Here is a 72,089-nt window from a genome sequence, read left to right as displayed (position 1 = left end):
CTGGACTTTCAGTAGTATATGCGTTAATCTCCTCGGAAAACAAGAGATGTCCAGAATTCTCTATCTCTGCTTCCGCCTTCTATGGCAATGCCACTGATGACTATCTCACACAATCAACGAAATCACCACACGCACGGAGAGGAGAAAGCTTTATCTTGTGTTATAATTGCTAGAAATGTTCGTGGTCTATCCTGTTTCAAAGAAGGATTCTTTATGAAGGGAATTGATAGGCTAGGCCTCTTTTAAAACACGGTATTTCCTGAGTTTCACAGTGAATTACAAAGAAACAAAATAGGGAACAAATGTGAACGGTGAAATCTCATGTATTTCCTTTGGTGTGTCACGTGTAACACACTACCCAGAAGACTCTAGGTTTCCTGAAAGCAGTGTTTACCCTTTGTTGTATTGTATAAACTTGAAAGTCCACTGAAGCAAACAATGGAACAGAACAACGGCACAGCAAGGGCAGAATTCCATCTGTTGAAATACTTTGATAATACGTATATATTGGTTAGAAAATTCAATGTTCATTTCTTCTATTTGGTTGAAAACTGTTGCTCGCCTCTTTCAGAACACAGTTTTTCTGAGTTAACAAGAAAGGGAAACAGGAACATTTAGAAAGACATACATGAGAACAAGATAGCATCTAATACCTTCAGTTCAAAGGGCTACATCTGGACTTTCAGTAGAATATACGTTAATCTCCTCAGAAAACAAGAGAGGTCCAGAATCCTCCATCTCTGCTTCCGCCTTCTATGGCAATGCCACCGATGACTATCTCAAACAATCAACGAAATCACCACACGCACGGAGAGGAGAAAGCTTTATCTTGTGTTATAATTGCTAGAAATGTTCATGTTCTCTCCTGTTTCAAAGAAGGTTTCTTTATGAAAGAGAATTGATAGGCTAGGCCTCTTTTAAAACACGGTATTTCCTGAGTTTCACAGTGAATTACAAAGTAACAAAATAGGGAACAAATGTGAACGGTGAAATCTCATATATTTCTTTTGGTGTGTCACGTGTAACACACTACCCAGAAGACTCTAGGTTTCCTGAAAGCAGTGTTTACCCTTTGTTGTATTGTATAAACTTGAAAGTCCACTGAAGCAAACAATGGAACAGAACAACGGCACAGCAAGGGCAGAATTCCATCTGTTGAAATACTTTGATAATACGTATATGTTGGTTAGAAAATTCAATGTACATTTCTTCTATTTGGTTGAAAACTGTTGCTCGCCTCTTTCAGAACACAGTTTTTATGAGTTAACAAATAAGGGAAACAGCAACATTTATAAAGACATACATGAGAACAAGATATCATCTAATACCTTCAGTTCAAAGGGCTACATCTGGACTTTTAGTAGTATGTACGTTAATCTGCTCAGAAAACAAGGGAGGTCCAGAATCCTCTATCTCTGCTTCCGCCTTCTATGGCAATGCCACCGATGACTATCTCACACAATCAACGCCATCACCACACTCACAGAGTGGAGAAAGCTCTATCTTGTGTTATAATTGCTAGAAATGTTCATGTTCTCTCCTGTTTCAAAGAAGGAGTCTTTACGAAAGAGTATTTTTAGGCTAGGCCTCATTTAAAACACGGTATTTCCTCAGTTTCACAGTGAATTACAAAGAAACAAAATAGGGAACAAATGTGAACGGTGAAATCTCATATATTTCTTTTGGTGTGTCACGTGTAACACACTACCCAGAAGACTCTAGGTTTCCTGAAAGCAGTGTTTACCCTTTGTTGTATTGTATAAACTTGAAAGTCCACTGAAGCAAACAATGGAACAGAACAACGGCACAGCAAGGGCAGAATTCCATCTGTTGAAATACTTTGATAATACGTATATGTTGGTTAGAAAATTCAATGTACATTTCTTCTATTTGGTTGAAAACTGTTGCTCGCCTCTTTCAGAACACAGTTTTTCTGAGTTAACAAATAAGGGAAACAGCAACATTTATAAAGACATACATGAGAACAAGATAGCATCTAATACCTTCAGTTCAAAGGGCTACATCTGGACTTTCAGTAGTATATGCGTTAATCTCCTCGGAAAACAAGAGATGTCCAGAATTCTCTATCTCTGCTTCCGCCTTCTATGGCAATGCCACTGATGACTATCTCACACAATCAACGAAATCACCACACGCACGGAGAGGAGAAAGCTTTATCTTGTGTTATAATTGCTAGAAATGTTCGTGGTCTATCCTGTTTCAAAGAAGGATTCTTTATGAAGGGAATTGATAGGCTAGGCCTCTTTTAAAACACGGTATTTCCTGAGTTTCACAGTGAATTACAAAGAAACAAAATAGGGAACAAATGTGAACGGTGAAATCTCATGTATTTCCTTTGGTGTGTCACGTGTAACACACTACCCAGAAGACTCTAGGTTTCCTGAAAGCAGTGTTTACCCTTTGTTGTATTGTATAAACTTGAAAGTCCACTGAAGCAAACAATGGAACAGAACAACGGCACAGCAAGGGCAGAATTCCATCTGTTGAAATACTTTGATAATACGTATATATTGGTTAGAAAATTCAATGTTCATTTCTTCTATTTGGTTGAAAACTGTTGCTCGCCTCTTTCAGAACACAGTTTTTCTGAGTTAACAAGAAAGGGAAACAGGAACATTTAGAAAGACATACATGAGAACAAGATAGCATCTAATACCTTCAGTTCAAAGGGCTACATCTGGACTTTCAGTAGTATATGCGTTAATCTCTTCCGAAAACAAGAGGTGTCCAGAATTCTCTATCTCTGCTTCCGCCTTCTATGGCAATGCCACTGATGACTATCTCACACAATCAACGACATCACCACACGCACAAAGAGGAGAAAGCTCTATCTTGTGTTATAATTGCTAGAAATGTTCATGTTCTCTACTATTTCAAAGTAGGATTCTTTATGAAAGAGAATTGATAGGCTGGCCTCTTTTAAAACACGGTATTTCCTGAGTTTCACAGTGAATTACAAAGAAACAAAATAGGGAACAAATGTGAACGGTGAAATCTCATATATTTCTTTTGGTGTGTCACGTGTAACACACTACCCAGAAGACTCTAGGTTTCCTGAAAGCAGTGTTTACCCTTTGTTGTATTGTATAAACTTGAAAGTCCACTGAAGCAAACAATGGAACAGAACAACGGCACAGCAAGGGCAGAATTCCATCTGTTGAAATACTTTGATAATACGTATATGTTGGTTAGAAGGTTCAATGTTCATTTCTTCTATTTGGTTGAAAACTGTTGCTCGCCTCTTTCAGAACACAGTTTTTCTGAGTTAACAAGTAAGGGAAACAGGAACATTTAGAAAGACATACATGAGAACAAGATAGCATCTAATACCTTCAGTTCAAAGGGCTACATCTAGATTTTCAGTAGTATATGCGTTAATCTCCTCGGAAAACAAGAGATGTCCAGAATCCTCTATCTCTGCTTCCGCCTTCTATGGCAATGCCACCGATGACTATCTCACACAATCAACGACATCACCACACTCACGGAGAGGAGAAAGCTCTATCTTGTGTTATAATTGCTAGAAATGTTCATGTTCTCTCCTGTTTCAAAGAAGGAGTCTTTACGAAAGAGTATTTTTAGGCTAGGCCTCATTTAAAACACGGTATTTCCTGAGTTTCACAGTGAATTTCAAAGAAACAAAATAGGGAACAAATGTGAACGGTGAAATCTCATATATTTCTTTTGGTGTGTCACGTGTAACACACTACCCAGAAGACTCTAGGTTTCCTGAAAGCAGTGTTTACCCTTTGTTGTATTGTATAAACTTGAAAGTCCACTGAAGCAAACAATGGAACAGAACAACGGCACAGCAAGGGCAGAATTCCATCTGTTGAAATACTTTGATAATACGTATATGTTGGTTAGAAAATTCAATGTACATTTCTTCTATTTGGTTGAAAACTGTTGCTCGCCTCTTTCAGAACACAGTTTTTCTGAGTTAACAAATAAGGGAAACAGCAACATTTATAAAGACATACATGAGAACAAGATAGCATCTAATACCTTCAGTTCAAAGGGCTACATCTGGACTTTCAGTAGTATATGCGTTAATCTCCTCGGAAAACAAGAGATGTCCAGAATTCTCTATCTCTGCTTCCGCCTTCTATGGCAATGCCACTGATGACTATCTCACACAATCAACGAAATCACCACACGCACGGAGAGGAGAAAGCTTTATCTTGTGTTATAATTGCTAGAAATGTTCGTGGTCTATCCTGTTTCAAAGAAGGATTCTTTATGAAGGGAATTGATAGGCTAGGCCTCTTTTAAAACACGGTATTTCCTGAGTTTCACAGTGAATTACAAAGAAACAAAATAGGGAACAAATGTGAACGGTGAAATCTCATGTATTTCCTTTGGTGTGTCACGTGTAACACACTACCCAGAAGACTCTAGGTTTCCTGAAAGCAGTGTTTACCCTTTGTTGTATTGTATAAACTTGAAAGTCCACTGAAGCAAACAATGGAACAGAACAACGGCACAGCAAGGGCAGAATTCCATCTGTTGAAATACTTTGATAATACGTATATATTGGTTAGAAAATTCAATGTTCATTTCTTCTATTTGGTTGAAAACTGTTGCTCGCCTCTTTCAGAACACAGTTTTTCTGAGTTAACAAGAAAGGGAAACAGGAACATTTAGAAAGACATACATGAGAACAAGATAGCATCTAATACCTTCAGTTCAAAGGGCTACATCTGGACTTTCAGTAGAATATACGTTAATCTCCTCAGAAAACAAGAGAGGTCCAGAATCCTCCATCTCTGCTTCCGCCTTCTATGGCAATGCCACCGATGACTATCTCAAACAATCAACGAAATCACCACACGCACGGAGAGGAGAAAGCTTTATCTTGTGTTATAATTGCTAGAAATGTTCATGTTCTCTCCTGTTTCAAAGAAGGTTTCTTTATGAAAGAGAATTGATAGGCTAGGCCTCTTTTAAAACACGGTATTTCCTGAGTTTCACAGTGAATTACAAAGTAACAAAATAGGGAACAAATGTGAACGGTGAAATCTCATATATTTCTTTTGGTGTGTCACGTGTAACACACTACCCAGAAGACTCTAGGTTTCCTGAAAGCAGTGTTTACCCTTTGTTGTATTGTATAAACTTGAAAGTCCACTGAAGCAAACAATGGAACAGAACAACGGCACAGCAAGGGCAGAATTCCATCTGTTGAAATACTTTGATAATACGTATATGTTGGTTAGAAAATTCAATGTACATTTCTTCTATTTGGTTGAAAACTGTTGCTCGCCTCTTTCAGAACACAGTTTTTATGAGTTAACAAATAAGGGAAACAGCAACATTTATAAAGACATACATGAGAACAAGATATCATCTAATACCTTCAGTTCAAAAGGCTACATCTGGACTTTTAGTAGTATGTACGTTAATCTGCTCAGAAAACAAGGGAGGTCCAGAATCCTCTATCTCTGCTTCCGCCTTCTATGGCAATGCCACCGATGACTATCTCACACAATCAACGCCATCACCACACTCACAGAGTGGAGAAAGCTCTATCTTGTGTTATAATTGCTAGAAATGTTCATGTTCTCTCCTGTTTCAAAGAAGGAGTCTTTACGAAAGAGTATTTTTAGGCTAGGCCTCATTTAAAACACGGTATTTCCTCAGTTTCACAGTGAATTACAAAGAAACAAAATAGGGAACAAATGTGAACGGTGAAATCTCATATATTTCTTTTGGTGTGTCACGTGTAACACACTACCCAGAAGACTCTAGGTTTCCTGAAAGCAGTGTTTACCCTTTGTTGTATTGTATAAACTTGAAAGTCCACTGAAGCAAACAATGGAACAGAACAACGGCACAGCAAGGGCAGAATTCCATCTGTTGAAATACTTTGATAATACGTATATGTTGGTTAGAAAATTCAATGTACATTTCTTCTATTTGGTTGAAAACTGTTGCTCGCCTCTTTCAGAACACAGTTTTTCTGAGTTAACAAATAAGGGAAACAGCAACATTTATAAAGACATACATGAGAACAAGATAGCATCTAATACCTTCAGTTCAAAGGGCTACATCTGGACTTTCAGTAGTATATGCGTTAATCTCCTCGGAAAACAAGAGATGTCCAGAATTCTCTATCTCTGCTTCCGCCTTCTATGGCAATGCCACTGATGACTATCTCACACAATCAACGAAATCACCACACGCACGGAGAGGAGAAAGCTTTATCTTGTGTTATAATTGCTAGAAATGTTCGTGGTCTATCCTGTTTCAAAGAAGGATTCTTTATGAAGGGAATTGATAGGCTAGGCCTCTTTTAAAACACGGTATTTCCTGAGTTTCACAGTGAATTACAAAGAAACAAAATAGGGAACAAATGTGAACGGTGAAATCTCATGTATTTCCTTTGGTGTGTCACGTGTAACACACTACCCAGAAGACTCTAGGTTTCCTGAAAGCAGTGTTTACCCTTTGTTGTATTGTATAAACTTGAAAGTCCACTGAAGCAAACAATGGAACAGAACAACGGCACAGCAAGGGCAGAATTCCATCTGTTGAAATACTTTGATAATACGTATATGTTGGTTAGAAAATTCAATGTACATTTCTTCTATTTGGTTGAAAACTGTTGCTCGCCTCTTTCAGAACACAGTTTTTATGAGTTAACAAATAAGGGAAACAGCAACATTTATAAAGACATACATGAGAACAAGATATCATCTAATACCTTCAGTTCAAAGGGCTACATCTGGACTTTTAGTAGTATGTACGTTAATCTGCTCAGAAAACAAGGGAGGTCCAGAATCCTCTATCTCTGCTTCCGCCTTCTATGGCAATGCCACCGATGACTATCTCACACAATCAACGCCATCACCACACTCACAGAGTGGAGAAAGCTCTATCTTGTGCTATAATTGCTAGAAATGTTCATGTTCTCTCCTGTTTCAAAGAAGGAGTCTTTACGAAAGAGTATTTTTAGGCTAGGCCTCATTTAAAACACGGTATTTCCTCAGTTTCACAGTGAATTACAAAGAAACAAAATAGGGAACAAATGTGAACGGTGAAATCTCATATATTTCTTTTGGTGTGTCACGTGTAACACACTACCCAGAAGACTCTAGGTTTCCTGAAAGCAGTGTTTACCCTTTGTTGTATTGTATAAACTTGAAAGTCCACTGAAGCAAACAATGGAACAGAACAACGGCACAGCAAGGGCAGAATTCCATCTGTTGAAATACTTTGATAATACGTATATGTTGGTTAGAAAATTCAATGTACATTTCTTCTATTTGGTTGAAAACTGTTGCTCGCCTCTTTCAGAACACAGTTTTTCTGAGTTAACAAATAAGGGAAACAGCAACATTTATAAAGACATACATGAGAACAAGATAGCATCTAATACCTTCAGTTCAAAGGGCTACATCTGGACTTTCAGTAGTATATGCGTTAATCTCCTCGGAAAACAAGAGATGTCCAGAATTCTCTATCTCTGCTTCCGCCTTCTATGGCAATGCCACTGATGACTATCTCACACAATCAACGAAATCACCACACGCACGGAGAGGAGAAAGCTTTATCTTGTGTTATAATTGCTAGAAATGTTCGTGGTCTATCCTGTTTCAAAGAAGGATTCTTTATGAAGGGAATTGATAGGCTAGGCCTCTTTTAAAACACGGTATTTCCTGAGTTTCACAGTGAATTACAAAGAAACAAAATAGGGAACAAATGTGAACGGTGAAATCTCATGTATTTCCTTTGGTGTGTCACGTGTAACACACTACCCAGAAGACTCTAGGTTTCCTGAAAGCAGTGTTTACCCTTTGTTGTATTGTATAAACTTGAAAGTCCACTGAAGCAAACAATGGAACAGAACAACGGCACAGCAAGGTCAGAATTCCATGCTTTGAATTCCTTTGATAATAAGTATATGTTTTTTAGAATGTTCATTGTTCATTTCTTCTATTTGGTTGAAAACTGTTGCTCGCCTCTTTCTGAACACAGTTTTTCTGAGTTAACAAGAAAGGGAAACAGGAACATTTAGAAAGACATACATGAGAACAAGATAGCATCTAACACCTTCAGTTCAATGGGCTACATCTGGACTTTCAGTAGTATATGCGTTAATCTCCTCGGAAAACAAGAGATGTCCAGAATCCTCTATCTCTGCTTCCGCCTTCTATGGCAATGCCTCCGATGACTATCTCACACAATGAACGCCATCACCACACGCACAGAGAGGAGAAAGCTCTATCTTGTGTTACAATCGCTAGAAATGTTCATGTTCTCTCCTGTTTCAGATAATGATTCTTTATGAAAGAGAATTGATAGGCTAGGCCTCTTTTACAACACGGTATTTCCTGAGTTTCACAGTGAATTACAAAAAAACAAAACAGGGAACAAATGTGAACGGTGAAATCTCATATATTTCCTTTGGTGTGTCACGTGTAACACACTACCCAGAAGACTCTAGGGTTCCTGAAAGCAGTGTTTACCCTTTATTGTATTGTATAAACTTGAAAGTCCACTGAAGCAAACAATGGACAGAACAACCGCACAGCAAGGGCAGAATTCCATCTGTTGAAATACTTTGATAATACGTATATGTTGGTTAGATTGTTCAATGTACATTTCTTCTATTTGGTTGAAAACTGCTGCTTGCCTCTTTCAGAACACAGTTTTTCTTAGTTAAGAAGTAAAGGAAACAGGAACATTTAGAAAGACATACATGAGAACAAGATAGCATCTAATACCTTCAGTTCAAAGGGCTACATCTGGACTTTCAGTAGTATATGCGTTAATCTCCTCGGAAAACAAGAGATGTCCAGAATCCTCTATCGCTGCTTCTGCCTCCTATGGCAATGTCACCGATGATTATCTCACACAATCAACGACATCACCACACGCACGGAGAGGAGAAAGCTTTATCTTGTGTTATAATTGCTAGAAATGTTCACGTTCTCTCCTGTTTCAAAGAAGGATTCTTTATGAAAGAGAATTGATAGGCTAGGCCTCTTTTGAAACACGGTATTTCCTGAGTTTCACAATGAATTACAAAGAAACAAAATAGGGAACAAATGTGAACGGTGAAATCTCCTATATTTCTTTTGGTGTGTCACGTGTAACACACTACCCGAAGACTCTAGGTTTCCTGAAATCAGTGTTTACCCTTTGTTGTATTGTATAAACTTGAAAGTCCACTGAAGCAAACAATGGAACAGAACAACGGCACAGCAAGGGCAGAATTCCATCTGTTGAAATACTTTGATAATACGTATATATTGGTTAGAAAATTCAATGTTCATTTCTTCTATTTGGTTGAAAACTGTTGCTCGCCTCTTTCAGAACACAGTTTTTCTGAGTTAACAAGAAAGGGAAACAGGAACATTTAGAAAGACATACATGAGAACAAGATAGCATCTAATACCTTCAGTTCAAAGGGCTACATCTGGACTTTCAGTAGAATATACGTTAATCTCCTCAGAAAACAAGAGAGGTCCAGAATCCTCCATCTCTGCTTCCGCCTTCTATGGCAATGCCACCGATGACTATCTCAAACAATCAACGAAATCACCACACGCACGGAGAGGAGAAAGCTTTATCTTGTGTTATAATTGCTAGAAATGTTCATGTTCTCTCCTGTTTCAAAGAAGGTTTCTTTATGAAAGAGAATTGATAGGCTAGGCCTCTTTTAAAACACGGTATTTCCTGAGTTTCACAGTGAATTACAAAGTAACAAAATAGGGAACAAATGTGAACGGTGAAATCTCATATATTTCTTTTGGTGTGTCACGTGTAACACACTACCCAGAAGACTCTAGGTTTCCTGAAAGCAGTGTTTACCCTTTGTTGTATTGTATAAACTTGAAAGTCCACTGAAGCAAACAATGGAACAGAACAACGGCACAGCAAGGGCAGAATTCCATCTGTTGAAATACTTTGATAATACGTATATGTTGGTTAGAAAATTCAATGTACATTTCTTCTATTTGGTTGAAAACTGTTGCTCGCCTCTTTCAGAACACAGTTTTTATGAGTTAACAAATAAGGGAAACAGCAACATTTATAAAGACATACATGAGAACAAGATATCATCTAATACCTTCAGTTCAAAGGGCTACAACTGGACTTTTAGTAGTATGTACGTTAATCTGCTCAGAAAACAAGGGAGGTCCAGAATCCTCTATCTCTGCTTCCGTCTTCTATGGCAATGCCACCGATGACTATCTCACACAATCAACGCCATCACCACACTCACAGAGTGGAGAAAGCTCTATCTTGTGCTATAATTGCTAGAAATGTTCATGTTCTCTCCTGTTTCAAAGAAGGAGTCTTTACGAAAGAGTATTTTTAGGCTAGGCCTCATTTAAAACACGGTATTTCCTCAGTTTCACAGTGAATTACAAAGAAACAAAATAGGGAACAAATGTGAACGGTGAAATCTCATATATTTCTTTTGGTGTGTCACGTGTAACACACTACCCAGAAGACTCTAGGTTTCCTGAAAGCAGTGTTTACCCTTTGTTGTATTGTATAAACTTGAAAGTCCACTGAAGCAAACAATGGAACAGAACAACGGCACAGCAAGGGCAGAATTCCATCTGTTGAAATACTTTGATAATACGTATATGTTGGTTAGAAAATTCAATGTACATTTCTTCTATTTGGTTGAAAACTGTTGCTCGCCTCTTTCAGAACACAGTTTTTCTGAGTTAATAAATAAGGGACACAGCAACATTTATAAAGACATACATGAGAACAAGATAGCATCTAATACCTTCAGTTCAAAGGGCTACATCTGGACTTTCAGTAGTATATGCGTTAATCTCCTCGGAAAACAAGAGATGTCCAGAATCCTCTATCGCTGCTTCTGCCTCCTATGGCAATGTCACCGATGATTATCTCACACAATCAACGACATCACCACACGCACGGAGAGGAGAAAGCTTTATCTTGTGTTATAATTGCTAGAAATGTTCACGTTCTCTCCTGTTTCAAAGAAGGATTCTTTATGAAAGAGAATTGATAGGCTAGGCCTCTTTTGAAACACGGTATTTCCTGAGTTTCACAATGAATTACAAAGAAACAAAATAGGGAACAAATGTGAACGGTGAAATCTCCTATATTTCTTTTGGTGTGTCACGTGTAACACACTACCCGAAGACTCTAGGTTTCCTGAAATCAGTGTTTACCCTTTGTTGTATTGTATAAACTTGAAAGTCCACTGAAGCAAACAATGGAACAGAACAACGGCACAGCAAGGGCAGAATTCCATCTGTTGAAATACTTTGATAATACGTATATATTGGTTAGAAAATTCAATGTTCATTTCTTCTATTTGGTTGAAAACTGTTGCTCGCCTCTTTCAGAACACAGTTTTTCTGAGTTAACAAGAAAGGGAAACAGGAACATTTAGAAAGACATACATGAGAACAAGATAGCATCTAATACCTTCAGTTCAAAGGGCTACATCTGGACTTTCAGTAGAATATACGTTAATCTCCTCAGAAAACAAGAGAGGTCCAGAATCCTCCATCTCTGCTTCCGCCTTCTATGGCAATGCCACCGATGACTATCTCAAACAATCAACGAAATCACCACACGCACGGAGAGGAGAAAGCTTTATCTTGTGTTATAATTGCTAGAAATGTTCATGTTCTCTCCTGTTTCAAAGAAGGTTTCTTTATGAAAGAGAATTGATAGGCTAGGCCTCTTTTAAAACACGGTATTTCCTGAGTTTCACAGTGAATTACAAAGTAACAAAATAGGGAACAAATGTGAACGGTGAAATCTCATATATTTCTTTTGGTGTGTCACGTGTAACACACTACCCAGAAGACTCTAGGTTTCCTGAAAGCAGTGTTTACCCTTTGTTGTATTGTATAAACTTGAAAGTCCACTGAAGCAAACAATGGAACAGAACAACGGCACAGCAAGGGCAGAATTCCATCTGTTGAAATACTTTGATAATACGTATATGTTGGTTAGAAAATTCAATGTACATTTCTTCTATTTGGTTGAAAACTGTTGCTCGCCTCTTTCAGAACACAGTTTTTATGAGTTAACAAATAAGGGAAACAGCAACATTTATAAAGACATACATGAGAACAAGATATCATCTAATACCTTCAATTCAAAGGGCTACATCTGGACTTTTAGTAGTATGTACGTTAATCTGCTCAGAAAACAAGGGAGGTCCAGAATCCTCTATCTCTGCTTCCGCCTTCTATGGCAATGCCACCGATGACTATCTCACACAATCAACGCCATCACCACACTCACAGAGAGGAGAAAGCTCTATCTTGTGTTATAATTGCTAGAAATGTTCATGTTCTCTCCTGTTTCAAAGAAGGAGTCTTTACGAAAGAGTATTTTTAGGCTAGGCCTCATTTAAAACACGGTATTTCCTCAGTTTCACAGTGAATTACAAAGAAACAAAATAGGGAACAAATGTGAACGGTGAAATCTCATATATTTCTTTTGGTGTGTCACGTGTAACACACTACCCAGAAGACTCTAGGTTTCCTGAAAGCAGTGTTTACCCTTTGTTGTATTGTATAAACTTGAAAGTCCACTGAAGCAAACAATGGAACAGAACAACGGCACAGCAAGGGCAGTATTCAATCTGTTGAAATACTTTGATAATACGTATATGTTGGTTAGAAAATTCAATGTACATTTCTTCTATTTGGTTGAAAACTGTTGCTCGCCTCTTTCAGAACACAGTTTTTCTGAGTTAACAAATAAGGGAAACAGCAACATTTATAAAGACATACATGAGAACAAGATAGCATCTAATACCTTCAGTTCAAAGGGCTACATCTGGACTTTCAGTAGTATATGCGTTAATCTCCTCGGAAAACAAGAGATGTCCAGAATTCTCTATCTCTGCTTCCGCCTTCTATGGCAATGCCACTGATGACTATCTCACACAATCAACGAAATCACCACACGCACGGAGAGGAGAAAGCTTTATCTTGTGTTATAATTGCTAGAAATGTTCGTGGTCTATCCTGTTTCAAAGAAGGATTCTTTATGAAAGAGAATTGATAGGCTAGGCCTCTTTTAAAACACGGTATTTCCTGAGTTTCACAGTGAATTACAAAGAAACAAAACAGGGAACAAATGTGAACGGTGAAATCTCATGTATTTCCTTTGGTGTGTCACGTGTAACACACTACCCAGAAGACTCTAGGTTTCCTGAAAGCAGTGTTTACCCTTTGTTGTATTGTATAAACTTGAAAGTCCACTGAAGCAAACAATGGAACAGAACAACGGCACAGCAAGGGCAGAATTCCATGCTTTGAATTCCTTTGATAATACGTATATGTTTTTTAGAATGTTCATTGTTCATTTCTTCTATTTGGTTGAAAACTGTTGCTCGCCTCTTTCTGAACACAGTTTTTCTGAGTTAACAAGAAAGGGAAACAGGAACATTTAGAAAGACATACATGAGAACAAGATAGCATCTAATACCTTCAGTTCAATGGGCTACATCTGGACTTTCAGTAGTATATGCGTTAATCTCCTCGGAAAACAAGAGATGTCCAGAATCCTCTATCTCTGCTTCCGCCTTCTATGGCAATGCCTCCGATGACTATCTCACACAATGAACGCCATCACCACACGCACAGAGAGGAGAAAGCTCTATCTTGTGTTACAATCGCTAGAAATGTTCATGTTCTCTCCTGTTTCAGATAATGATTCTTTATGAAAGAGAATTGATAGGCTAGGCCTCTTTTGAAACACGGTATTTCCTGAGTTTCACAATGAATTACAAAGAAACAAAATAGGGAACAAATGTGAACGGTGAAATCTCCTATATTTCTTTTGGTGTGTCACGTGTAACACACTACCCGAAGACTCTAGGTTTCCTGAAATCAGTGTTTACCCTTTGTTGTATTGTATAAACTTGAAAGTCCACTGAAGCAAACAATGGAACAGAACAACGGCACAGCAAGGGCAGAATTCCATCTGTTGAAATACTTTGATAATACGTATATATTGGTTAGAAAATTCAATGTTCATTTCTTCTATTTGGTTGAAAACTGTTGCTCGCCTCTTTCAGAACACAGTTTTTCTGAGTTAACAAGAAAGGGAAACAGGAACATTTAGAAAGACATACATGAGAACAAGATAGCATCTAATACCTTCAGTTCAAAGGGCTACATCTGGACTTTCAGTAGTATATGCGTTAATCTCCTCAGAAAACAAGAGAGGTCCAGAATCCTCCATCTCTGCTTCCGCCTTCTATGGCAATGCCACCGATGACTATCTCAAACAATCAACGAAATCACCACACGCACGGAGAGGAGAAAGCTTTATCTTGTGTTATAATTGCTAGAAATGTTCATGTTCTCTCCTGTTTCAAAGAAGGTTTCTTTATGAAAGAGAATTGATAGGCTAGGCCTCTTTTAAAACACGGTATTTCCTGAGTTTCACAGTGAATTACAAAGTAACAAAATAGGGAACAAATGTGAACGGTGAAATCTCATATATTTCTTTTGGTGTGTCACGTGTAACACACTACCCAGAAGACTCTAGGTTTCCTGAAAGCAGTGTTTACCCTTTGTTGTGTTGTATAAACTTGAAAGTCCACTGAAGCAAACAATGGAACAGAACAACGGCACAGCAAGGGCAGAATTCCATCTGTTGAAATACTTTGATAATACGTATATGTTGGTTAGAAAATTCAATGTACATTTCTTCTATTTGGTTGAAAACTGTTGCTCGCCTCTTTCAGAACACAGTTTTTATGAGTTAACAAATAAGGGAAACAGCAACATTTATAAAGACATACATGAGAACAAGATATCATCTAATACCTTCAGTTCAAAGGGCTACATCTGGACTTTTAGTAGTATGTACGTTAATCTGCTCAGAAAACAAGGGAGGTCCAGAATCCTCTATCTCTGCTTCCGCCTTCTATGGCAATGCCACCGATGACTATCTCACACAATCAACGCCATCACCACACTCACAGAGAGGAGAAAGCTCTATCTTGTGTTATAATTGCTAGAAATGTTCATGTTCTCTCCTGTTTCAAAGAAGGAGTCTTTACGAAAGAGTATTTTTAGGCTAGGCCTCATTTAAAACACGGTATTTCCTCAGTTTCACAGTGAATTACAAAGAAACAAAATAGGGAACAAATGTGAACGGTGAAATCTCATATATTTCTTTTGGTGTGTCACGTGTAACACACTACCCAGAAGACTCTAGGTTTCCTGAAAGCAGTGTTTACCCTTTGTTGTATTGTATAAACTTGAAAGTCCACTGAAGCAAACAATGGAACAGAACAACGGCACAGCAAGGGCAGAATTCCATCTGTTGAAATACTTTGATAATACGTATATGTTGGTTAGAAAATTCAATGTACATTTCTTCTATTTGGTTGAAAACTCTTGCTCGCCTCTTTCAGAACACAGTTTTTCTGAGTTAACAAATAAGGGAAACAGCAACATTTATAAAGACATACATGAGAACAAGATAGCATCTAATACCTTCAGTTCAAAGGGCTACATCTGGACTTTCAGTAGTATATGCGTTAATCTCCTCGGAAAACAAGAGATGTCCAGAATTCTCTATCTCTGCTTCCGCCTTCTATGGCAATGCCACTGATGACTATCTCACACAATCAACGAAATCACCACACGCACGGAGAGGAGAAAGCTTTATCTTGTGTTATAATTGCTAGAAATGTTCGTGGTCTATCCTGTTTCAAAGAAGGATTCTTTATGAAAGAGAATTGATAGGCTAGGCCTCTTTTAAAACACGGTATTTCCTGAGTTTCACAGTGAATTACAAAGAAACAAAATAGGGAACAAATGTGAACGGTGAAATCTCATGTATTTCCTTTGGTGTGTCACGTGTAACACACTACCCAGAAGACTCTAGGTTTCCTGAAAGCAGTGTTTACCCTTTGTTGTATTGTATAAACTTGAAAGTCCACTGAAGCAAACAATGGAACAGAACAACGGCACAGCAAGGTCAGAATTCCATGCTTTGAATTCCTTTGATAATACGTATATGTTTTTTAGAATGTTCATTGTTCATTTCTTCTATTTGGTTGAAAACTGTTGCTCGCCTCTTTCTGAACACAGTTTTTCTGAGTTAACAAGAAAGGGAAACAGGAACATTTAGAAAGACATACATGAGAACAAGATAGCATCTAATACCTTCAGTTCAATGGGCTACATCTGGACTTTCAGTAGTATATGCGTTAATCTCCTCGGAAAACAAGAGATGTCCAGAATCCTCTATCTCTGCTTCCGCCTTCTATGGCAATGCCTCCGATGACTATCTCACACAATGAACGCCATCACCACACGCACAGAGAGGAGAAAGCTCTATCTTGTGTTACAATCGCTAGAAATGTTCATGTTCTCTCCTGTTTCAGATAATGATTCTTTATGAAAGAGAATTGATAGGCTAGGCCTCTTTTACAACACGGTATTTCCTGAGTTTCACAGTGAATTACAAAAAAACAAAACAGGGAACAAATGTGAACGGTGAAATCTCATATATTTCCTTTGGTGTGTCACGTGTAACACACTACCCAGAAGACTCTAGGGTTCCTGAAAGCAGTGTTTACCCTTTATTGTATTGTATAAACTTGAAAGTCCACTGAAGCAAACAATGGACAGAACAACCGCACAGCAAGGGCAGAATTCCATCTGTTGAAATACTTTGATAATACGTATATGTTGGTTAGATTGTTCAATGTACATTTCTTCTATTTGGTTGAAAACTGCTGCTTGCCTCTTTCAGAACACAGTTTTTCTTAGTTAAGAAGTAAAGGAAACAGGAACATTTAGAAAGACATACATGAGAACAAGATAGCATCTAATACCTTCAGTTCAAAGGGCTACATCTGGACTTTCAGTAGTATATGCGTTAATCTCCTCGGAAAACAAGAGATGTCCAGAATCCTCTATCGCTGCTTCTGCCTCCTATGGCAATGTCACCGATGATTATCTCACACAATCAACGACATCACCACACGCACGGAGAGGAGAAAGCTTTATCTTGTGTTATAATTGCTAGAAATGTTCACGTTCTCTCCTGTTTCAAAGAAGGATTCTTTATGAAAGAGAATTGATAGGCTAGGCCTCTTTTGAAACACGGTATTTCCTGAGTTTCACAATGAATTACAAAGAAACAAAATAGGGAACAAATGTGAACGGTGAAATCTCCTATATTTCTTTTGGTGTGTCACGTGTAACACACTACCCGAAGACTCTAGGTTTCCTGAAATCAGTGTTTACCCTTTGTTGTATTGTATAAACTTGAAAGTCCACTGAAGCAAACAATGGAACAGAACAACGGCACAGCAAGGGCAGAATTCCATCTGTTGAAATACTTTGATAATACGTATATATTGGTTAGAAAATTCAATGTTCATTTCTTCTATTTGGTTGAAAACTGTTGCTCGCCTCTTTCAGAACACAGTTTTTCTGAGTTAACAAGAAAGGGAAACAGGAACATTTAGAAAGACATACATGAGAACAAGATAGCATCTAATACCTTCAGTTCAAAGGGCTACATCTGGATTTTCAGTAGAATATACGTTAATCTCCTCAGAAAACAAGAGAGGTCCAGAATCCTCCATCTCTGCTTCCGCCTTCTATGGCAATGCCACCGATGACTATCTCAAACAATCAACGAAATCACCACACGCACGGAGAGGAGAAAGCTTTATCTTGTGTTATAATTGCTAGAAATGTTCATGTTCTCTCCTGTTTCAAAGAAGGTTTCTTTATGAAAGAGAATTGATAGGCTAGGCCTCTTTTAAAACACGGTATTTCCTGAGTTTCACAGTGAATTACAAAGTAACAAAATAGGGAACAAATGTGAACGGTGAAATCTCATATATTTCTTTTGGTGTGTCACGTGTAACACACTACCCAGAAGACTCTAGGTTTCCTGAAAGCAGTGTTTACCCTTTGTTGTATTGTATAAACTTGAAAGTCCACTGAAGCAAACAATGGAACAGAACAACGGCACAGCAAGGTCAGAATTCCATGCTTTGAATTCCTTTGATAATAAGTATATGTTTTTTAGAATGTTCATTGTTCATTTCTTCTATTTGGTTGAAAACTGTTGCTCGCCTCTTTCTGAACACAGTTTTTCTGAGTTAACAAGAAAGGGAAACAGGAACATTTAGAAAGACATACATGAGAACAAGATAGCATCTAACACCTTCAGTTCAATGGGCTACATCTGGACTTTCAGTAGTATATGCGTTAATCTCCTCGGAAAACAAGAGATGTCCAGAATCCTCTATCTCTGCTTCCGCCTTCTATGGCAATGCCTCCGATGACTATCTCACACAATGAACGCCATCACCACACGCACAGAGAGGAGAAAGCTCTATCTTGTGTTACAATCGCTAGAAATGTTCATGTTCTCTCCTGTTTCAGATAATGATTCTTTATGAAAGAGAATTGATAGGCTAGGCCTCTTTTACAACACGGTATTTCCTGAGTTTCACAGTGAATTACAAAGAAACAAAACAGGGAACAAATGTGAACGGTGAAATCTCATATATTTCCTTTGGTGTGTCACGTGTAACACACTACCCAGAAGACTCTAGGGTTCCTGAAAGCAGTGTTTACCCTTTATTGTATTGTATAAACTTGAAAGTCCACTGAAGCAAACAATGGACAGAACAACCGCACAGCAAGGGCAGAATTCCATCTGTTGAAATACTTTGATAATACGTATATGTTGGTTAGATTGTTCAATGTACATTTCTTCTATTTGGCTGAAAACTGCTGCTTGCCTCTTTCAGAACACAGTTTTTCTTAGTTAAGAAGTAAAGGAAACAGGAACATTTAGAAAGACATACATGAGAACAAGATAGCATCTAATACCTTCAGTTCAAAGGGCTACATCTGGACTTTCAGTAGTATATGCGTTAATCTCCTCGGAAAACAAGAGATGTCCAGAATCCTCTATCGCTGCTTCTGCCTCCTATGGCAATGTCACCGATGATTATCTCACACAATCAACGACATCACCACACGCACGGAGAGGAGAAAGCTTTATCTTGTGTTATAATTGCTAGAAATGTTCACGTTCTCTCCTGTTTCAAAGAAGGATTCTTTATGAAAGAGAATTGATAGGCTAGGCCTCTTTTGAAACACGGTATTTCCTGAGTTTCACAATGAATTACAAAGAAACAAAATAGGGAACAAATGTGAACGGTGAAATCTCCTATATTTCTTTTGGTGTGTCACGTGTAACACACTACCCGAAGACTCTAGGTTTCCTGAAATCAGTGTTTACCCTTTGTTGTATTGTATAAACTTGAAAGTCCACTGAAGCAAACAATGGAACAGAACAACGGCACAGCAAGGGCAGAATTCCATCTGTTGAAATACTTTGATAATACGTATATATTGGTTAGAAAATTCAATGTTCATTTCTTCTATTTGGTTGAAAACTGTTGCTCGCCTCTTTCAGAACACAGTTTTTCTGAGTTAACAAGAAAGGGAAACAGGAACATTTAGAAAGACATACATGAGAACAAGATAGCATCTAATACCTTCAGTTCAAAGGGCTACATCTGGACTTTCAGTAGAATATACGTTAATCTCCTCAGAAAACAAGAGAGGTCCAGAATCCTCCATCTCTGCTTCCGCCTTCTATGGCAATGCCACCGATGACTATCTCAAACAATCAACGAAATCACCACACGCAGGGAGAGGAGAAAGCTTTATCTTGTGTTATAATTGCTAGAAATGTTCATGTTCTCTCCTGTTTCAAAGAAGGTTTCTTTATGAAAGAGAATTGATAGGCTAGGCCTCTTTTAAAACACGGTATTTCCTGAGTTTCACAGTGAATTACAAAGTAACAAAATAGGGAACAAATGTGAACGGTGAAATCTCATATATTTCTTTTGGTGTGTCACGTGTAACACACTACCCAGAAGACTCTAGGTTTCCTGAAAGCAGTGTTTACCCTTTGTTGTGTTGTATAAACTTGAAAGTCCACTGAAGCAAACAATGGAACAGAACAACGGCACAGCAAGGGCAGAATTACATCTGTTGAAATACTTTGATAATACGTATATGTTGGTTAGAAAATTCAATGTACATTTCTTCTATTTGGTTGAAAACTGTTGCTCGCCTCTTTCAGAACACAGTTTTTATGAGTTAACAAATAAGGGAAACAGCAACATTTATAAAGACATACATGAGAACAAGATATCATCTAATACCTTCAATTCAAAGGGCTACATCTGGACTTTTAGTAGTATGTACGTTAATCTGCTCAGAAAACAAGGGAGGTCCAGAATCCTCTATCTCTGCTTCCGCCTTCTATGGCAATGCCACCGATGACTATCTCACACAATCAACGCCATCACCACACTCACAGAGAGGAGAAAGCTCTATCTTGTGTTATAATTGCTAGAAATGTTCATGTTCTCTCCTGTTTCAAAGAAGGAGTCTTTACGAAAGAGTATTTTTAGGCTAGGCCTCATTTAAAACACGGTATTTCCTCAGTTTCACAGTGAATTACAAAGAAACAAAATAGGGAACAAATGTGAACGGTGAAATCTCATATATTTCTTTTGGTGTGTCACGTGTAACACACTACCCAGAAGACTCTAGGTTTCCTGAAAGCAGTGTTTACCCTTTGTTGTATTGTATAAACTTGAAAGTCCACTGAAGCAAACAATGGAACAGAACAACGGCACAGCAAGGGCAGTATTCCATCTGTTGAAATACTTTGATAATACGTATATGTTGGTTAGAAAATTCAATGTACATTTCTTCTATTTGGTTGAAAACTGTTGCTCGCCTCTTTCAGAACACAGTTTTTCTGAGTTAACAAATAAGGGAAACAGCAACATTTATAAAGACATACATGAGAACAAGATAGCATCTAATACCTTCAGTTCAAAGGGCTACATCTGGACTTTCAGTAGTATATGCGTTAATCTCCTCGGAAAACAAGAGATGTCCAGAATTCTCTATCTCTGCTTCCGCCTTCTATGGCAATGCCACTGATGACTATCTCACACAATCAACGAAATCACCACACGCACGGAGAGGAGAAAGCTTTATCTTGTGTTATAATTGCTAGAAATGTTCGTGGTCTATCCTGTTTCAAAGAAGGATTCTTTATGAAAGAGAATTGATAGGCTAGGCCTCTTTTAAAACACGGTATTTCCTGAGTTTCACAGTGAATTACAAAGAAACAAAACAGGGAACAAATGTGAACGGTGAAATCTCATGTATTTCCTTTGGTGTGTCACGTGTAACACACTACCCAGAAGACTCTAGGTTTCCTGAAAGCAGTGTTTACCCTTTGTTGTATTGTATAAACTTGAAAGTCCACTGAAGCAAACAATGGAACAGAACAACGGCACAGCAAGGTCAGAATTCCATGCTTTGAATTCCTTTGATCATACGTATATGTTTTTTAGAATGTTCATTGTTCATTTCTTCTATTTGGTTGAAAACTGTTGCTCGCCTCTTTCTGAACACAGTTTTTCTGAGTTAACAAGAAAGGGAAACAGGAACATTTAGAAAGACATACATGAGAACAAGATAGCATCTAATACCTTCAGTTCAATGGGCTACATCTGGACTTTCAGTAGTATATGCGTTAATCTCCTCGGAAAACAAGAGATGTCCAGAATCCTCTATCTCTGCTTCCGCCTTCTATGGCAATGCCTCCGATGACTATCTCACACAATGAACGCCATCACCACACGCACAGAGAGGAGAAAGCTCTATCTTGTGTTACAATCGCTAGAAATGTTCATGTTCTCTCCTGTTTCAGATAATGATTCTTTATGAAAGAGAATTGATAGGCTAGGCCTCTTTTGAAACACGGTATTTCCTGAGTTTCACAATGAATTACAAAGAAACAAAATAGGGAACAAATGTGAACGGTGAAATCTCATATATTTCTTTTGGTGTGTCACGTGTAACACACTACCCGAAGACTCTAGGTTTCCTGAAATCAGTGTTTACCCTTTGTTGTATTGTATAAACTTGAAAGTCCACTGAAGCAAACAATGGAACAGAACAACGGCACAGCAAGGGCAGAATTCCATCTGTTGAAATACTTTGATAATACGTATATATTGGTTAGAAAATTCAATGTTCATTTCTTCTATTTGGTTGAAAACTGTTGCTCGCCTCTTTCAGAACACAGTTTTTCTGAGTTAACAAGAAAGGGAAACAGGAACATTTAGAAAGACATACATGAGAACAAGATAGCATCTAATACCTTCAGTTCAAAGGGCTACATCTGGACTTTCAGTAGTATATGCGTTAATCTCCTCAGAAAACAAGAGAGGTCCAGAATCCTCCATCTCTGCTTCCGCCTTCTATGGCAATGCCACCGATGACTATCTCAAACAATCAACGAAATCACCACACTCACGGAGAGGAGAAAGCTTTATCTTGTGTTATAATTGCTAGAAATGTTCATGTTCTCTCCTGTTTCAAAGAAGGTTTCTTTATGAAAGAGAATTGATAGGCTAGGCCTCTTTTAAAACACGGTATTTCCTGAGTTTCACAGTGAATTACAAAGTAACAAAATAGGGAACAAATGTGAACGGTGAAATCTCATATATTTCTTTTGGTGTGTCACGTGTAACACACTACCCAGAAGACTCTAGGTTTCCTGAAAGCAGTGTTTACCCTTTGTTGTATTGTATAAACTTGAAAGTCCACTGAAGCAAACAATGGAACAGAACAACGGCACAGCAAGGGCAGAATTCCATCTGTTGAAATACTTTGATAATACGTATATGTTGGTTAGAAAATTCAATGTACATTTCTTCTATTTGGTTGAAAACTGTTGCTCGCCTCTTTCAGAACACAGTTTTTCTGAGTTAACAAATAAGGGAAACAGCAACATTTATAAAGACATACATGAGAACAAGATAGCATCTAATACCTTCAGTTCAAAGGGCTACATCTGGACTTTCAGTAGTATATGCGTTAATCTCCTCGGAAAACAAGAGAGGTCCAGAATTCTCTATCTCTGCTTCCGCCTTCTATGGCAATGCCACTGATGACTATCTCACACAATCAACGAAATCACCACACGCACGGAGAGGAGAAAGCTTTATCTTGTGTTATAATTGCTAGAAATGTTCGTGGTCTATCCTGTTTCAAAGAAGGATTCTTTATGAAAGAGAATTGATAGGCTAGGCCTCTTTTAAAACACGGTATTTCCTGAGTTTCACAGTGAATTACAAAGAAACAAAATAGGGAACAAATGTGAACGGTGAAATCTCATGTATTTCCTTTGGTGTGTCACGTGTAACACACTACCCAGAAGACTCTAGGTTTCCTGAAAGCAGTGTTTACCCTTTGTTGTATTGTATAAACTTGAAAGTCCACTGAAGCAAACAATGGAACAGAACAACGGCACAGCAAGGTCAGAATTCCATGCTTTGAATTCCTTTGATAATACGTATATGTTTTTTAGAATGTTCATTGTTCATTTCTTCTATTTGGTTGAAAACTGTTGCTCGCCTCTTTCTGAACACAGTTTTTCTGAGTTAACAAGAAAGGGAAACAGGAACATTTAGAAAGACATACATGAGAACAAGATAGCATCTAATACCTTCAGTTCAATGGGCTACATCTGGACTTTCAGTAGTATATGCGTTAATCTCCTCGGAAAACAAGAGATGTCCAGAATCCTCTATCTCTGCTTCCGCCTTCTATGGCAATGCCTCCGATGACTATCTCACACAATGAACGCCATCACCACACGCACAGAGAGGAGAAAGCTCTATCTTGTGTTACAATCGCTAGAAATGTTCATGTTCTCTCCTGTTTCAGATAATGATTCTTTATGAAAGAGAATTGATAGGCTAGGCCTCTTTTACAACACGGTATTTCCTGAGTTTCACAGTGAATTACAAAAAAACAAAACAGGGAACAAATGTGAACGGTGAAATCTCATATATTTCCTTTGGTGTGTCACGTGTAACACACTACCCAGAAGACTCTAGGGTTCCTGAAAGCAGTGTTTACCCTTTATTGTATTGTATAAACTTGAAAGTCCACTGAAGCAAACAATGGACAGAACAACCGCACAGCAAGGGCAGAATTCCATCTGTTGAAATACTTTGATAATACGTATATGTTGGTTAGATTGTTCAATGTACATTTCTTCTATTTGGTTGAAAACTGCTGCTTGCCTCTTTCAGAACACAGTTTTTCTTAGTTAAGAAGTAAAGGAAACAGGAACATTTAGAAAGACATACATGAGAACAAGATAGCATCTAATACCTTCAGTTCAAAGGGCTACATCTGGACTTTCAGTAGTATATGCGTTAATCTCCTCGGAAAACAAGAGATGTCCAGAATCCTCTATCGCTGCTTCTGCCTCCTATGGCAATGTCACCGATGATTATCTCACACAATCAACGACATCACCACACGCACGGAGAGGAGAAAGCTTTATCTTGTGTTATAATTGCTAGAAATGTTCACGTTCTCTCCTGTTTCAAAGAAGGATTCTTTATGAAAGAGAATTGATAGGCTAGGCCTCTTTTGAAACACGGTATTTCCTGAGTTTCACAATGAATTACAAAGAAACAAAATAGGGAACAAATGTGAACGGTGAAATCTCCTATATTTCTTTTGGTGTGTCACGTGTAACACACTACCCGAAGACTCTAGGTTTCCTGAAATCAGTGTTTACCCTTTGTTGTATTGTATAAACTTGAAAGTCCACTGAAGCAAACAATGGAACAGAACAACGGCACAGCAAGGGCAGAATTCCATCTGTTGAAATACTTTGATAATACGTATATATTGGTTAGAAAATTCAATGTTCATTTCTTCTATTTGGTTGAAAACTGTTGCTCGCCTCTTTCAGAACACAGTTTTTCTCAGTTAACAAGAAAGGGAAACAGGAACATTTAGAAAGACATACATGAGAACAAGATAGCATCTAATACCTTCAGTTCAAAGGGCTACATCTGGATTTTCAGTAGAATATACGTTAATCTCCTCAGAAAACAAGAGAGGTCCAGAATCCTCCATCTCTGCTTCCGCCTTCTATGGCAATGCCACCGATGACTATCTCAAACAATCAACGAAATCACCACACGCACGGAGAGGAGAAAGCTTTATCTTGTGTTATAATTGCTAGAAATGTTCATGTTCTCTCCTGTTTCAAAGAAGGTTTCTTTATGAAAGAGAATTGATAGGCTAGGCCTCTTTTAAAACACGGTATTTCCTGAGTTTCACAGTGAATTACAAAGTAACAAAATAGGGAACAAATGTGAACGGTGAAATCTCATATATTTCTTTTGGTGTGTCACGTGTAACACACTACCCAGAAGACTCTAGGTTTCCTGAAAGCAGTGTTTACCCTTTGTTGTATTGTATAAACTTGAAAGTCCACTGAAGCAAACAATGGAACAGAACAACGGCACAGCAAGGGCAGAATTCCATCTGTTGAAATACTTTGATAATACGTATATGTTGGTTAGAAAATTCAATGTACATTTCTTCTATTTGGTTGAAAACTGTTGCTCGCCTCTTTCAGAACACAGTTTTTATGAGTTAACAAATAAGGGAAACAGCAACATTTATAAAGACATACATGAGAACAAGATATCATCTAATACCTTCAATTCAAAGGGCTACATCTGGACTTTTAGTAGTATGTACGTTAATCTGCTCAGAAAACAAGGGAGGTCCAGAATCCTCTATCTCTGCTTCCGCCTTCTATGGCAATGCCACCGATGACTATCTCACACAATCAACGCCATCACCACACTCACAGAGAGGAGAAAGCTCTATCTTGTGTTATAATTGCTAGAAATGTTCATGTTCTCTCCTGTTTCAAAGAAGGAGTCTTTACGAAAGAGTATTTTTAGGCTAGGCCTCATTTAAAACACGGTATTTCCTCAGTTTCACAGTGAATTACAAAGAAACAAAATAGGGAACAAATGTGAACGGTGAAATCTCATATATTTCTTTTGGTGTGTCACGTGTAACACACTACCCAGAAGACTCTAGGTTTCCGGAAAGCAGTGTTTACCCTTTGTTGTATTGTATAAACTTGAAAGTCCACTGAAGCAAACAATGGAACAGAACAACGGCACAGCAAGGGCAGTATTCCATCTGTTGAAATACTTTGATAATACGTATATGTTGGTTAGAAAATTCAATGTACATTTCTTCTATTTGGTTGAAAACTGTTGCTCGCCTCTTTCAGAACACAGTTTTTCTGAGTTAACAAATAAGGGAAACAGCAACATTTATAAAGACATACATGAGAACAAGATAGCATCTAATACCTTCAGTTCAAAGGGCTACATCTGGACTTTCAGTAGTATATGCGTTAATCTCCTCGGAAAACAAGAGATGTCCAGAATTCTCTATCTCTGCTTCCGCCTTCTATGGCAATGCCACTGATGACTATCTCACACAATCAACGAAATCACCACACGCACGGAGAGGAGAAAGCTTTATCTTGTGTTATAATTGCTAGAAATGTTCGTGGTCTATCCTGTTTCAAAGAAGGATTCTTTATGAAAGAGAATTTATAGGCTAGGCCTCTTTTAAAACACGGTATTTCCTGAGTTTCACAGTGAATTACAAAGAAACAAAACAGGGAACAAATGTGAACGGTGAAATCTCATGTATTTCCTTTGGTGTGTCACGTGTAACACACTACCCAGAAGACTGTAGGTTTCCTGAAAGCAGTGTTTACCCTTTGTTGTATTGTATAAACTTGAAAGTCCACTGAAGCAAACAATGGAACAGAACAACGGCACAGCAAGGTCAGAATTCCATGCTTTGAATTCCTTTGATAATACGTATATGTTTTTTAGAATGTTCATTGTTCATTTCTTCCATTTGGTTGAAAACTGTTGCTCGCCTCTTTCTGAACACAGTTTTTCTGAGTTAACAAGAAAGGGAAACAGGAACATTTAGAAAGACATACATGAGAACAAGATAGCATCTAATACCTTCAGTTCAATGGGCTACATCTGGACTTTCAGTAGTATATGCGTTAATCTCCTCGGAAAACAAGAGATGTCCAGAATCCTCTATCTCTGCTTCCGCCTTCTATGGCAATGCCTCCGATGACTATCTCACACAATGAACGCCATCACCACACGCACAGAGAGGAGAAAGCTCTATCTTGTGTTACAATCGCTAGAAATGTTCATGTTCTCTCCTGTTTCAGATAATGATTCTTTATGAAAGAGAATTGATAGGCTAGGCCTCTTTTGAAACACGGTATTTCCTGAGTTTCACAATGAATTACAAAGAAACAAAATAGGGAACAAATGTGAACGGTGAAATCTCCTATATTTCTTTTGGTGTGTCACGTGTAACACACTACCCGAAGACTCTAGGTTTCCTGAAATCAGTGTTTACCCTTTGTTGTATTGTATAAACTTGAAAGTCCACTGAAGCAAACAATGGAACAGAACAACGGCACAGCAAGGGCAGAATTCCATCTGTTGAAATACTTTGATAATACGTATATATTGGTTAGAAAATTCAATGTTCATTTCTTCTATTTGGTTGAAAACTGTTGCTCGCCTCTTTCAGAACACAGTTTTTCTCAGTTAACAAGAAAGGGAAACAGGAACATTTAGAAAGACATACATGAGAACAAGATAGCATCTAATACCTTCAGTTCAAAGGGCTACATCTGGACTTTCAGTAGTATATGCGTTAATCTCCTCGGAAAACAAGAGATGTCCAGAATCCTCTATCTCTGCTTCCGCCTTCTATTGCAATGCCACTGATGACTATCTCACACAATCAAATAAATCACCACACTCATGTAGAGGAGAAAGCTCTATCTTGTGTTACAATCGCTTGAAATGTTCATGGTCTCATGTGCTATGAAATTTTTTATGGTAGATCTTGGGGTTTCAGTGGTGCAGTCTCTTTTATCTCCTGAGCCTTATGTTCTAAGGATACCCTTTATGTCATTTCTTTATGCTGTCTATTTATGTTTCAGATGCTCTTTTTTAGGATCTTCCTTCTGGCTTGTTGACTGAGAGTCACTCTATCCACTTTATGTCGAATTCTTTTGTGGAGATGTCAGTTCAGCCTTTGTGTGTTGTCTTGTTTTTCTGTATCCACAGCTGGTCTCATGAGGTGGGGCAGAGGCTCTAGTTCCCTGCAGCAGTGGGCCCCCGCACTGCGTGTTCCTTAGGTGCCTGTTGGAGCTAGCCAAGGTGTCTTTGCAGACACGCCTGTGAGCGGGTAAGGTGGCCCGAGAGCTTGCCTCAGGCCTGTCGCACAGCGCTCCGGGAGTTTCCCAAGGTGGCCAGGGAGTTATCCTCAGGTCTGCCGCACTGTGCTCCAGGAGTTGGTCTCTCGCCTGCCAGTGCTGGGCCCCAGACACTCGTGTACAGTGGAAGTGAGCGATTGGTGCTTATTGATGTTGGTGAGGTATTTTTGCACTTGTGTGCCCCTGCTCGCCCAAGGCAGCCGAGATCTAGCCTCAGCGCAGTGCTCCGAGTGAGTGTCTATGAGTCGCTGTTGCCTGCTGTTCCGGTGCCACAGCCGCCCACTGTTCCCGCACCGGCCTGAGTGGGCACGAGCCGAGCCCGAGCAAATGCTCTGCATTCCGGCCTGGCACTCAGGCCTGGCTCTCACTGGAGCTGGCCAGGGGCGACTGCACACAATCTTCTGTGTATCCAGAGGTCCCTCCCTGCGCCCGTTTGGGCACTGATCTTATGTCTGTTGGGGTGTGTCCAAGGGGCCCCTGGACTCTCGGCCCTGCGCTCCTGGGCCAGTGAATGAGGGCACTTCCCTATGCGTACCCACACGACCCAAGGGGAGGGTTGGGGAGTGAGCGTGCACCTCTGCGCCTGCGCTCCTCAAGAATGTACTTTCACCCCCAAACTTTCCCCCCCTCTCTGCAGTTCACAAGAGAAAAATATAAAGAAAAAAATTACAATTTCAGTTGCTCAGCAGCACGCTGTCTCCCACCTTTCAGCGCCTGTGCCGCCTGGTAGAGTCCTGTCTCTGCCGGCCGGCAGAGATCTGCTTTCCTCCTGACTCCCCTCTGGGGAAACCTGTGGTTGCCAAAAAGCCTTTGTGTCTTTTCAGTCGCAGCTCGGGCAGCCGCCCCAGTCAGGAATTCTGTTTCGTCCCTTTTTCTTCTTTCACTATCTTCACTAAACAGGTTGTTCCCAGATGGTTTTTCTCTAATCCAGCAGTGCCAAGGCTTGACTCCTGCCAGTGTCCAGCTGCTCACTGAGATGTTCTGTCTGCAATTAGTCCAAACTACAGACGGCTCTCGGGAGCCTGAGAGTGCAGCCTCCCCTCACTCCTCTGCCATCTTCCTAATCCCCCTCCTACTTTGTGATCCCTCTACAGTCCAGTTAAAAATGGTCAAAGGACCTGAGCAGACACTTCTCTGAGGAGGACACATAGAGGGTCCATAGGCATATGAAATAATTCTCAACATCACTAGCCATCAGAGAGATGCAAGTTAAAACCACAATTAGATAGCACCTCATACTAGTCAGAATGGCCATCATAAACCAATCAACAAACAACAAGTGCTGACAAGCATGCAGAGAAAAGGTAACCCTAGTGCTTATCGATGGAAATGCAGACTGGTGCAGCCACTATGGAAAACAATATGGAATTTCCTCAAAAAACTAAAAATGGAACTGCCTTTTGATCCAGTGATTTTATTGCTAGGATTATACCTGAAGAATCCTGAAACACTAAATCAAAAGAACCTATGCATCTGTATGTTCATAGCAGCACTAGTTACAATAGCCAAGTGCTGAAAACAGCCTAAGTCTCATCTGTAGGTGAATGGAACAAAAAACTGTGGTACATTTACACAATGGAATACTATGCAGCAGAAAGGAAGAAGAAATTCCTACCCTTCACAACAGCATGGATGAACTGGAGAGTATTATGCTAAGTGAAATAAGCCAGGTGGAGAAAGACAAATAACATATGATCTCACCTATAAGTGGAAACTAATGAACAAAACAAACAAATGAGCAGAACAAAACAAGAGACATGGAAATAAGGAACAGAATGACAACGACTTGAGGACTGGGGTGAGGGAGTTAATGGGGGAAAGAAGGAAAAGGGTCTTGTCAAGAAACAAGTATAAAAGACCATGTACATAGACAACAAAGTGGGGGATGACTTTGGGAGCGGAGGTGGGAGGGTGGGACAGGGGAAAGCAATTGGGGGAAAAATGGCACAACTATAATTGAAAACAATATATATATATATCGTCGTCGGCAGCCGTCTGTCTCGAGAGACGATGGTGTAGCTTCTTAAGAGTCTATCTGCACCGCCGAGAATGGCTGTGCAGTCCGACTCGGGAGTGACACGGTATCTGTCTCCTCCCGTGTTGAATCGACATCTTGCGATGACGCTGGAGTGTCCTCTCCAGTGAAGCTGAAGCTACAGAGCCTGGGCAGGGTGATATGGAGGGTCTGCTGTTGCCCATGCAGCAGACCCCCCCTCTCTTCGCAGCTGAAGGATCCAAGGGAAAGACGGAGTCAATACAGCTTGGCTTCAGGTGCGCCGCAGGAGTTGCCGGTGTTGACTGCAACGTCAAACCGCCTTAGGGACTCCGGCTACGGATTTTCTGTCGGGGTTTACTCCCTTAGCCTTTCCCCTGAAGAGGTATGCCGCAAGGCAGCGGAGGTTTTTTGGAGTCAGAGTTTTCCTTCTCTGATATATATATATATATATTTTAATAGTTGAGAATACAAAAGGAAGAGAAAAATGAAGAAACTTCTTCGATGTCCCAGAGTTAATAGGTGAACAAAGGAGCAACAAACTCCCTTAGCCCCTTGGATTCTGACTGGATCTCATTAAGTTTTCCCAAACCCTGACTGGGTTCCTGTTAGGAGGGCTTTCTCCAAGGCCCTTTTTATGGTTCTGGTTTAGTCATATAATGTTTATGAACTTGTTAAAAACAAGACAATAGGCCCACAGTGGAATCTCTTATGCTAAGCCCCACATCACTAATCTGAGACTTAACTTGGTTACAGTTTAGGCTCTAGAAATGGAATCTCAAACCAGTCAATCAGGAATTGCCTGATCAGCACTAGTTAGGATTGATAGACCTCAGCTGTCTCCTAAAGGAAAGTGGCCTTGCAATAAATAGCCAACTAGCCTTCTTGCCTAGTATGGCCTCCTTGTTTCCACTCCCTTCTGCCTATAAAATTCCTCATTTTGTACAGCTCCTCGAAACCTATTTCTATCCATTAGACTGGATGCTGCCAAATTCATGAATTTCTAAATAAAGCCAATAAGCTCTTTAAAATTTACTAGGTTAATTTTTTAACAAACATTTTTTTGAGATAGAAATAAAATACAGGACAAAGATAAAATTAAAAATCAGACATGTTGGGTGTGAACGTTCAAAGATTTATATAGTTAGTGTTTGTACCTCCCTAGTACTCCACCCCCCACCTGCACATATTTACATGTGAGTGAATGTATGTGTAACATTGGCTATTCCTAATTATTTATCTGTCCATTGCAGGTGTTATTTATTGAATGGTACAGTAGCCTGATGTTGTTCTGTATTCCTGACACCCTGATATCCATTCAATCCTCAGAACAAGGTGGGTACAATTTTTATTCTCATTTACAGGTGAAGAACAGGGAGCAAAGGGTGGGGAGGTGATCATTGTTGGGTCACACAGCGAGCAAGTGTGTAACAGGCTTTTCCACACAGGGACCCCGACCAGGTACTTTATAATAACACTGTGATGCTTCTCCGATGGAAGGCTGGCTGATGTTACCAGCATTAGACAGGACAAGAGTCTCAAGGCCTAGGCCATTCTTACTAAATCTACTATTGCTAAGTGTTAAAATGTGGCACAGTATTTTTCAGACCAGCTGTAAACAGGCTGAACTTGACAGGAACCCAACCCAGTATGTGTGCCAACTGAAATCAATGTGTAATTGACAAAATAGTGTGTATAAGTGATCTCTAAGCCTTCCTTCAAAGAGGCAGAGCTTTGGGTATGAAACCCCTGTCTTACTTGCTCAAGTAAGTAAAACTATCATGCAGCAACCACATCCAATTTTGAATAGGGCACTCTAAGGAGTGAACTCCTTTAGTTCAGTAACACAAGCACCAATGCTTATTCAAATGCTTATCTAAGATCAAAATGAGAAATAAACGAAGCAATGTTAAATAAGAAAGAAAGAAATAGGGAAAAGGGTGAGAATGTAAAATAAACCCAATTCCTCCCAGATGCAGCTCAGGGATTAGTAAACCAGCAAACACTTGTGTCCTTCATGAATGGTTTCTGACAAATCAGGAGGAAGAGATATTTTATTGTGGGACTTTGAATCTGAGTGTCCTAAAAGATATGTGAGAGAATTTTATGATTTGAATAAGGAGGAAAAATATAAATGTGAAGAAAAACTAGATCTTAGTTTTCTACTCCAGTGCAGGTAGGCTGGGAGACCAGTCCTTCTCCAGCACCCTCTATCCCAAGGCAGGCAACCCATTTGCTCCCCCTTGGGTAGTTCAGGTTCCACTGAGACAGGGACAACTGGCTCTGAGTGGTGGCATGCCATCTTCAGGAAGGCAGAGCTGGGTATCCACTACTTGTCCTCACTGAGGGAGGACAGAAGAGAGGGAGTTTGCTGCCAGGGTGAATGAGGAAGAGGAGTTCTTTCTAGGCATCCAGGCAGCCCTTGACACCAGCAGCACCACACACAAGGAAAAGCACCTCTTCTCTTCCATAGGACCCAGGCTGTGCCAGCAAGCTGTTGGGAGCAAGCAGGACATCTGACTCACCTCCCCTGCTCCAGGCCCCTAAGCCTGATCAACTTCAGGACCTTGATTTTCACAGTACAGCCCTGGGTTTTGTTCCTCTGAAATGGAAAGAGGTGGGCAAATAGTACATGTTGGTGGAAATCAAGTCTCTGGGTAGGGGCATTTCTTTATGCCCCTCCATCCAGGTGTCCTGTGACTCAGATAAGCAAGCTGGACTTGTTGACGCCGGCAGCCGTAAGCTGTTCCTGGCCACTGAGCTATGGTATCCTGAGAACAAAGAGACTTTGCTGAGTACTCCATTACTCCCTTGCCCTATCATCTTGTTTGAAGCTTAGTCTTGAGGACTTATAGTTTTGTTTTGTATCCAACCTAGTTAATGTTTGAACCCTGGTATCCTGTTTACTCTTTAAGCAATATGGTGTGTATCCTGTAATTGCCACCTTCAGATTTCAATAAAAGGATAGTTCTTGCTCTGCTCAGGGCTGACTTGCCTAAGTGTGTAGCAGCCCCCCATTCATCTACATTCTGCCTGTTGGAATTGCCTCAGCATCCCTCAGTCATCTCTCACTTAATACAACATCTGGCGTCCAACCAACAGGGATCCGAAGGTAAGAAGTATAAACAGGTAGAACCGAGAAGGTTTTTTTGCCACGCGGAGTCCACGAGCCTCTCGTGAATATGACTTGGGGTCATGGGGAACTCGCAATCTTTAGAAAAAGAGTATGCGATCCTCACAAAGTCTCTTCTTAAAAGTTCTCAAATTAAAGTTAAGGAAAGCGCTCTTATTGATCTCCTTTCTCAGGTTAAAAAACACTGTTATTGGTTTGTTCCAGAAAGGAAAAATCAATTTAGCTTAAAGCTATGGAAAAAAGTTGATAAGGCGCTTCATCGCACTCACCAGTCTGGTTTTCCCATTCACCATGATACTTGGTGTGCATATAATCTTGTCACTGTTGCTTTACAGCCCTTCCAAACGGACTCAGATTCTGAGTTTCCCCCCCTCCAGCCTCTTTGTAGGATGGTGAAATTCCTTATACATCTGAACACCATCCTCCCTCTTGCATGTATGATGCCCCTGCCGTTAGCCCTCCTATAGAAGATGGGTCTGGTGCAGCGGCTCCCGCTACTCCAATCGCTCCCCCTATGTCTGCGCCTGAAAATACTGATGATTCTTCTGATGATTCTAGCTTAGTTTCATATTTTCAGGCTCCTGTGCCATCTGGCAACCTCCCCACGGACCCACCCCCTCCGGTTTCTTCACCAAAAAATCTTCAGGAAATAGTTCATACGCTTAATTGTATTAATCTAAGACTTAATGAACTCGCTGTTACTAAATCTTCTTCCAAGGTTGTTCCTTCTGCCCCTCCTCTGCCCGGTGCCGTTCCTCGTTATATTAACCCTGTGGTTCATTCTAACCCTCTACCTAACTATGCCCCCCTGCCGCAGCCTGCGCTGTATTTAACTTCTTTCTCTTTAGAAGGAAAAGATCCAGTACAATACACTGATCCTAATGTCTTTCTTCTTAGGAGACTGCTTCAGCCTCATGACTATACGTCTGCCTTTTTACATGCTGACGTTTCTCCCCCTCCTACACCCCCTGTGCCGCATAACTTTTTATATCCTATTGTTCATTCTCCGCGTCCAGGACGAGGTAATAATCAACAGCAACCACGTTTACAGGTCCGATATCACGGTATTGAGTTTCAGTTTCTTAAATTGCTTAAATCTTCTGTCTCCTCATATGGCACTAATTTGCCATATGTTTATGGGTTACTCACCTCTTTTGCCACAGATAATCTTCTTATTCCAATTGATTGGGACACTATTGCTCGCTCTTCTTTAGAGCCTCCTCAATATTTACAGTTTAAATCGTGGTGGTGTGAGGAGGCTGAGCGTGTCGGTTGTAACAATGCGCACCTTAACCCACCTGATGCGACTTTCGAACAGCTTTTAGGGTCTGGCCCCTTCACCACCACTGATGCACAGACCCAATATACTAATGATGTTATTAATCAAGTTAAAGATATTTGTTTGCATGCCTGGCAGAAATTACAACGTGCTGGCGAAATAACTAAATCATTTGTAAAAATCTTTCAAGGTGCCAGTGAACCTTATACTGATTTCATTGCTAAGTTACAAGAGGCACTCCGTAAAGCTGTTCATGGTGAGGATACTCAAAACCTCCTCCTTTTAATGCTTGCGATTGAAAATGCCAATGACGAATGTAAGAAAGCGATCCTCCCTATTAAACAAAGAGGGGGATCCACTGATGAATATATCCAGGTATGTAGGGAAATTGGCTCAACCTCCTACAGCATGAACATCTTAGCTGCAGCAATTCAAGGAGGCATGAAAAATAACAAGCTCAAATGTTATAACTGTGGCAAAACAGGACATGTGAAAAAGGAATGTAGTAAAGTAAAGAAGGAAAATACAGAATTGATACCCCCAGGACTGTGTCATAGATGCCAAAAGGGCCAACATTGGATTAATGAATGCAAATCTGTTAGGGATAAACAGGGAAATCTTTTACCGCCGTTGAACACTCAGGGGTTGGGAAACTGGCAGCAGGGCCCGGCTCGGGGCCCATCAGCTAACAATACGAGCCTAATCTCTCAGTTCCCTGTCAGTTCAGGACAAACTCATCTGCAGATGAATCAAAACCTAAATCCAAATTATTAATTTCAGGTTTATACCATGCTACCAGTTCAAGTGCGTCTTTAGATATTCTGGCTCCTGTCGTGTTTTCTCTGTCTCCTGACAAGGGCGTTCAAAGAATTTCCACAAGTATTTATGGCCCCCTGCTGGCTGGCAGTGTTGGCTTGCTGGTAGGAAGAAGCAGGTAGGAAGGAGGTGTTATAGTTCATCTAGGAATAATTAATGTAGATTTTACAGGAGAAATTGAGGTTATGATGACTACAGACAAGCTTATTTCTTTTGAGCAAGGCCAACGCATTGCTCAGTTGCTAATTCTTCCTCATATCCCTGGAAAATCTGCGCCTGTTAAGCGCACAGGAGGATTTGGAAGTACTGACAAGTCTTTTGGCACACCCTGATCAATGATCAGAGGCCTCAATTAACCATACAATTTGAGGATGGAACCTCTGTTACCAGATTGGTGAACACAGGAGCTGATGTATCTATTATATCTTTAGAACATTGGTCTAAGCATTGGGATACTAATATTATAAAGGCTACTTTTGTAGGTTTGGGCACTCTTAATAATATACATCAAAGCACCAAGCCTTATTCTTGTTATGGGCCGGAAGGACAAACTGTAGTATTACAGCCTTATATGGCTCCAATCTCTGTCACCCTATGGGGAAGAGATTTACTACAACAGTGGGGTGCTACATTATCAATACCCACTATTTCCCCTGTTTCTAGAAACATTATGCTCCATATGGGTTATAACACGGTCCTTTAACAGCCCAAATTACCTGAATTTGACCCCAGGTATGACCAAAATCGCCGAGGCCTAGGGCATCCAACTGCTGATTCAAATTTGTTTTAAGGGTCACTGTTGAGTGCTTCGCCCTTCCTTTAAAATGGTTAACAACAAAACCGGTGTGGGTAGAACAGTGGCTTCTTACTAGCGTTAAATTAGAAGCGCTACACCAATTGATTCAGGAACAAATTGACCAAGGACATATTGAACCAAGTACTTCGCCTTGGAATTCTTCTGTCTTTGTCCTTAAAAATAAATCTGGTAAATGGAAAATGTTAACTAATTTAAGACAGATCAATAAAGTAATTCAACCTAGGGGACCCTTACAGCCAGGACTTCCTAATCCTGTGCTTATTCCAAGGGATTGGCACATTATCATCATTGACCTCAAGAACTGTTTTTTCACTATTCCTTTACAGCCAAAGATTGTGAGAAATTTGCATTTACTGTGCCTTCATTAAATAATCAGCAACCTAGTCAGAGATATCAATGGAAAGTTTTCCTTCAAGGAATGTTGGATAGCTCTACAATGTGTCAGTACTTTGTTAACCAGCCTTTAGAAAAGCTTCGAAGTCAATTTCTGGAAGGAAAATGTATACATTATATGGATGATATTTTGTTAGCACACCCTTCTCAATTATTACAAATGTTTGAATTTGTAACCTCTGATTTGTGTGCTAAGCATGGCTTACAGATTGCTCCAGAAAAGGTTCAGAGAAATGAGCCTTGGAATTATTTAGGGTATCAAATAACTAAGTCACATAATTCCTCAGAAGGTTAAAATTCATAAAGATTCACTTCAAACATTAGATGGTTTTCAAAAATTGCTAGGAGATATTAATTGGCTACGACCCTCTTTAGGAATCCCTACATATGCTCTTGAAAATTTTTCCACATACTTGAAGGTGATTCTGATTTAAACAGCCCCCGGTCATTGACTAAAGAGGCTGAAAAAGAGCTTGAATTAATTGAACAGCATTTTCAAAATAGTCAATTAGACTGCATACAGCAATTAACCAATTTAAAACTTGTTATCATTCATAGTGCTCATTCTCCCACTGTAATATTATGTCAAGAAGAGAATATTATAGAATGGCTATTTTTACCACACAAATCTGTATAAAGGTTAGAAACCTACTTAAGTAAAGTTGTTCAGATTTTGATTAGAGGAAGATTGTGATTCAGACAGCTTTGTGGTCAAGATCCTGAGGAAATTATTGTTCCATTTACCAATAAAGAAATTGCTAATCATTGGATGTTATGTGAAGAATGGCAGAATATTTTCTCAGATTTTCTAGGCAAAATGTATAATTCTTATCTTTCTTCTAAAAGGTTTCAATTTTTAAAACGAACTCAGTGGATACTCCCTAAATGTGTTGTATCCCAGCCTATATCTGAAGATGAAACATATTTCACTGATGCGAATAAACTTGAAATTGCTGGGTACAGTAATTTTAAAAATAGCAAAACTCTTCTAAGTCCATACAATTCTGTTCAAAAGGCCGAGTTGTTTGCTATTATAATGCTTTTAACAGATGTGTTCTCAGTTCCCCTCAATATTGTTACTGACTCACAGTATGTTGCTCACACTGTACAAGCATTAGAAACTGTTACCATACCCCAAAGTAACTCCGAACTTAATACACTTTTTCTTCAATTACAGTCATTGCTGCGGATTTGTCAGTACCCTATATACATAACTCATATTAGATCCCATACAGGTCTCCCAGGATCCCCTGTAAATGGAAATGAATATATTGATAAGTTGATTGGTTCCATTACCCAAGCCAAGGCTGAACATCAGTTACATCATGATAATGCCAAATCACTCAAAAAACGATATAATTTTATCTGACAGCAATCATGGCAAATCATTAAAGATTGCTCCGCCTGTCAAATTATTAATCAACCTTCATTACCAATTGGTGTCAACCCAAAAGGCTTATAGCCTAATCAAATTTGGCAAATGGATGTTACAATTGTATCCAGTTTTGAAAAACTCAAATATGTTCATCACTCCATTGATACTTGTTCTAAATTTTCATGGGCTACAGCAATGTCTTCTGAACGTGCAGGATGTGTCATTACACACCTCCTAGAAGCTTTTTCTGTTCTTGGAAAACCTCAGACTATTAAAACAGATAATGCTCCATCTTATCTTTCAAAAAAATGTCAGGAATTTTTTTCTCAGTATGATATTAGGCATATTACTGGCATTCCATACAACAGCACTGGACAAGCTCTTATTGAGCGCCATAATCGAACAGTAAAAGAACTTCTTGAAAAATAAAAAGGGGGATATAGTATGGATTCCCCAAAGAAAAGGTTAATGAATGCAATATTTACTTCGAATTTTTTACAAATTGATGATGATTTTCTTGTCCCAGCACAAAGGCATTGGACAATGAAAATGGTTTCACCAATAAATCAGCCTGTTTATTATTATGATGTTTTAACCTCCAAATGGCTCCCAGCAATTGTTATTCGTTGGGGTCGAGGATATGCTTATATTTCCATAGGTTCTGGAACATCTGGATTCCTGATAAATGCATTAAGTTGTGTCATGTCATCTCAGAAGAGGAAACGCAAGGACAACAATGAAGAAAAATGGAGAAATCTCCCAAAAAAGATGTAGAAAATGACCCTGAAGCAAAAACGAAAGAGAGTCCGATGGAAGAACTCTGACAACTCTCCAGGAACAGGTTTTCCCAGTTGGAGTCAGATCAGAGAATTGACTAATAAAGCAAAACAATTAGTCAAGTCTCAACATCAACCCTTTACATCCAATACTTTGTTTATTGCCCTTTTAGCAGTAATGTTTTTTCAAAGCCCTAGTGTTAATGCTGAAAATTATACTTATTGGGCATATATTGCTAACCCACCTTTAATGAGAGGAGTTTCCTGGTGGGACCCTGTTGTTCCTGTTTATACCAACAAGACCAATTGGCTTCCTGGACCTTTTGACATTCGTGGTCCACGTAAACCTGATAAGGAGGAAACAGTAGCTCCATATTATGTTACTGGAGTATCTGGTCCGCCCATTTGCTTCGGTTCTGAGCGTCATTGTCTTATTTATAGACCTCAGGATTGGTTAACGATGCAAGGAAATACCTCTAGTCTCTATAATAAACAATTATTATTGTCTGCAACCACTCCATATGGGTTCTTTCCAAGCCACTGCGAACAATGTTCACCGCAGAATGAGCCAGTCTGTGAGATGCCAATGTTTCTCTCATTTACTGATTAGGTCCATTGGACTCGATGCAGGGGAGAACAAGAACGAGGTCTTGTTAATACTCCCTATGGGAGCGTCATTAATTGGAGTCCTTATGGCTCCGCTCGTACGGCAGACCCTCACCAAAGAATGCAGTGGTTCAGTCAGAGTACATCGAAGACTGGCATTGCTAAATACACTATCATTTGGCAAGAGGTTGGGTTTTCACCCCGTTGCCTTATATAAATGGTTTTAATGCCCAACCTCATATTTGGAAACTAAGAGCAGCATTTGAATCTTTAAACATTTGGACTGGACGATTATATCAGGCTAATGACCTCCATAATCTTACAGTTGTTCGCAATGTTACCAGAAACCTGCAGGCTTGTGTTAGACTTCCTTATCTTTTACTCCAAGGAAAAATTACTTGGGTTCCCAACACAGGAGAGGTTTCTTGCTTTAATTGTACTTTGCATACTTGTGTTAACCGCTCCACGATTTTGTCTGAAAGTGAAAGCTTATATATCCTAAGATCACGAACAGGAGTTTGGATGCCTGTTCTGCTTGATCGTGTCTGGCAGGACAGCCCAGCATCTGGACTTCTGCGCAAAGTGGCTGAATGACTGCTTCGCAGAGGCAAGTGTTTTCTTGGTCTTCTCATTGCTGTCATCATGGCACTGATTGCTATAACTGCCACTGTGGCTATGGCTGGAGTTGCTCTTCATCACTCAGTGGAGACCACAGATTTTGTCCGAACCTGGCATCAGAACTCTGAGCAGTTATGGACTGTGCAACATCAAATTGACTCTGAAATGCAATCTGAATTAGCTGATTTAAATCAAGCAGTTGTGTTAGTTGGAGATCAGCTACAAAGTGTTAAACAACAATTGTTATTGAAATGTGACTGGAATCAGTCTACTTATTGTATAACCCCTGTCCCTATAATGAAACTGAATTTTCATGGGAAAAAGTAAGAAAACATTTGCTTAATCATGATAACTTGACTCAGCATATTGTACCTTTACAAACTAAGATACATACTACCTTTGAAAAACATCTTGAGCAATTGTCTGATAAAGGTATATTTGAAGATGTTATGCATGGGTTGGAAAAAATGAATCCCACTCAATACATTCAGGGATTCATTGGATTCCATACAGGGACAATTTTTCTTGTTCTTATCCTTATTCTTATATTTGCTATTGTGTTCTTTAGATATAAGAAAAGGCAAAAGGCTAAAGCAGCAGTTCTCTCTGTACTGTTTAACAAGATGATTTTAAAACAAAAAGGGAGAAATGTTGGTGGAAATCAAGCCTCTGAGTAGGGGCATTTCTTTATGCCCCTCTGTCCAGGTGTCCTGTGACTCAGATGAGCAAGCTGGACTTGCTGACACCGGCAGCTGTAAGCTGTTCTAGGTCACTGAGCTATGGTATCCTGAGAACAAAGAGACTTTGCTGAGTACTCCATTACTCCCTTGCTCTATCATCTTGTTTGAAGCTTAGCCTTGAGGACTTATAGTTTTGTTTTGTATCCAACCTAGTTAATGTTTGAACCCCGGTATCCTGTTTTCTCTTTAAGCAATATGGTGCATATCCTGTAATTGCCACCCTCAGGTTTCAATAAAAGGATGGTGCTTGTTCTGCTCAGGGCTGACTTGCCTGAGTGTGCAGCAGGCCCTCATTCATCTACATTCTGCCTGCTGGAATTGCCTCTGCGTCCTCGGTCATCACATACAACAACATGCACAGCTTTCATTAGTTTCTCTGAATTACTATAACAAAGTACCACAAATAGCAGCATAAAACCACAGAAATTTTATTTATTCCCTCAAAGCTCTAGAGGCCAGAAGTCTGAAATCAAGGTGTGAGCAGTGCAAGACTTTCCAAAGCCCTATCAGAGAATCATGTCTTGTCTCTTCCAGTTTTCTGTAGCGCCGCACCTCCCCCCTCCCCCCCCTGCATTCCTTGCCTTGTGGCAATATCACTCGCAAATCTGTATTCGTCTTCACCTGGCATCTTCCTTCTGTGTCTGCATCTTTTTGTCTTTCTTCTCTTTCTGTAAGGATACCAGCTATATTGGATAAGGGGCCATAATAATTACCTCATCATAACTTGATTACATCTGCAAAGACCCTGTTTCCATAGAAGGTCACCTTCACAGGTCCCAAAGGTAAGGACCTCACCATGTCTTTTTTGGGAACACAATTCAACCCATAACACCCTCTGGTGGGAGACTTTGGAAGCATATAGGAATTTAATGCCTTTCCTAGATTTCCCTGTGGGTTAAGCTCCAGGTGACATCAGTGTAAGTGACTTATCAATATACCCTCATTAGTTGCTTTCCCTGCTGTCTTCCCTCCCCTCCCGTGACATTGTTTACTTATTTCAAAAAGAAACTACTTGATCTTGAACCTAAACTAAAGGCTGCAAGTTCATGGTTTTGGTGGAAGGGAGGAGGGGAGTGGGTGGGATCAGCCCCTTTGAGAGGTCTCAAATCTCCAGGTCTATTCCAGGCACCTGTGAGGCCACAAGAACACATGTTCCTGCTGGAGTGAGTAGGATCTGAGCTGTTCCAGGAGATAGAATAAGATAGAGTTCCTTCCTCCCTCTCCATAGCCTGCACAGGTCTCTGGATCATCCTCTACAGACAACGTCCTTGTCACTTGGGACACTTCTCAGCCTTTATGCTGCCCACCCACATGGTTACCACTGTTAAATACTTGGTGACCCCAGTATTTCCCTCCTTTCAGGCAGTTAGAATGGGTACTTCCTGGAGGGCAAATTCCCCATCTTGTTTAGAAGGGATGTCAGAGCCAGCTCTCCTTTCAGCTGGCACTGTGTCAGAGACCCCATGCTTTTATTCCACAGCATCTGACTCATACCCTGATGGGTAAATGCACATTTGCACATTTTCTAGAGGGAGAAGCAACAGTTCAGTAGCTTCTACTTATTCAGGGGGAATAAGTTCCAAGAACCCCAGTGGATGTATGAAACCTGGGATAGCTTTAAACCGTATGCATTCTATGTTTTCTCCTATAAATACATGTCTATAATAACGTTTAATTTATAAATGAGGTACAGTAAGCAATTAACAACAGCTAATGATAAAATAGAACAATTATAACAATACAGTATCCTGTAATAAAAGTTAGATGAGTGGCTTTGAAGCCATTATTAAGTAAAATTAAGGTAACTAACACAAGCACAGAGATACCGTGACAATTGATCTGATCACTGAGCAGGCTTCTAAGTTTCTATAGTGGGAAGCATCTACAATGTGGAAACAGTGGACAAAGTGATGGAACAAGATGATATAAGATTTCATCACACTACTCAGCATGATGCACAATTTAAAATTTATGAGGTGTTTATATCTGGAGTTTTCCATTTAATATTTTGTACCACAGTTGACCAAGGGTACTGAAAACTGCAAATAAAGTACTGGAAAGAGAGGCTATTATACTTTCAAGCAAAAGAGAAGTGAACCAAGGGCCTTGCTCAGAACAGATAAGGTGTTTGCTATTGCTGTGCCATGGAGAGTGTGGTGGAGCTTCAATTACAGACCAAGAAGCCCTTATGAGGCACATACTGGATTCTGGGGCTTTTCCCTTCAGCCATAATAGTGATAAAAGCTCTTAAAGCAATGAAGATGCCATGTGTGTTTCAGAAAGCCATCACAGTGGGGTGGGCAGGAAGGGAAAGGGAAATGAGAGAGATTGACTGAGAATGGGACTCAAATGGCTCCTGAATAGTCCAGGTAGAAAGCCTGAATTAAAGCAGTGGGTAGAATAGGAAAAGACTCAAGGGCCAGATATGGGAATCAGGTCTGCAGTCAAATTTAATGAGTTTGATTCTGGAGTGTGTGGCTAGGAGGAGATAGATAGGGAAGAGGATGATGATGTGATAACCTGTGAGGGAACATACCTGAGACCAGGAAGAGGACTTGAGATGTGATGACTGAAACTCTGTTTTTCCCATTCTCTGTACTGGAAGTGCACCTTCAAGCAGTCAAAGAGAAAAATTGAAGGTTTTTGCTATGGAGTGTGTTAGCTAAGAGCATTAAACTACAGTAGTCCCTCGCTATATCGCGGTTCACTTATTGCAGCCTCACTGTATCATGGGATTTTTAAAAATATTATATTTAATTATTTATAGCGGATTTTTTGCTATGTCACAGGATTTTGCGGTACTGTATATGTATGCTGTTAAAGTTACGTAAGTTTAAGAGTGTAGAATAAACGTAAGTTTCCTACTTCGCGGGGGGCGGGGTCTGGATTGTAATACCCGCGATAAGTGAGAGAATACTGTAAACCTTTAGATCTCTGTGTGGTTCCCAGACCAGCTACAGCAGCATCACTAGAGAAAGTGACAAAGATGCAAATCCCTAGGCCCTGCTGCAGGCTTACTGAATCTCTTAATAAGCCTCCACCCCAGGCCCAAGTTGGAGACCCACTGCCCAAGAGCAGGCTGTCTCTTGAGTCCTGGAGGAAGTTCTTCCAGTTCTGTCCTCCCCAACTCTTGTTTCCACCCTGCCTTGCACCAGCCCTTCCTTCCAACCACTGGTACTGACCACTCTTCTGGCAAAACTTTTCTTTCACCATGGACAGTTTTCTCTATTAGAAAGCTGTCAAATTTTGAGGACATTCCAGAATATAAACTTAAGGGAAAGAAAATTTAACCTGGGGCACAAGGCCTCCTCCTTCATCTGGGAGGAGGGGACCCTGTGGTCACAATGAGGTTCTCTTGCATGGTTGGGAATGCAGTCCCTAGAAGCAGCCCACTGTCATTATGGTGGGAATCTGACCACCAAGATGAAATGAATGTGTTTTCCCCTTGAAGCTGCCAGCCTAAGGAAGGTGAAAGTTCACCTGGGGTGCGTAAGGCCATGGTACACTGCTGGAGAGCAGGAGAGACTGACCCTGCTAATGAATGCTTCCATTAGCAATAGGACACCAGTCCAAGTAAAGAGGTGATTATTCTAGTATAGATACCATGAAAGCCACCCATTTTATTCATGTAAAAATAACCCACAATACCAGGTTGTCCCTAGCTGGGGTTCTCCCAGTTCCCTGTTCTTTGTGTGAACACAGGAGGAATCCAGAACAACTGCCAAACATGAGACACTTGCTTCTCCCCTCACCAGCATCAGTATAACACATACAGAGATTTTGAGTGAATTTTGGAGTTTAATACACACACCTATGTTCATTGCAGCGCTGTTTACAATAGCTAAGTGCTGGAAACAACCTAAGTGCCCATCTGTAGATGAGTGGATCAAAAAACTGTGGTACATTTACACAATGGAATACTATGTAGCAGAAAGAAAGAAGGAACTCCTGCCATTTGCAACAACATGGATGGAACTGGAGAGAATTATACTTAGTGAAATAAGCCAGGCAAAGAAAGAAAAAATACCATATGATATCACCTAATACAGGAAACTAAAGAACAACACAAACAAAAGAACTAAATAGAACAAAGAGCAGAATAGCAGTCAATAGGGGGGAGGGGGAGGGAGAGAAGGGGGATAAGTAAGGGAAGGGTTTAGTTAGTTAAAGAACGTGTATAAATGACTCGTGGACACGGACAATGGGGAGGGATATCATTGTGGGAGAAGGGGTGGGCTGGGTGGAGGAGAGCAATGGGGGGAAAATGGGACAACTGTAATTGAAAAAACAAAAATTAAAAATAAAAAAAAATGTAATTTGGAAGGAGCTCTTACTTGTACAATGAAAACTGCCAGACTTTAAATCTATTTATCTTTCAAGACATTTTAAACAACCACACACTTAGGACCTCTTACCTAATTAGTAGTGTTTAACCTCCATAATTTATTTACGCTTTTAAAATGTGAGAAGCTCCATGCTCACTTTCATCCCCCTTTTAAAATAAATGATGTCATTTTTTATCTTAAGGAATTACAAGGAATTAATTCAAAGGAATTTTAAAGAAAAGAGATGTCAACTGCTCTTAGAGAGAATGGCTTGCTTTAGACATCAGGAAAAGTGGGTAGTGAGGGTAGAAACTTGGGGATACCATATCCCCTTCTTATTGAGCAGTTGGGGGGGTTCTGGGATCAAGATCTGGGCTCCCCTGAGTCCTGCATCTCCTTCTCTGTTCTTAGGTGAGTCCTTACTTTCTGAGTCTATTTCAAATTCTGTAGACTGGACCTAGGCTGTAGCAACATGAAAATAACACAAAACATAAAGAAGGGAGGCACACAACTTGACACTGTGATAATTACAGGTCATTAGAGTTAATACTGATACAAACTTACACTTTCCAGGAATTTTTCACATCTTCCTCCTTTAATTAGGCAAAAGCCCTGACAACACATGCAGGTGCATCCAGTGCACAGGGAGATCAGCTCACTCCACTAATAAGTCAGCACAGGTGCCCCAACAGACCCAGACTCACTAAGTGGCGGTGGGTTTTCAGAGACAGCCTAGGACTTTTGAAAACTTGAGTAAAGCTCTTGCTCCAGGCTACTGCTTCTGTTCTCAGCAATTATGCTTTGGTAGGAGGCTATAGGTTGACTTCACTCCAGCTAAAAGTTGCTTGTTGAGTACAGGGACAGTACTGGAGGAGTGGACCATGCACACTACTAGTAAGGTTCACACTGTCTGCCTTCTGGATGGCTAGTTTATTTTCTCCCTGGTTGGCTTTTTAAATCTGGGTAAGACACTTGGTAGTTCTACAGCTTGATTCCCCCCAGTAATACCAGGCATCAGTTTATTACAGATTTTTCATAATTACAGATCTGGAATGTGCAAATTACTTCTTTGAGGTTCTGAACAAAGCTGTATGATAAAGATCACCCAAGTTACTACTGAAATCATGATTGCCCTGAACACTAAGAAAGATAGTGAGACCCATTTCAAAGAAATGAAGTATAAAAAAAGCTCTTTATTTTTTTTTCCTGTGTTTGCACACAAAGTACTCCTCCAAAGGTGGCAGCACAATTTATAGCGCCTGCCCAGCGATGAAGCACCTAGGTAGCCATTGGCTCTGTCCCATGATAACAAGTGAGGCCATGAGTTGGTACCTTCTGGAGCCCCCAGGGAGTAGCCACAGGGTCAGAACAGCTGCCATGGCCTCAGATATGATATTCTCTGAACCTGAATTTCCTTAGCTGGGAAGTTGGTTCGGTACAAAATGAGGAATATAAACACCCAAACCTGACCCACAGAGACCAATCAAGTAGAGCTGTTACCTCCTCTTTTTTTTTTTGTTTGATGTTTGCCTGTTCTCATTTTTTATTTTTTATTTTATTGATTATGCTGTTACAGTTGTCCCAATTTATTTTCCCCCTGCTCCGCTCCACCCTGTGACACGCTTCCCTCCAGTTGTCCCCCCCTTTGTCCATGCTCATTGGTTGTGCATATAGTTCTTCTCAACATCTTCCCTCCTACTATGCTTCTTAATTCTTGCATCATCTCCCTCCCTTTTCCCCCTTCCCCCTCCCCGCTAACCTCCCCCCAATATGTTCCTCATACCTATAATTCTTTTTCCCCTCTCGCTGTCTACTTAGTTTGCCTCTGTTTCGATTCCCTAGCTTCTGCTGTTGTTGTGATACAGTTTTCATTTTAATGTTCATAGTTTTGATCCTCCTTCTTCTAAACCAGTTCTTCTTCTAAACCAGTTCCTTTAACATCTAATATAACAGTCGTTTGGATCTAATAAACTCCTCCAGTTTTACTTTGTCCTGGAAACAATCTCTGCCCTTCTATCCTGAATGACAGCTTTGCTGGATAGAGTAATCATGGTTGTATGTTTTTGATTTTCATTACTTTGAATATTTCTTGCCACTCCTTTCTTGCCTGTGAAGTCTCCTTTGAGAAATCAGCTGACAGTCTAATTGGGACCCCTTTGTACATAATTCTTTTTTTCTCTCTTGCTGCTTTTAAGATTCTCTCTTTATCCTTAATTTTTGACATTTTGATGATAATGTGTCTTGGTGTGGTCCTTCCTGGGTCCAGCCTATCTGGAACTCTCTGTGCTTCCTGAACCTCTGAGTTCATTTCCTTCCCCAAGTTAGGGAAATTCTGCTTCATTATTTCCTCACATAAATTTTCCATTTCTAGTTCTTCTTCATCACCCTCTGACAATACTATAATTTGAATGTTCATTTGCTTATAGCTGTCCCAGAGGTTTCTGAGCCTCTCATCATATTACTCACTTTTTGTTTCCTCTTTCTGCACTGGTTGACTGTTTGTTCCCTCCCTATGTTCTGATTTGTTGATTTGATCCCTGGCTTTTCCTTCCTCACCACTTGTCTTGTATGTATTTTTGTTCATTTCAGCAGAACTAGCTTTCATTCCTTCCCTGTCTTGATTCAGCCCTGCTCTTAGGTCTGTAAGCTGCCTTATGACTATAGCTCTGAACCGAGCCTCAGAAAGATTTGCTATTTGTTCATCGGTCAAGTCTTTTTTTTTGTTTTTTCATTAGCTGTGTGATTGGTATTTCAATAATTAATTCTGCCATTCTGACCGTTTTGTTTATCTTTCCCTCTTGGGTGGGGCGCTGTCACACCTCCTATGCTATATTGTGCAGAGCCCCTTTTGCTCGTCATAACCTGGCGACCCTTCTCATCAGACTGTGGCACTTTGCGTGGGGGCGGGGGTCCAAGATGGATTCCTGCTGTTAGTCTCCACTGAGAAACCGGGATCCTCCTCCTCTGTCTACATGCCCTCTGGGCCTCTCAGTCTGAGACAATGGGGTCTGCCTGCTCTGGCATTGGAATCGTGAGCCAACAGGTCTGGTCTGCAGCCAGGGCCGGCTCCCAGGTGCTTCCCTCCTCCCCCCAAATATGGGTGTCTGCTTACTGGGTCCCACTGTTCACTGCTGTAGCTGCTGCCTCCAGCACAGCTTGATCTTTCAGCCATGGTTTTACCCTTCCTACCCGTCTGGATGAGCACCACTTGTTTATGACTTCATACGTTGGACTTCCATGTAGCCTTATATTATGGAACTTCAGGTTATTTTTGGTTTTGCGGTAGTTGTAGTCCTTCTTAGTTGTGGAGGGAGACAGAGCACGTCAATCTATGCCTCCATCTTGGCCGGAAGTCAGAGCTGTTACCTCTTTATAGTGAGAGGAAAACATCTGCAGAATGCAGAGCCCATCTGAGCTCATTCAGACTCACTGTGTATCCACATGCATCCTTTCCCCATTGTTGCTGGTCTCAGTGTTACTTCATTATGCCCAGAAACTCACACCACACCATGCTCAAATTGCACCTGCTTTGATCCAGAACTCAACCCCAGCCACCCCAAGTCCAGTAAAATTTCATGGCCTCAGCTTTGAAGTCTGTCCATTCCAGAACTCCTAGAGTTATCCCATCCTCTCCAGGTCTCTTCTGTGCAGTTTCAGAGTCAGCAGTGATCTCTCAGAGCAACCTCAGAGGAGACCCAGACAGAAAGAAGAGCATTGACAGCCCCACTAGTATAGACCTTTGCTCTGAATTAGGTAGCATAGCTGAAGACCTGTGTGGATGTTGAATCTATCCTCTGGGTTCTGTTCAAGTCACTTCCTTGTCCCTACCTGGAGGTTTGCTCTGTGTATGGGCAAAGCAATCAAGTGTGCTATCATCACAGGGACAACAGCTCACCAACCTCAGGTTTAAATAAAGCTTACAAATCAGTAAAATATTAAATAAAATGTATGTGTCCTCCTGTCTTCACAGATATAATTTTAAATGTCCTACAGTTCTTATAATCCTAAAAGTTTTGTGTTAGAAGGCAGAATTCCCCAGTATAGGGTTACACTCTTCTCTTCCCATTCCCACTGCGAGTTGCCCTGCCCACAAGCAGGCGAGATACCCTTGCCACATATCCAAGGTCTGTCCACACCCCTTGGCTAGCCCTTTCCTTTAGGAGTGCAGCCATTAGCGGTGCGTTCTGCCCTAGGAGAGCTGTTCTGGGGAAGACACCTGTGAGGCCATGCAGGCAGGATTAGGGAATTTGGATATTCTCTCCAGCCTTTCAGATGCTCCCTGAGATTCCTCTTCCCAGAACCCACATTTTCCAAACCTTAGTTACTTGTTATTGAGGTGCCCTGGATTGGATTTAAATAACAGTAATAATAATAAATTATTATTATATATAGTAAAAATAATAACATATTATTACTGCTTTTTATTCTCTATTCTTAGCACCACCTATGTGTTCTCCATCACAGAGGACAAAGATTTGGCTCTTTTGCCCACACACACCCCTTCACATATATAATTTCCATCATTCCATGCTCCCTATATGGTTATATCATAAAATGGGGTTTATAAGTTTTCAATGTTTATATTATTGTGATTATATAAAAAATATTCAGAGGTAAGCCATGTTATATATGTAATTATTTTGCATTTGGGGGGATACATTAAAAGAAATTTGTTTTCCATGGAGTTAAAATTGTATTGTGAATTGTCATCACTAACTCACACCTTAACTCTATCTCAATTGTCCCAAACAGGACTTAGCAAACTATGGTCTGCATGTCAAAATTAACTGTTTCCCATTATGTAAGCAAAATACACCCTTTATTTACATATTGTCTATTGCTGCTTTCTCTCAATAATGGCAATTGAGTGCTCTGTAACAGCAAAGCCCAAAATTATGACTCACTTCAAGATGGATCAAAGACTTAAATGTAAGTCATGACACCATAAAAGTCCTAGAGGAAAACATAGGCAGGAAAATTTCAGATATCTCACGTAACAATATCTTCACAGATACATCTCCTAAGGCAAGAGAAATAAAGAAAAAAGTAAACAAATGGGACTACATCAAACTAAAAAGTTTCTGCTCAGCAAAAGATAACATCAGCAAGATGAAAAGGAAACGAACTATATGGGGAAACATATTTGCCAATGACATCATAGACAGGGAGCAGATCTCAAATATATATAAAGAGCTTATACGACTCAACATCAAGAAAACAAACAACCCAATTAAAAAATGGACAAAGGACCTGAACAAACACTTCTCTGAAGGGGACATACAGAGGGCCCATAGGCACATGAAAAAATGCTCAACATCATTATCCATCAGGGAGATGAAAATAAAAACCACAGTGAGATACCATTTTACACCAGTCAGGATGGCCATCATCAACAAATCAACAAACAACAAGTGCTGGCGAGGATGTGGAGAAATGGGAACCCTAGTGCACTGTTGGTGGGAATGCAGACTGGTTCAGCCACTATGGAAAACAGTATGGAATTACCTCAAAAAACTAAAAATGAAACTTCCTTTTGAACCAGCGATTCCACTGCTAGGACTATACCTGGAAAATTCTAAAACACTAATTCAAAAGAACTTATGCACCCCTACGTTCATAGCAGCCCTGTTTACAATAGCTAAGTGCTGGAAACAGCCTAAGTGCTCATCTGTTGATGAGTGGATCAAAAAATTGTGGTACATTTACACAATGGAATACTATGTAGCAGAAAGAAAGGAGGAACTCCTGCCATTTGCGACAACATGGATGGAACTAGAGAGAATTATGCTTAGTGAAATAAGCCAGGCAAAGAAAGAAAAATACCATATGATATCACCTAATACAGGAAACTAAAGAACAACACAAAAAAAACAAACTAAATAGGACAAAGAGCAGAATAGCAGTCAATGGGGGGAGGGGGGAGGGAGAGAAGGGGGATAAGTAAGGGAAGGGTTTAGTCAAAGAATGTGTATAAATGACTCATGGACACGGACAATGGGGAGGGATATCATTGTGGGAGAAGGTGTGGGCTGGGTGGGGGAGAGCAATGGGGGGAAAATGGGGCAACAGTAATTGAAAATCCAAAAATAAAAAAAATAAATTTAAAAAAAGTGAAAATTATAGACAATAACCCTTATGAACATAGATGCTAAACTTTTTAACAACATAATATCAAGTCAAACAGCAATGACTCAAAAAGATCAAACACCATGATCAAGTGGAATTTATCTTGGAAATGTAAGGTTGGTAAAACATTTGTAAATCAGGAAATGTGATTGCCTACATAAACAAAATGAAGAATAAAAACCATGTGCTCAAGTCAATAGATACAGAAAAAGAATTTGATAAAATCCAGCACCCATTTATGATAAAACTCTCAGCAAAGTGGGGATATAGAGAACATACTTAAACATAATAAAGGTCATGTGTGAAAAACCACTACCAGCATCATATTCAATGGGCAAAAACTACAAGTGTTTCCTCTAAGATCAGGAACAAGACAGGGGTGTCCACTTTCACCTCTCTTATTCAACATAGTACCAGAAATCCTAGCCACAGCAATAACACAAGAAGAAGAAATAAAAGACATCCAAATTAAAGTAAAACTGTCTTTATTTGCAGATGACATGATACTGTACATAGAGAACTCCAAAGATTCTACAAAGAAAGTACTAGAACTAATAACTGAATTCAGCAAAGTAGCAGGATACAAAATCAATATCTAGAAATCAGTTACATTTTTATATATCAATAACAAACTAACAGAATTAGGAATTTAAGAAAAGAATCCCATTCACAATTACCTCAAAAAAAAAAAAAAAAAAAAACCTTGGAAAAAACCTAACTAAGAATGTGAAGAACCTGTACATGAAAAATTATAAGACACTGAAGAAAGAAATTGAAGAAGATACAAGTAAGTGGAAGCACATTACTGTGTTCATGGATAGGAAGAATTAACATCATTAAAATGCTCATAATATCCAAAACAATCTATAGATTCAATGTCATGCCTATCAAGATTCCAATGATGTATTTCACAGAACTAGAAAAAATATTTCAAAAATTTTTATGGAACCATGAAAGGCCCCTCATAACAAAAACAATCCTGAGAATGAACAAAGTTGGAGAAATCACACTAATATCAAACAATACTATAAGGACATAGTAATAAAAAAAAACATGGTGCTGGCAAAAACAAACAAAAAAAGGCACATAGATCCCACACTTTAATAGTCAATTAATATTTGACAGAAGAAGCAAGTACATACAATGAGCTAAGGATAGTTTATTCAATAAACGGTGCTGGGAAAATTGGAAAGATACATGCTGAAAAATGAAACTAGACCACCTTCTTACACCACACACAAGAATAAATTCAAAATGGTATAAAGACTTAAATGTTGGACCCAAAATCATAAATATCATAGAAGAAAACACAGGCAGCAAAATCTCTGACATTGATCATAGGAATATTTTATTGGAACTATCTCCCCAGGCAAGGGTAACAAAAGAAAAAATACACAAATGGGACTGCATCAAACTAAAAAGTTTCTGCACAGCAAAGGAACACATCAATAAAAATAAAAAGACAACCTAGAGAATGGCAGAACATATTCACTGATGCCTCTGATAAGGGGTTAATATCTAAAATTTATAAAGAAATTATAAATCTCAATACTCCCCCCCAAAATTTTAAAATGGGCAAAGGACCTGAATAGACACTTCTCCAAAGAGAGCATACAGATAGCTAATAGACACATGAAAAGTGCTCGATGTCAGAGAAATGCAAATTAAAACCACAATGAAATACCATCTTACATTTATCAAAATGGCCATTATCAGTAAATCAACAAGTGCTGACATGTATGTGGAGAATGGGAAACCCTTTTGTATTGTTGGTGGGAATGCAGATTTATGCAGCCACTGTGGAAAGCAGTATGGAGATACTTCAAAAAAGGGATCTGTCTTTTGACCTAGCAATCCCACTTCTGGGAATATATCTGAAGGAACCCAAAACACTAACTCGAAAGAACATAAACACTCCTATATTCATTTCAGCATTATTTATAACCATCAGGATATGGAAGCAGCCCAAGTGTCTAACAGTACATGAATGGCTAAAGTAACTAAGGAACATTTACACAATTGAATACTACTGGACCATAAAGAAGAAAGAAAATTTACCCTTTGCTACAGTATGGATGGACCTGGAGAAGATTATGCTAAGTTAAAATAGCCAGTCAGAGAAATACAAATACCATATGATTTCACTAATATGTGGACTCTAGTGAACAAACTGAACTGACAAGCCAAATATAGATAGACTCATAGAGAGCAGGATGACAGCTAAGTGGGGTAGGTGGAGGTTAGGGAGTAAAGAAGGGATTGAGCAAAAAGGAAAAGGGGGTGTGGGTGGTATAACTGGACTAAATGGTAAAGAAAAAAATTAAAATAAGAGAAAGAGTTGTCTTGAGAAAGGAAAAGAGGAAAAAGGTAAAGCAAAGAAAAGGGGAGTGGATAGAAGTGATAAAGTAGCAACCAGAATTGTCCACAAAGTTATCCGGACACTTATTGTCACCTGCTTGAAGATATCTGTCTCTCAAGATGATCAGTTCTAGTTCTGTCTCACCCTCTTGAGGAGGCTCAGTTCTGGGCAGTTCTGCTGAAGAGTTGAAAAAGGAGTGGCTGCTGCTATCTACTGGCATTTGCTTTGTTTAATAATACCCAGTGTCACCAGGTAGACCAAAGCAGGGAGCAAAAAGCCAGGAAATGGGTTCTCCAGAACACAACATAGCACTTAGGAAGAGTTTGGTTTGCATAGCTCCTTCACAGAAGTCTGATCTTAAGTCATCCCAAGAGAGACCTGGAGAAAGCGCAGCACACAAATGAGACTGGAATAATAAGCTGGAGATGAAGGCTGATTATCAGTGGATGAATGCTTTCCACTGGTTGTCACTGTGGTCAAGTGGATTCTCTGCAAGCTCCTAAATTCAGCAAGACATACAGGGCAAGGAGACTACAGGCCCTGGAATGGCCCTCATCATTGTGGTTGATGTGCCAGCTTCACGGATTCTTTTCTTGGTGTCCTCATCTTATTTGGTATCTCAGCATATCAACTATTTCTTCATTGTGGGTAGGGGCTTGCCGTTTTTGTGGACATCTTTTCTTTGTTCTCCCCAGAGGTTTTCCATCTCTCAGATCCCTAAACATTGACCTTTCTGCATTCTGACACAATCTCCTGGTCCCCCTCAAATATTTTTCAGGCCATGAGGTACATTATGTGAATTCCTGTAACAGCTGCTTTTTTGTTTTTTTTTTTTGTTTTTAATGAACAATGTTAGTGTTTGTATCTTCAGGTAAGATTGTAAAAAAACAAAACAAAAACTACCATTATTTCTAGTAGAAAGGTATTTTGATACTGCCCAAAATGAAGGCCGTCATCAAAATGCAGGTGTGTCTGCCTACACTTTAGTAAAAACTACTGCTTTAGGTTTAATACACAGGTTGGTGTCTGAGATCCACAGACCTACTCCCATGGTTCTCCTCAGGATCTTAGAGAACAGCTTTCTATTCCTCCCCTAGGGTCTTGACAGTCTGTGCATCCTCACCTCTTCTCCAGTAAGTGTCACCTCCATTTCTTCAAGCCTGAGCTGCAGCTTTTGCTCTTTCCTGTCCTCTGAACTGTACCCATGCCCTCAGCAAGTCCACTTCTCACATACATCTTGAGTCTCTCTTCTTGCTCCACTACCAGCCATTTACAGCATTCCAGGTCACTGTCCTCACTTCCCTCAACCACTGCAATATCTTCTTGACTGTTCACCAAACTTTCATTCTTTCTGACTTAAAACCCATCCCACCCAACATGGCCATGTTTATCTTTTAAAAATATGTAAGCTGTCATGTTGTGTTCCTATAAAACCTTTCAAAGGTTTCTCATTACACTTTGAATAAAATACAAACTCATTATGAGGGTGTATAAACTCTGGCATAAGCTGATGTCCATTTATCCATCAAACTCAATTTTCTTTATCCCAACCTTACCAGTACCTGACCCTTCATTTAAGAACTTAATTGTTAAGAACCTTTATGCCTTAGGGTCAGCTCAACAGGTTCTTCTCAGAAACATTTGTTCTTGGTTTCTGCAGCTTGCTCCTTCTCTTCCTTCAGATTTTAGCTCAGATATTACCTCCTTTAAATTATCTTTCCTCATTATTCTCTCTAGGTAAATAGGCTATTACTTGGGTGTAAGCTCCTTGAAGCCAGTACTGTATTAGTCTCATTCTCCATAATGTGTCCTAGATAGGCTTGTCAGAGATGTTCCAGTATGTAGAAGATATTCCAGGGTGGATGTCTTGCTGTCTGTATTATTAGATCGTAAGGACCTTAAGACTGCTTGTTAGAACTGCCATTTTCAATGGCTGGAGCATAAATTACCTTTGGAACTTTGGGGAAAATTACAAAAGTTTGGGAAGAAATATCAAAATGCAATTGGAGAGGGATGAAAAATTGTCCCAGAAAGGCTGAATAATAGCAGCCCAGGGTGACCCAGAAGTGGGATCCTGGGACCAGCTAGCAGAACATTCACTGTCAACATTCATTTTCCTCTCTCAGTTGTTTCTGTTTGCAAGCAGATTGCAGAAGATCTCACAAACATCATCATTTTCTCTTCATGACTCCCCAAACAGACAGGTGTACTGATGAGACAATGTTCCTTGGGTGGGACAAGGTGAGTTAGGTAAAGGAATTCAAATATATGGTACTAGAAGAAATCTGGATTCATGATGGTGAGCATGCAATACAACATACAGATATCAAATTATAATGTTCACCTGAAATTTATGTTGTTAAATGATGTTACCACAATAAATCAAATTTAAAAAATAATCCCTGACATATGCTAGCCATACCACTAATTTTTTTGACTGAATTAATGGGTGTAATTTTTTCATTCCTTAATTGTGACTTCACTGGAGAATTCCAAGGTCCTAAGCAAAGCATAGCAGTAATTAGATCACACATATGGGGTCGGGTGGGGCTGCATTCCAGTTCTGCCCTAACACTTTTTATTTCATGTTCCTCACTGAAAATGTAGAAAACACATTTTATAAAGAACTTAGAAAGGTCATTTATTCAAAAATTGCCTACTTCAGTGGAGAGCAATGGGGGACATTTTTGGACAACTTTAATAGAACAATAAAAAAGAAATAAAAAAAATTGCCTACTCATCGTTCTGCGCAATCAACAAGCAGACAGCTGCCAGTGTCAGAACAAAGGAGCGCAGAGGGTCAGTGATGAATATTCATTCTCTCCTTCCTGGCCTGGGTCTCATGAAAAGAAGGTGCCTTTTGGTAGAATGTGTTGCCTGGTAGGAACCACATGAGGGAAAATGAGTGTGCCTTTTTAAAAATATGGAATGCTTCATGAATTTGTGTGCCATCCTTGTGTAGGATCCATGTTAGTCTTCTCTGGATCATTCTAATTTTAGCATATGTGCTGCTGAAGTGAGAAACTGAGTGTATCTTTTTTAAAAAATAATTTATTTTTATTTACTGTTTGTTTATTTTCATAGAGGGTGGAAAGGAGGAAGAGAGGGAGAGAAACATCACTGTGTGGTTGCCTCTCACGCGCCCCTAACTGGGAACCTGACGTGCAACCTAGTAATGTATCCTGACTGGGAATCAAACCAGTAACACTTGGTGTGAGTGTATCTTTGATGTAACACTACCCTAAAGAAAACCCACCAGCTGCAGAACATCTGGTAACTGCAAAAATCATGGTAAAAAGCAATGAGATAGTCAAGGTAAATTCAGGGGCTACTGAATGAGGGTAAGCCGGGCTCACTCTTTATTAGAAGATCAGTAAGAGTCAACTCAGTCTCCTGTGGAAGGACTGGTGCCTGGCCACAAGTCCAGATACATGTGCACGCACACACACCACACACACTATATCTTTAAAAATGTATTCAGGAGAAAAATGCTTTATCACTATCTTTCAACATTGACTATCCTCAAAAGAACAAAACACTTTATGTTCATCGCAGGATAAGAAATATCTAAAACAGCATTTTGCAAACAGTTGCATGTGGCACAAATGTGGCCTGATTGGTTAATACATGCTCCTACTTAAAATTTTAAAACTTCCCTGAACATAATTAATTGAAAATATTCTGTATACAAAAACCTCTTTTGGGAGATAGGAATACACATTAAAACACTGAAAATATATGCAATAAAGTACCTGGTTCATTGTCTTGAAACTTTCATTGATAATTTTAATCTTCATACTCTTTTTACAGGGAGAATAGGAGAATGGTTAACATATATCAGCAAGTTTCAGAAATAGTGTCTGGTGGAAGAGGTGGCTGGTGCCATGTCTGGCCACAAAGGTGGCAAGAAGAAACCCCTGAAGCAGCCTAAGAAGCAGGCCAAGGGAATGGATGAGATAAAGCATTCAATCAGAAACAAAAAGAAGAGCAGAAGAAACTTGAGAAGGTAAAAGCAAAGGCCTCAGGGAAGGGCTCGCTGGCCAAAGGTGGAGTTAAGAAATCTGGCAAAAAGTGAGTCGCTCCTTGTGCCTGGGGCAATGGAGATTCTTAACTCCATTCCTGTTTTAACATATGGATTCCCTGTCATAACATCACTTGCCACCTATAGCTAGAATGAAGTATTGTCTTGGAACCTGTTGTATATTCAGGAATAAATTTTTGTAAAAAAAATATAATAATAAAAATAAATAGTGTCCTGTGAAAATATATTGTAAAACACTGACCTAGAGTAAAGTTTTACATTCTATTAATTCTAGTTTTGAGAAACCATATTGATGACAATGGGATCCAGGTTTATAACTGTCAAAAAAATGAGTCACAGCTATAGAAAAGAAGGATTAGAATGAGTCGTGTTGGAATTGGTGTCAATATGAACTCATGGTTTTTAATACACAGACATATAATATAAAAACAGATGCCAATATGTATGTTAGAGTGTGTATTTCCTATATCTGTCCACTGAGAGGGTCTAGAACAAGATTTCTTAATCTCAGTACTATTTACATTTTGGACCTAATAGTTGTTTGTTGTGGGGTTTATCTTATGCATTGCAGAATGATTGACAGCATCCCTGACTCACTAGGCAATAGCACCATGTCCCTTGCAAACTGTGACAACCAAAACTTTCTCTAGATAAAAATAAATGTCCCCTGAGAGACAAAAGTGACCCAGTTTGAGAACCACTATCTTAGATATAATGGCATACAAGTATTATGAGCACATTTAGCACTCAGGTATTGGTTTCTATATACCATTCACCATGAATTCCAGCCAAAGAATGTGAACTATGAACCTAGAATTTATATTATATCAGACAGTAAGGGTGAGCTCAAAGCATTATAGAAACATGTGAACAGGACACAAGAAACAGCTTAAAAGAGTTTCCATCAGCCAACTCTGAGATAACTTATAAATTAGAATAAATAGTAATAAAAGATTATAACTTGAGACTGTCTTGCCTCCAATGTCCCAGCTCAGTTGGAAATTCCCTGTCTCACAGAGGTTTCAGGACCATGGCAGAGAAACAAATTTACCCAGGACATTGTATTTAGTCTTGAGGGATGGGAGGTGGCTAATCTCTCTAGGAGAGAAGAACACAGAACTTTCATCTCTTGTGCCTTTTATCGAGGAGGGGATTTGGGAGATACAAGGTCAAGACTCATGAATCATCAATAAGCTTTCAGATGCTTGGGTTACAGTTGACAGTTACCAAGTATAGATATCAATATAGAGAACACAGTGACCAGTCTATGTCAGGGTCTATTAAACATCTTGATGCCACACTAGCATTAGGTGCAAGGCTTCATACATTTTTTTTTTTTTAGCTACAGATTGTTTATAGTTAACTAAGAGGTAAGAAAAGCAGAGCAAGCTCTAAAGCATAATATGCATTCTTTAAGTCCAATTCTCATGGGAACCCTCTGAGTGGCCTTTGGTTTTGCCTGCCTCACAGCCTTCTGGTTTCCTGTTGGGATTTAAAGACTTCCCTGGGGGTGGGACCTGGCTCATGGCTTGGGCTAGGAGTGGTCCCCTACATCCCCCCTTTTTTATTTCTTAAGACACTTATAGTAGAAAACCTGATAAAGCTTGCTACTTGCTTTTCTTGAATATGATTATGGGAAAACAGCTTGTAGACACATCGGATGACACAAAGTGTAACAATGACCAATAAACATTTAACTGCTCCTATTATTCATATATGTAAATTTAGTCTTTGAAACCAATTTTTAGGATTAAGCCATTTGAAGATTATTACGTAGGGTTTGAAACACATTTTGTTCAATAAGCTGCCTAATGTCTATAAGCTGTTGATGGAGTTCAAATTGTAGCCAATCAGTATCGCCTTTCAGGTTGGTGGAAAAGGCATCCTGTAGATGATGTTGTGTGTCAGCCCAAGAATGCTGACTAGAGTTCCATTTTAATGGGGTGATACATAGTCTTGAGAACTTGGGATCACAGGTAAGCTGTTGATGGGTTATCAGGGCATTTTGTCTTTTTTTCAGTTACAGTATGGCCAATATTGTGGCTGAGAGGCCAGGATTTCTTGATCAATATGGTTCGGTAACAGGATGTCATAGGGACCAGTCTTTTGTTTAGCCAGTGGCTGTTCAGGGCCTTGAGTCTTTCAGGTTTTCAGTAAGACGTGGTCCCCTGGTTGAAGTGGGTATAGGGGCTTGTCAGGTGGATAGATAAAACTGCAATGAGCAAACTTGTGCAAGATAGTTAATTTACATAATAACTTACGAACCAGACTTTGAGTCTGTAAGACTGTGGAGACACCCAGTCGCAGGGTCTTTGCTGGAATGACAGCATTTCTTGTGATGTTACAAACCTAGGACTTTCTGCATGTAAAGCAGAGACAAACATATTTTTGTAATTAAAAGGTTAAACAGTGGCAGCTATTCCCTGGTAGGGAGTTGGGAATATAGAGTGCCCCCTGTTTCTGCTTTGAAGCTAGAGAAAGAGAAGCAATTTTATTTTTGGTGATTACTGCATTACTTTTAATGTTCTTAAAACTGGGCTGTTTTCATTATCTAGTGACCTTGACAGCTTTCACAGATGCTAGAGAAGGCAGGGGAGATAGCAAGCTTGGCATGGCTTATTTCTGGAACTGCAGCTTCTAGGTCTAAAATTTACAGTGTTTCAAAGACTTATATGCTTACTTTTCCTTCTTATTTCTTTTTTACTTCCATTTTCGTTTTGGAGTTACCCACTTGAATGTCCTTTCTTCCCATGCCATTCACAATTTCTTTCCTTTATTCCTTTTTACTTTTTCTTCACTTTTTAAATTTCTTCTTTTTCCTTCCTTTTCCCTCCTTTTATTTTCTTCTTCCTTCCCTCTACACAATCCTTCAACTTGTACACACTATTTATGACTTACTGTGACATTCTGAATGTTTTTAATCCAACATTTTGAAAGAAACATAATAAATTATTTAAAACTTAAGCCTAAGTAGGTTGCTAAATTAGTTAGATTCTTTGGGGAGGACTCTATACTCCCCCTTTTTTGTTTTTTAAAGAGATTTCTTAAAGTATGGTGGACTATGTAGTCTGGCTTATTATTAGTTTTTATTTGTTGTAGTTTATTATTAGTTTTTATTTGTCTTTTGGAAGGTAGTTAATATAGTGACTAAGATGTCAGTACATTTGTTGCCTTTTGCCATATGACCTGGAAGGCCTCTGAATGAGAGTGAATATGGGTGACAAATGTGGGACATGTTATTTTGTCAATTAAATTTCACAAGGTTTGAAATAGACTAACTGGGAATCTATACACTCCTTGAGTGGGGCCTGATTTATGTGGAGTATAGTATATATGGTATAGCCAGAATTATAGGCTAGATTTACGGGTTTATTTGGCTATTGTTGAAGGGCCATAATGGCTCCAGAGACTTCAGCTTTCTGGGTGGATGAGTGATTACGGGTTATACAATCTTTTTAACTCGGTCCTTCCCTCCATGTGATGGCCACTTTTTCAGTTTTTAAAAATTTACCTGTAAAGATAGTTTTCGCCCCAGATATTGGGGTAGAACTAATTTTGTTTTTAATACATAGAATTAATTGGGGAATAATTAAATCTAAAAAGATAAGCTGGTTTATTTACGGGAGTCTTTCCAGTGGCAAGCTCCCTATTGGCTTATTATGTGCTTGACCCGTGCCCACAAGATAGTGGCAATTTACTGAATGAGAGAAGCCAAAATGGTCCTTTAGTGAATGAGAGGAGATAAAGACAAAACCAAAACCCCTGCCAAAGAGCATGGCAGATAGAAGAAATATCCTCCCTCCCCTATCTTAACCACAAAGGCAGCCTTTTCCAGAAAGAGCCTGGGGACTGCTATCCTTTACTATGCACAGAGGCACCAAAATTTCTATTCATTCAGTGTGGTTGTCCATGGTAGGGCTTTTGGCCCTGGAGCTGTTTCAGGCATTAATTTATTTGAGTGTCCCTGCTCAGGCACCAGATGAGGCTGCCCTGCCACTGACACCCTGGCTCAGTTGGAAACTCCCTGTCCTGCAAAAGTTTCAGGACTATGGCAGAGAAACAAATTTATAGAGGACACTGTATTTAGTCTGGAAGGATGGGTGGCGGCTAATCTCTAGGGGAGAAGAACACAGAACTTCCATCTCTTGTGCCTTTTATTGAGGAGGGGATTTGGGAGATACAAAGTCAAGACTTATGAATCATCAATAAGCTTTCAGATGCTTAGGTTACAGTTGACAGCTACTGAGTATAGATATCAATATAGAGAACACAGTGACCAGTCTATGTCAGGGTCTATTAAACATCGTGATGCCACACTGGCATTAGGTGCAAGGCTTCATATATTTTTAGCTACAGATTGTTTATAGTTAACTAAGAGGTAAGAAAAGCAGAGCAAGCTCTAAAGCATGATATGCATTCTTTAAATCCAATTCCCATGGGAACCCGCTGAGTAGCCTTCAGTCCCACCTTCCTCATAGCCTTCTGGTTTTCTATTGAGACTTAAAGGCCTCCCCAGGGTCGGGGTGGGGCTGACTACAGTTTCGGCTACAATTCCTAAAACCAAAAGGTGTGGTCTCTTACAATAACTCAAAGAATAAAATAAGAAATTGTGTGTCAGATAAATATATAAAATGAAGAGGGGGCAAGGAGAGAGAGAGAGAAAATGGCTGTAATGTTATTTTTCTGTAGATTACCAAAAGTTTCAGAAGGTTCTGAATCAGCAGTCAGCGGTTAAAAAATGAGAAAATAAGTAGATGTCTTTTATACCTATTATGGAAGTCTTTTTTTTTTAAAAAAGCACCACAGTGCAAAGAAAACAAGTGAAACCAAATCTAATTGACTTAAGAACAACAGTCTTCATTTGAAAGGAAATGAGGTGGTTCACAAACTTGAGGGATGCATGGATAACCAGGTTTAGAAATGAGCATAGACCGAGAGGTATCAGGTATCCAGAAGATGTGTAGGCAGTGGACCATGCCATTATCACTGTGGTGTGAAGGTCAGGGTGGAGGTCCACCAACTCTACCTTGTTGCAGGAAGACAGATCTCTGGGTAGGGGCATTCTCATGCCCCTCCGCCCAGGTGTCATCCCATGACTCAGGAGATGATGAGCAACTCTTGTCTCCGCCTTCAGCTTTAGGCTGTCGAGGCCACTGAGTCATGAAATCCTGGGTAAAACAGGTTCTGTTGAGTACTCCATCTGCCTCCTTGTTAATAAAGTCTTAAAATGGAGCTGGCATTGAGGATTAGTGTGTCTACCTTGCTTCCTTGATAGGTGCTAGCTAAAGCAGGAGTTACCCTGGCTGTATTTTACATATTAATGACACTTTGTAAGAATTCTTTACCTTGTAAAATTCTCCTGTTGTTGGCTGGAATGTCACACCCCCTGTTCTGGTAGCTTTTCAAATCCTAATAAAAAGAGGATGAGGCTTCCCGCTCTCCACTGTTGGCCTGAGCGAACCACAGTCCTCCGTTTGTTACTGGCCAATCATCCTGCCTGCCGGATTTATCTCAGCGTCCGAGATCATAATTAACACTTCACTACCTCGACAGACATGGACATTGCATCACTCCACTTCTTGTTTATCTGTCCTTCTCCTTTTGTAAACTTATTCCCAATTTATAATCCAAAATCAGAGTGTCTGATTGGTGTCTGTGTCCTACCTTCCAGGAGGCAGGAAGAGGTGTCTGGCCTTTCTCAGCTTGCACAGTAGAGGATGGAGATCTGACTTCCTCCACAACACAAGGGGATAACCAAAAGTGGAAACTGATTCAGACACTAGACATCCCAAATAATTAAATGTAAAAGCTTCAAATTTTCAGTACAAAAAATTTAAAATAAATATTAGATTTAATTAAAATTTTAAATAATTAAAATTGTTTCAGTAGCATAAGTAGCAAAAAGTCACTGGGTTATTCAGAAAGGGTTTTCTTTATCAGTGCATTTCTAAGATAGAACTAGGATTGCTAGATTTAAAGTAATAGGAGCCTTCAGAGTCATCAGCAATGACTAACTTAAAGTCACTGCTTTTATGGTAGTATTTAAAATGGATGCATACACCTTGTGTTGTATAGTAGTTGAACATATTTTACTCTTGTGTGTTAAGGGAACAAGCTAAGTGCCAGTCGCTGTTCATATGACTTATTGGCACTCAGTTTCACCCATATGGGCCTATTTAGGTTTACCTCTCAGTGCCAGGTTAGCCAAATAAGGACACCATCCAACCATCCAACAGGAAGCATACCAATGCTCTTGGCCTGAGACCAAGAATTGACTCAATACCATGAAGACCACACTGTTGTTCATTTCCTGTGTACAAAGCACTGCCACCAGTGGGCCATAGTCTGACAACACCAACATCACCTGGGAGTGTATAAAAAATGCAGAATCTCGGGTTTTCCCCAGAACTGTTGAATCAGAACCTTCATTTAACAAGCTCCACAAGCAGTTTGTATACACATTAAGTTTGAGAAGCCCCAGTACACAACTCCTCAAGACAGAGATAAGCTTTATGGCCACTGCCATCCTGTCTGGGGTGTTGCTCACCTGCTCTGCCCACCATATCACCAGTTTCTTATCTCCAGTTGTTAACAAGGATGAACTCAGTTCTAAGATTGTTTATTACTAAGTTCCTGCCTTAGTCCCATGCTCCTGTGCTATGGGCAGCCTCTGTGTTATGACATCTTGTCATTTGCCACTTTGATATTCAGGCCCCATTTTGCCCAGGGTGATTGAGAGTATGAGGGACTCCACATGTGATTTTCCTCGAATCACACCATTTTTCACTCCTCTTCTCTCAGACCCTATCCAGGGAAGAATGGCCCAGAGGTAAGTAAAGTGCCTGCCCATTTCTGGTCAAGTTCCCAAGAACTCCTAGGGCAGGTCCTCCGAGTAAATTCCAAAGTGCAGTTTTCATGCTGCTTTACTTCACAGACCCATGTAGACCTGGTCCACCTGGTAAACACAGAGAAAATGGCCAGTCCACTAAAAGTCCACCCTTCACAATGTGCTCTCAGCCTGAGAACGGGAAGTGAGAGGGAAAAGGAGAAGGTCTGGACTTCCTCTTGTGTGCTAGGGGAGATTTGGTCCTCCATTTTACTCCTGCAGGGAGGAAATGAAAGGGGAAGTGGAAAGCAGACCTCCTGTGCATGGGACAGCAAATGAAGGCACTAAGAAAATCCCAATTCCTCAGTAGAAGACCCATTCTCAGAGGCTGACTTCTCTGAACCCTACAGAGAATGGTCAGAGCTATTTGGTGAGCACATGCTGAGGAAAAACAAAAGCCTGGGCCCAGTCACCATATTATATGAAGGTGTATAGTTAGCCAATTCCAGACTTACTCCCAAACCAAGCATTATATTGTAACCTCTGCAATGCAGGGAAGGCCCTTTCCAACCTGCTCCAGATGCTGCTCCCCATCTATACTGTCAAGTCAAGTAGCAACATCAGCAAACCTGAGATTTTTGTCATTTAATTAAGTATGATAGTTGGAAGGCAATACAACCCTTTATTCTGCACTCTTCGGTTCTTATGAGGAGAAATTTAAATTCTGGAAGGGACAAAGCTCAAACTTATCCAAACCAGTTAATGAGGAAGGCAAAGCTAAATGTTAAGAATTTAGACTTCTTAAGAAATCAGCTTCAGAATTCCCAAAGGTTTCCAAAGTTGAGCAAAGAAGAACATTTTCTCCCACCAATTACTTGTTGTGTTTTAAGCAACTTCTTTTTTTTAAATTATATTTTATTGATTAATTTGTTACAATAGTTCCAATTTTTTCCCCTTTGCTCCCCTCCACCTAGCATGCCCCCTCCCCCAACAACCCCACCGCAAGTCCATGCCCATGGGTTGTACATGCAAGCTCTCCCACTTAACCCTTTCATATATTCTTCTTTTTTAATAAATAAATGATTAATTAATTACTTTAACAATAAAAAATAACAATCCCTCCCTCTCAGACTTAAGACCCGTTATAATCTTATAAAGGACAATGGGCGAAGGTCTAGAGCTCCTCTAGCTGCTTCAAGCTGAACATGGTCATCGTCCTACTTACCCTTGGGTCCAGAAATCCCTAATAAGAGTGGGGGTGTGGAGGGGAGGGTGGCCTTCCCACATGGGGAAGGATCGTGCAGGCTCCAGGTCAGTTGGCTGTCTCCGGACAACGGCGTGCTTGGTTTAACAGGCTGGAGTCCTTGTTGTGTTCTGGGGGCAACAGATTTGGCAAAAAGGGTTAAAAGACATCATTCAATCCATAACCACTAGATGACAAAAGGCAGGGATTAATTTTTCACTGTCTCCCATTAGGGAAAAAAAGGACTTCTTTGGAGGAAGGTGTGCCAGGCACATTTCACCTGTCCTAAACCATTTTGCCCACTATACTTAGTTTAGGCTTAGGGAAATATTTTAAGTTTTCCCCCTCTCAGACTTCTGGGCCCTTTCTGTTCAAGCCATTAGGATATAAAAGAGAAACCAGTTTTAAAGTGAAGCCCACGGACCACCCCATACTTTACCAACCCAGCCACTTAGTTCAGTCAAACTGTTGAGTCTCATGAGGTAGCACTGCAGACAAGAATAACTGAGGCCTATATGTACAGACAATCACTCAGGTAATGAGATCATAGCCTTATGCCCTTTGAAAACAGAAAACACATGTTAATTTATGTAACATAACCCACAAACAAGTCCCTAAATCTGTAAGACTGTCTTATTGGAAAGACATCCAGTTTCAAGGCACTTGACATTCTTGCCTGTAAATTAAACATCTTTAATGATACTACAGACATAGTTTAACTTTCAAATGACAATATATTTTAAATGAAAAGAAACTTTAAAGACAGTTAGCTCCACTACTTTATAGTCTACCCCTGATCATTGTGATTTTCCTTGAACAACAATTTTTCTCCCTAAGATTACCCTCCTTTCATTAAAGGGACTGCATTGAGTCCATTTTTAATTTATCCTGTTCATTTGCATAAACACAACAAGAGCAGAAAATGATCACTTATGATCTTTAGTTCTGCTTTGCTGGAATTTACGCAAGGAACATTTAGGGTGACCATCAGTCTGCCCTTCAGGGCACAGAAGCTGAGCCACATACCTGCCATTCATCCTTGCATGGAAACACCTGTCTTTTCCAAGTCCTTCGGGTTTTCCATTGTGCCTTAAGGTCCCTTCTGGCCCTCTTTCAGGAAAATAACCTTCATTCCTTCCCTGGAAAGATTGCTGTGGACCGCGCAACCAACCACGGTACCAGGCCTTTTATCTCGTGGGCTTTTATTACCTTTGAAAGTCATTCCCAGTTCCTCGGGGCTTTTTGGTGACAACCAGAGCCCAAGCATGTCTCCTTTAGGTTTGACATTCCAGTCAAAGACTTGGTCAAAAAAATCTCTATTAACAACTGATCTAATTAGTTTTATGCAAAGAAACTTATGTCATTACTTACTTCTTTAGAATGCCAAACTCTGGAGGGATCAGACAGGGAGAAAAATATACAGTGTGAAGGAAAATTCTTGTTCTTCTAATATTAACTGAGCTGGCATTTCCATTCCTCATATTTTCATTTTCCCCCACTAAAATTTTTCTGTTTGTTTTTTCATTACAGTTGTTTCACGTTTTTCCCCCTCTTGCCTCCCTGCACCTTGTCCTCCCCTTCTTCCACATTCAGCCCCCACTCAGTTGTCCATGTTCATGGGTCATTTATACATGTTCTTTCACTAGACCCTTCCCCTTCTTGTCCCCTTCTCTCCCTCCCCCCCCCCTTGTTACTGTTAGTTTACTTCTTGTTTACATACCTCTGGTTCAATTTTGCTCATTTGTTTGTGTTGTTCATTAGTTTCCTGTAATAGGTGACAGCATAACTTATTTTTCTTTCATTGCCTGGCTTGTTTCGCTAAGCATAATTCTCTCTAGTTCCATCCATGTTGTTGCAAATGGTAGACGTTCCTTCTTTTTTTCTGCTGCATAGTACTCCATTGTGTAAATGTACCACAGTTTTTTGATCCACTCATCTACAGATGGGCACTTAGGTTGTTTCCAGCACTTGGATATTGTAAATAGTGTTGCTATGAACATTGGAGTGCATAGGTTCTTTTGAATTGGTGTTGCAGGATTCTTTGGATATAATCCTAGCAATGGAATTGCTGGTTCAAAAGGCAGTTCCATTTTTAGTTTTTTGAGGAAATTCCAAACTCTTTTTCATAGTGGCTGCATCAGTCTGAATTCCCACCAGCAATGCACCAGGGTTCCCATTTCTCTGCATCCTCTCCAGCACAAGTTGTTTGTTGATTTGTTGATGATGGTCATTCTAACTAGTGTGAGGTGGTATCTCATTGTGGTTTTTATTTGCATCTCTCTGATGGCTAGTGATGTTGAGGTCAGATCTTGGAGGCCACTTTGACTCCACCCAATGCTTCTCATGAGTTCTGCTGTCCCACATACACAGGAAACGGATACTTGGTGTATCCATGTTGCTGACCAAGAAGGAAGCAAACCATTTTAATGTCAACACAGATGATCCAATTGTGCTTGTGATATTGCAATAGATCAATGACTCTTATGTCTTCATATTCTTCATGAAAACAAACTGAATGGCCAGTTGGGACTGCACTAAATAAATTGCCATTCTGAAGGAGGACACACTTCAAGCTCTGCTTTAAACTGTTGATGAACAGTTACCATTCAGTTTCATTATAGATTGGAATCCCCATTTCCTCCATTAAGCCATGTATGTTATGGAAATACACAAAGCCACCGTCACTTCGAAAGTACTGCAGAAATGTACTTTCTCTTGATCGAAAATAGGATGCTTTTGCTCCTTTTTCAAGCAAGTTTTTCTCATGCAGTCTTGATAGTCCCAAATCTCGTGCCAAATCATTCAACTCATGCTGATCAAATCTCTTATGAACTGAGTAATCTTTAATTTCAAAACCTTTATCGTTGCTGTATTCACCATACTCCTGTTTTTCAAAAGAGGATAGTTCAATGAAAACTGGCACTGGGATTTCAGCTGAATGAGGCACTGGGCGTATAGCTGATGGTAGACTAGGATACTCTATTTTACATTTATTTTTCTTTTTATATCCTTACATTCTCACTATAAAAAAGTGACAGTCACTTGAATGATCTCTAGGCTGTCACCAAACTATAGGTATAGCAAATGGCAATTTATTACATGTTCCCTTTGTCCACATCTGTAAACTCTTGACATATTGCTTGCACACCTTGTGAGGGGCCCAAGACTTATCTTGATCACCACGCTTTACTTGAAAATATGCAAAATAGGCTTGCCTGACAAATGTGCTGATGTTTGTTTTTTGACTGGGAATGGTGAAACTGCCACAGATATAACAAAACAAGTCAGAGTTGTTTAGTCTCTTATGACAAGAAATAGCAGAAGCAGATATAATCTGAATGAGAGGAAATAAGTATGTATGTAAATAAAATTTTTTTTTTCTAACTCCTTGTTAACAGATAAGAACTTGGACCACAGTTCGGAATACAATTCACTATATAGAGCATCACACAACATGTGTAACTGAATAGCCTAGATAAGTATGAACCTATTGCTACTGTCCAAGGTCATCCCTCACCTGTCCCCGTTTGAAAGAGGTTTTCTCTCAGCCAATAAGAGAGCACTAGTGCTCCCTCAATCCAGACTCGATCCAGCTTAGAGTGGCTGCATTAAGATAAGCTGTAGAGGAAATACTGACGTGATAGAAGAAAACTGTAGTTTTGAAATCAGCATACCCATTTAAGTCTAAAACAGCTAAAAAAATCTAACTCAACAGGAATTATGTTAAAAATTGTTCCCCTGTGTAATTGGTATATAGGTGTGTATCAGTCAGAGAACCAGAACCAGAAAACAGTTATACCAAAGCGTTGGCTTGTACAATTTTGGTGGATAGCAAGGCAAAAAAGGGAATGTCTTCAGGAAGGACAAACTCTGGGACACATGGTGGAGCTGCTGTCCACAGGCAGAATTTCTTCTTACTCAAAGAAACTCAATTCAGCTCTTTGGGTCTTTGAACCAATTGAATCAGCCCTCCCAGTTTGTCTAGAATAATCTCCTTTCCTTAGCATGAACTGATTATGGACTTTAGTCACATCTATCAAATACCTTTACAACACCCACATTATGGTTGGAATAAATGGGTTGAAAGACTACCCAAGATCACACATAAAATTGTCTCTTCTTGCAGCTTTTCTATAATTTTGAAATTTTTGTAAATAAAATGACTCAAACACTGTGCTCCCCATTCCAATCTGTAGGATGCTACAGTAGAAGAGTCTGAGGATTCTCAGCCATTCCTAGCTGCCCTGGACTCTGTCCCCATAATTAATACAGCAGCACACTGAAGAAATAAATTCACAGCTTCTGTGACCTGTGCTATGCTTTAGTCACATGAACTAGTATAGGGAACAAAGAAGCTGGTGACTCTCAAACCAGTAGGAAATAATTAACAGCTAAGACCAACTATAATTGAATCATCAATCAGGGGTCGGTCTCTGAGTCAACAGTAAAACAAAGAAAGAATATTGTATACAAGTAAGGAAACGACATTCTGCAGCTCATCATGAATGTCTCTGAGATCAAAGAGAGGAAGATAGTCATCACCAAACACAGGAAAATGGGAAATGCAGCTAGACAACTCAGCAAACAAGTTAGGGAATCTTCAAGGTCAGACCTATCACCCTATCACCCTTAGATAATCATGCTATATTGTAAACTCTGGAGTACCCAGTTAGTGGAGAAAGGTGGGGGGGGAACTACTCGTGTTAGGATAAAACCAGTTTGCTTTTTCCACTTTGGTGTGCCTGCCTCTGGCTGCGCACCCGTTCTGCAGAATCATGAATAAATGCCTCACTTAGCTGCTGAAGTCTTGTGTCCTGGTGTTTTATTGTGGGCATTTCTCACAATTTGGGGGCTCATCTGGTATCCTCCACCTGTGTGTGGGAAATGACTCTGATCTGAGAAAGGAAGATGCATCCTACCCATTTTTGGTGGCCCACCTGATTCACAGTGTCTGGAGATTGACCTGAGACTTCTTGTTAGAACAGAAGTGGTAATGATGCAGGGGAGAAAAAGCAAGCACTGCAGCAACCAGGCAACCTTGTGCGTGGGCCAAGGTAAGAAAATGGGCTTAAGTACTGCCTTGGTGGTCATCCTCAGAGGTCGAGTGTGTGGGGCTAAGACATATCTCAAGATACAAAGTGAGTGCAGGGTCCTGATCTGCTCTTTTGTTCTCCCATGAGGGAAATGGCCAGAGATGGATGAAGCAAATCTTAGACTGTGTGCAAGAAACTTTTAGTATGGGTGGTTGAGCACACAGGACATGGGCAAGAAACCTCCAATAAGGGGGGATGAGCTCACGGAGTTCATGTTCAAGAAATCTCCAGTTAAGGGGTTTGAGGACACAACCAGATTCAGCCACAGGAATCAACTGAGGATGGGAGATAAAAATTCTAAGCCCAGATGTTACAGAAGAGGGGTGTCCAAAAACCCCCAGAGCTTGTGGCTGGGAGGTGGGGAGAAGAAAGCAGCTTTCAGGGCGCCTTCACATGCCTAAGGCTAGGGGCTAGTGTCTTTGTTATGCAAATGAATTTAATGCATCCAAGGCCTGGGAAGAAGGGCGGGGTCTTGGACCGGGGGATGGTATGGAAAAAGCACACAGAGCCTGTGTGAGGTTCTGTGAATGGTCAGAACTGGGGACCATGCCGACTACGTCACAGGACATAGTCAGAGATTTAAAAATAAGCAGCAGGCATTTTAATGAGACTGACCATGCGGTTTTGAAAAGGAAGGTTCTCCATACGGTTTTGGTGAAGGGGTTCTCCATGCGGATTAGAAAGGATGGTACGCCATGTGGCTTCGAAAAGAGAGGTACACCATGCTGCTTTGAATAGGAGAGAACACCTTGCGGCTTGGAGAAAGGGGAATACCTTTGTGGTTTTGGAAAGGAAAGGCTGGGAATCTACGCGGTTCTGGATTAAAAGCTGGTGAGCACCATAACACAAACAAGACCTTCCCCAAACAGAATTGAATGATTAGCAGCTACCAGTAAAGCTAAACTGTGTCTAGGAAGTAGAAAAATGGTTTCTCTAACTTTTCTAAAACTAGCCTTGTTTGGTAGGGGGAGGCAGAACTATGTGTTTGTGGGTGTTTTAAGGAACATAAGACTTAACGGCAGAAATCTGCAAATAATCTAAATCTATATAACTGTTAAATAAACAATTCTTTTCTTCTCACTAAACTCTGGTATTGATTGTTATAATTCTGGTGGTGGGCAATCAGGCCCCTAACTAAACAGCCTGTGGGTGCTGGGTTTCAATTGGAGCAGCCCAGGGGTTCTGTAACACAGAGAAACTAATGAAAATGAGGGAAAGAAAAACCCCATAGACATTCTGACCAATTGTCCATTAGGGAGAATGTTAGGGCATTGGGGAAAG

At 39.9% G+C, this 72,089-nt stretch overlaps 1 non-coding gene and 1 pseudogene across 1 annotated transcript; one reads left to right on the top strand and one right to left on the bottom strand.

Annotated features, from left to right (window-relative positions):
- Positions 1–56,521: 56,521 nt before the first annotated feature.
- On the bottom strand, positions 56,522–56,628 carry LOC150003040 (U6 spliceosomal RNA). The gene has a single exon (XR_016512829.1). It is a non-coding gene; the product is annotated as a U6 spliceosomal RNA (small nuclear RNA).
- An 860-nt stretch (positions 56,629–57,488) lies between these two features.
- On the top strand, positions 57,489–57,679 carry LOC150003039 (translation machinery-associated protein 7 pseudogene; annotated as a pseudogene).
- Positions 57,680–72,089: the final 14,410 nt, after the last annotated feature.

This window comes from Furipterus horrens, unplaced genomic scaffold (genome assembly GCF_987537825.1).
Source record: "Furipterus horrens unplaced genomic scaffold, mFurHor1.1.pri manual_scaffold_8, whole genome shotgun sequence".
In the NCBI taxonomy this organism is placed as follows: Eukaryota; Metazoa; Chordata; class Mammalia; order Chiroptera; family Furipteridae; genus Furipterus; species Furipterus horrens.
The sequence above is the reverse complement of the archived record's forward strand: the minus strand, read 5'-3'. Positions and strand labels throughout refer to the sequence as shown.